The sequence below is a fragment of the Bombyx mori genome, chromosome W (genome assembly GCF_030269925.1).
Source record: "Bombyx mori chromosome W, ASM3026992v2".
NCBI classification, from domain to species: Eukaryota; Metazoa; Arthropoda; class Insecta; order Lepidoptera; family Bombycidae; genus Bombyx; species Bombyx mori.
In genome coordinates this window covers 196,279-268,367 of record NC_085135.1, presented here as the reverse complement: position 1 = coordinate 268,367, position 72,089 = coordinate 196,279, and the positions used below count along the sequence as shown (strand labels likewise).

The following is a 72,089-nucleotide window of genomic DNA, read 5'->3' as shown; positions in this document are numbered from 1 at the left end:
ACGTGATCAGGTTTCTGACTTTTTGCGTGACCATCAAATTGATATCTTTTTAGTGTAGGAGACCCTACTTAAGCCCGCGCGCCGTGACCCTAAAATCGCGAACTATAACATGGTCAGGAACGACAGGCTTTCTGCTCGTGGTGGTGGTATTGGTGTGGACGTGCTCATTGTTTTGTCGGAAGTGACTACCGGTGATAATAGATCATTGTTCGTGGCACATCTGTGGCCCAAGTGTTTCTCGGAATTTGTACCTGCGCCTAATTGCAAGGCATTGCCGCCCGGGAACTGTGCAGTGGTTCTATTCACTCTAATTCTATTCTATTTATTCTATTCACTAAAATTTCTAATATTCCTAGAATCGCTTCGGCCAATTTAGTGTTACGGACGCAGGGGCCTCGCCGCAAGGCGAGCGCGTGTTTAAGTCCCGGGGCCGCCCCCCCCCGGGCGAAAATCACGTGAAGATGGACGAAAAAATTTTCATCGACTTCATTCGGGAAAAATATCCGTCAATCGCGCCCGAATTCGAAGCCTATAGGGCCTCATTTGGTAAATATTCTCCCCCCGCATCTCTCGCCGCCGTCGCCAAACATGCCTCGCAGGCATGCCTCGCGTGCCCCGCCGCCGGTCCGTGTTCAAGCGCACGTACGCACGCCGCCGCCGTAGCGTCTAACGCCCCCGCCCCCGCTACCCCCGCGCCCGCGTCAATCACGTTAGTTTCGTCCGTCGCGACCTCAATAGCGTCTAGTTCAGGCTCCGATACCGAATCGGAGATGGACTTCGAGTCCGCGACTAGCCCTCAACCCGGAACCTCGGATGGGTTCCAAACTGTAACGCGCGGTAAAAAGCGTACTCGCGTCGTGGAGTCCCGGAGCTCCGTGACGAAGCAAACCAAGTCCGCGACCGCCTCCCGACCACAGGTAGTCGTGACGCCGGAGTCGGACTCCGCCCGCCGCGTAACCCCACCGCCGCGCCCAAAAACCGCGCCCGCGCCTAAAACAGTTGTCCCGCCCCCGCTGATACTCCAGGAGAAGTCAGCGTGGAATCGCGTATCCCAGGCCCTTCAGGCCAACAAAATTAATTATACCCATGCGCGTAACGTCGCGCATGGGATTCAGATTAAGGTCGCAACGCCGGGCGACCATAGGGCCCTCTCTGCTTACCTCCGAAAGGAGAACATAGGTTATCACACCTATGCTCTTCAGGAGGACCGCGAACTCCGCGTAGTGATACGCGGAGTCCCCAAGGAACTCGACATAGACTACGTAAAGGAGGATCTGATCGGTCAGTCCCTCCCAATAGTTAGTGTGCACCGGATGCACAGCGGACGCGGCAGACAGCCGTACAATACGATTCTCGTCGCGTTAGAATCAACCCCGGAGGCAAAGAAAAGAATCTCATGTCTCAAAACGATATGCGGCCTCTCCGGGGTCACCATCGAAGCCCCCCATAAACGTGGTACTCCCGGGCAGTGCCACAGGTGCCAGCTCTATGGCCACTCAGCGCGTAATTGCCACGCGCGCCCCCGCTGCGTGAAATGCCTCGGTGATCACGCAACCACAGAATGTTCGCGTGTTAGGGAAATCGCGACGGAACCCCCAAGCTGTGTCCTATGCCTTAAGCATGGGCACCCGGCAAACTACCGCGGATGTCCTAGGGCTCCGCGTAAACGCCCGAACCACCCAGCCCCCCGAACCGTCGACCCAAAGACTTCGGCGCCTTCAGTGCCGAAACCAGCCTTCGTACCGGCTGCGGTTCCCACCGTCTCGGCGTGGAAAAAACCGCTGCCGTATACGAAGGAGGGAACACAAAACGTACCCCAGCCCCCGCCTGCGACACGTCTCGCGCCTCAGCCCCTGCTCGCATCTCGCCCCGCGCCCGCGTACCGCCCCCCGCAACCCTCTGCCGTCAACGACTTCGCGCTCGTGCGCGACTTCGTCACCGCGGTAAACTTTGACCGTCTGCGATCGTTCGCAGATGCTATCCGTAGGTCGGTAACCCCCGAACAGCGGCTTGCGGCCGCTTTCGATCACATGGACGTCTATGAGTCCGTATCCCGTACGTTTTAAATCTTTACCGGTTATCAATGGCGCGAAACGGTAGAGAAAAACTTTATTCCCTTAAGTTGGCATTCTACAATGCTAACGGACTCGTGCGGCAACGCGATCAAATATACGAATTCCTCCGCGACAACCTAATAGATATTCTGTTAGTGCAGGAGACCTGCCTGAAGCCCTCGCGTCGTGACCCGAAAGTCGCGAATTACGTCATGGTTAGGAATGACAGACTCACCGCCTCCAAAGGCGGGACTGCCATTTACTATAGGCGGGCCCTGCACGTTGTCCCTCTCGATACTCCCTCGCTCTCACATATCGAGGCGTCAGTGTGCCGTATCTCGCTGACGGGACACCAGCCGATCGTCATCGCATCCGTTTATCTCCCCCCGGACAAGCCCCTCCTGAGCAGTGACATCGAGTCACTGTTCGGCATGGGAGACTCTGTCATCCTGGCAGGCGATTTAAATTGCCACCACACTAGGTGGAACTGCCATCGTACTAACGTCAACGGTAGGCGTCTCGACGCGTTTATAGACGACCTCACCTTCGAAGTAGTCGGCCCCCCAACTCCAACATGTTATCCGTATAACATCGCGCTCCGTCCGAGCACTATAGACCTGGCATTGCTTAGGAACGTAACTCTGCGCTTGCATTCCATTGAAGCACTGTCAGAGCTCGACTCAGACCACCGACCTGTCGTTATGCAGCTCGGTCGCCCTCACAACCCAGTTACTGTTACGAGGACCATGGTGGATTGGAATAAGCTGGGCACGTGCTTAGCCGAAGCCGCTCCGCCAATCCTCCCTTACGGCCCGGATTCGAATCTATCCCCCGAGGACACCGTCGAATCCATAAACATCATTACCGATCACATCTCTTCCGCGATCATTAGATCTTCTAAAGAAGTCGATGTGGAGGATAGCTTCCACCGCATTAGACTTTCCGCCGAACTTAGGAATCTCTTAAGAGTTAGGAACGCGGCAATCCGGGCCTACGATCGTCTTCCCACGCATTCAAACCGGATTCGGATGCGTCGTCTATAACGCGAAGTCCACTCCCGCCTAAGCGACGGCCGCAACGAAAATTGGCATATTTATTTAGAACAACTCGCGCCCTCCCACCAAGCATACTGGCGACTAGCTAGGGCTCTCAAATCCGAAACTACCGCTACTATGCCTCCCCTCGTACGCCCTTCAGGCCAACCACCGGCTTTCGATGACGATGACAAGGCTGAGCTGCTGGCCGATGCACTGCAAGAGCAGTGCACCACCAGCACTCAATACGCGGACCCCGAACACACCGAGTTAGTCGACAGGGAGGTCGAGCGCAGAGCTTCCCTACCGCCCTCGGACGCGTTACCCCCCATTACCACTGACGAAGTTAGAGAAGCGATCCACAACCTCCAACCTAAGAAGGCACCCGGCTCCGACGGCATCCGTAACCGCGCGCTTAAACTCTTACCAGTCCAACTGATAGCAATGTTGGCTACCATTTTAAATGCCGCTAAGACGCACTGCATCTTTCCCGCGGTGTGGAAAGAAGCGGACGTTATCGGTATACATAAGCCGGGCAAACCGAAAAACGAAACCGCTAGTTACCGTCCGATTAGTCTCCTCCCGACGATAGGCAAAATTTACGAACGGCTCCTTCGGAAACGCCTCTGGGACTTCGTTACCGCGAATAAAATTCTAATAGACGAGCAGTTTGGATTCCGCGCTAAGCACTCGTGCGTACAGTATGACCGACGTAACTTGGCGAGTCTGAATATAGCCGCAGGTCAACTTTCGCGCATGTACACTTGTAAAAAAAGTGTTATTAGCATTCATTTTTTTAAATAAAAATACGAGTTAAAATTTCCGTATACAGGGACCAAGTACAAATAAAATGAATATCATAACCCTATGAGACACAAATCTATAAAAATAACGTAATAAATTAAGGATTCACTCACCTTTCGATAGTAGTAGATTTTCATCACAATCACACGGAATAGTATTTACAGTCAAACGTTTTGCTATTCACTATCACTATCACTTAATCACTATCGCTGAAGGTGGAAATGCCTAACATAAAGTCATCTGCCTCTTGCGTCCTTTGTGAGGTACTAGGCATAGGTTCGTCATCGTAATTGTCGTCGCTCTCACTTTCAGATTCATTTTCTGAGTCTGAACCTGTATTAATGATGAATTGTTCCGTCATTTCGTCAATAATATGATCGCTCTGCGCATATTCATCTTCGACCTTTTGCACTTTTCTGCATAGAGCACTCCATTGTTCCTGACCCATTAAATTTACTTTTTCTTGGATGAGCTCCATTGTCTGGGTTACGTTCCAGCCGACGTTTTTAGCCGCTACGTGCCCTTTAATAGCAGCCCACGCCATCTCGATGGGGTTTAAATCTGGATGATAAGGCGGTAATCGAAGGACATCATGGTTGTATTTTTTAAACATTTCATCTATCACGTATTGTTTATGCCCGTCTTTGTTCTTTTTTATTAAATCATAAAGTTGCGGTTTACGCATGTCTTTTTCATATGGTATACCCTTTTCTGCTAACCACGATTCCATTTTTGCTTTCTTGTCATTGGATGTAGGGGCAGGATTCAAAATTTTGTTGTGGTATGGAGCGTTATCGATAACCACCACCGAATTAGGGCTCAAATTTGGAATCAATTTAGTCCGTAACCATTTCTCATAATTTGAAAAATTCATGTCATCATGATAGTCTCCAGTTTTGTTTCCAGATTTGAACATCAGCAGGGTATTCGGAACAAATCCTGCTTCTGATCCAGCGTGCACCATAACTATCCTCTGACCTTTTGATATAGGACACTTTAGTCCTTTAGCGGAACCATCTGACCATGCCTTACTTTTTGTATGAGATGAGTGGGCATAAGACTCGTCAGTGTATACGATTGGTCGCCCTTCATGCCTGTATTTTTTTATTGCTTTTAAGTACAATATCCTCTTTAGGCGAATGTCGGTCTTCTCTATAAGGATCTTTCTATTGGTTTCGGTCTTTCGCCACTTGAAACCCAAGTTTTTAACAATAGCCTGTAAGCTCGTTTTAGCTCCTTGAAAATTCACGTCTTGCTTGAGTTTCGCTAATAATTTATTTATTGTTGGCATTTCTTTTTCGGTATGGTGGAAGTTGTGTATGCATCTTTTAATTACACCTTGGTCAAAATTGTCAATATCAGTAATAGGCTTTGATCTAGACCTTTTCTTGCCAGGCGTGCGGAATACCGAAAGTAAGCCCGAAATATTGCCTTCAGTTGCGATCCGCTGTACTGTGCGTTGCGACACACCAGTTGCGTTAGCAACTCTTAAAAAAACTTTGTCAACGTCTTTTACGCCTTCTTCTTTTTCTTTTTTAAAATACTGAGTTAAATCAAAAATAATTTTTCTCGCCTGACGATTTAAAACACTATTATGCTTTGGTGGCATCTTTGTTGCGAAATAATATAAATACCAAGGGACACTTGATACTAAAACAAACTTAAAACTAAACAAAAAACTGAACACTAAACAAAACTTAACTGTAAAATAATAAAAAATAACAACGATCAATGAAACCTTTTGTAACCGCCCGTACTCAAGAACAGAGATAGCGACACGAACACGACACCAATGCTAACGAGTAACTGAGATGCATTACCGCATGCCGAGAATTACCGAATATGCACGAATATAAACGATGTCAAGAAAAAGGGATGTACAATATGCGTGTCTGAGGATATTGTTTAATCGATTAATTTTCAAAATGGTTGAAATTGAAATAAAAAAATATATTTATGTTCCATTTTTTAAGAGGTTTAAAATATTCACAAACAGTCCCTATTGTAGTAGTCGTATATAACTAACTAATATTTAACTAAATCATGTCTTTCAACCAAGAAAATAAAATGTTATTCGTTTTTTTTTATATAAAGTCGAAATCTCGTTTACTAACGACAACATTTAATATGTTTGTAAATCTATTTGATTCAGTGTATCATATAAACAAAAATCAATAAATTCCAAATCGATAAAAATCGATTGCGATATTTGATTGAATAAAGGGACGATTGTGTTTACATAGAGTCAATCCCTAGCCTAGAACCCCGCCCCGCGCACGTTGCTCATACCACCATTTGGTTCCTAAAAACGTTTGTGCGCAGCCTTCTGCGCGAAGTTCGGACTCGCCAAGTTACGTCGGTCGTATTGTACAACAAGTGCACCGCCTCACGGAGCACATCTTAATAGGGCTAAATAGGCGTAAACAAATCCCGACCGGCGCCCTCTTCTTCGATATCGCGAAGGCGTTCGACAAAGTCTGGCACAACGGTTTGATCTACAAACTGTACAACATGGGAGTGCCAGACAGACTCGTGCTCATCATACGAGACTTCTTGTCGAACCGTTTGTTTCGATATCGAGTAGAGGGAACTCGCTCTCGCCCCCGTCATCTGACTGCCGGAGTCCCGCAAGGCTCCGCGCTCTCCCCGTTATTATTTAGTTTGTATATCAATGATATACCCCGGTCTCCGGAGACCCATCTAGCGCTCTTCGCCGATGACACGGCTATCTACTACTCGTGTAGGAAGATGTCGTTGCTACATCGGCAACTCCAGATCGCAGTAGCCACCATGGGACAGTGGTTCCGGAAGTGGCGCATCGACATCAACCCCACGAAAAGCACAGCGGTGCTCTTCAAAAGGGGTCGCCCTCCGAATACCACTTCGAGCATCCCACTCCCTAATAGGCGCGCAAACACCTCCGCCGTTAGCCCCGTTACTCTCTTTGGCCAGCCCATACCGTGGGCCTCGCAGGTCAAATACCTAGGCGTCACCCTCGACAGAGGGATGACATTCCGTCCCCATATTAAAACGGTACGCGACCGTGCCGCCTTCATATTAGGACGTCTCTACCCTATGCTTTGCAAGCGAAGCAAACTGTCCCTCCGTAATAAGGCAACTCTCTACAAAACTTGCATACGCCCCGTTATGACGTATGCAAGCGTAGTGTTCGCTCACGCAGCCCGCACCAACTTGAAGCCCCTTCAGGTTATTCAATCCCGATTCTGCAGGATAGCCGTCGGAGCACCATGGTTCCTGAGGAACGTGGATCTCCACGATGACCTGGAGCTCGACTCTGTCAGTAAGTATCTACAGTCGGCATCATTGCGCCATTTCGAGAAGGCGGCACGACATGAGAACCCTCTTGTCGTGGCCGCTGGAAACTACATACCCGATCTTGTAGATCGAATGGTAAACAGTCGACGTCGCCCAAAGCACGTCATTACGGATCCTCCCGATCCATTAACGGTGCTTTTAGGCACCACAAGCACCGGTCACCGTCCTCGTCGAACCCGTCGCTTGCGACGAAGGGCTCGACGAACGAATTAACCCCTAGACACAGCCCACTGAGTTTCTCGCCGGATCTTCTCAGTGGGTCGCGTTTCCGATCCGGTGGTAGATTCTGCGAAGCACTGCTCTTGCTAGGGTCAGTGTTAGCAACTCTCCGGTTTGAGCCCCGTGAGCTCACCTACACACGTTAGGGTGAAGCTGAAATAGCCTCTCAAGGCTATCAGCATAGGTAGGAAAAAAAAAAAAGTGCCAGCGACCCGCACCATCAAAGGGTGCCGCTGCGGTGTGTGTTCCAAGCCGACCGCCACGAACCTTGCAAGTGTACCGGTGACCGGAGCCGTCAAAGGGTGCCGGTGCACTCTGTGATCCAAGCCGCCTGCCGTTGATCGTTGCAAATATGCCGGTGACCCGAGCCATCAAAGGGTGCCAACGCCCTCTGTGATTCAAGCCGCCTGCCGTCGACCGTTGCAAGTGTGCCGGCGGCGCTCGCTGACAAAGGGTGCGGATGCACTTTGTGATCTAAGAAGCGCGCCGACATGCATACGTATCGACTCGTAAGTAGTTTGTTAAGCGAACACGAGAATTCAAATTCAAATTCAAAATAATTTATTTCAACTTAGATGTCAGTATGACACACTTGTTGAATGTCAAAATACAAATAACAATGTTAACTCTACCACCGGTTCCAAAAAAAGCCACAGTCCTGAGAAGAACCGGCGAAACACTCAGCGGGGTTTTTTTTTTTTCTCAAATATTTTCTTTTTTTTAAATAAATAAAAATATTTACAATAAAAGAAAAAACAAGTCAAAAAATACAATTAAAAAAAAATTAATAATAATGAAAAATGAAAAGGCCAGGAGCGAGCGCCTCATTCACGTAGTGCCATCTAGTAAATAATCCTTAACTTTATAATATGCCTTGTTGCACAAACGTTCCTTAACAGTTTTCTTAAATCTATGAACAGGTAGTAATTAAATATATATATATAATAATATATATAATAATATAAATTGAACGTTTAGTGGGATCTTGTTGAAAAGTTGTACACCCAGCCCCTAAAAGAGTTGCTTATTTTCTTAATTCGAGCCGCCGGCAACGCAAGCCTATGTTTGTTCCTAGTGTTCACATTGTGCAAATCGCAGACTCTGGGGAATTCTTCAATGTTTTTACGCACGTACAATAAATTTTCAAAAATGTATTGGGACGCTAAAGTTAGAATTTTGATTTCCTTAAACTTGTCCCTCAAGGATTCCCTCGGGTGCATATTATAAATAGCACGAATAGCCCTCTTCTGCAGGATGAAAATCGTTTCGACATCGGCAGCATTGCCCCATAGCAAAATGCCATAGGACATAACGCTTGCAAATTCCAATCAATATCTCCATTAAGCCCTTTAAATTATAATTTCGCCGTGCCATTGTTACGGCAAGCCTCTAATTTGATGGTTTATTCACGGTGTGCATTCGGTGTGTAGACATCGACTTGCATCCGACGATACAAACATATTAATATGTTTGTTAAATACGTAGTCAAAACACGTGTGTATTGATACTCTCCCTAACGAGGCGATGGTCAGTCGCACCACGAAGGGTATTGTTTCTCTGAAGCGTTGAGACGTGAACAATAATTGAATATTATTTTGTTGAATACCTAGTCAGGTCATAAGTATTGTCACACAGTAAAAACTTTTCTTTTAGAAAGCTGGCCACAAAAAAGTTTATTGAATTCGAATTTCGAATTGTTCATGAAAATAATTTTTTTTTTTTTTTTTTTTATTTAATTTACTTCAGATTTTACATCCATATTACACGTCTTAATTACATTGCATTAACATTTCATTTATACTAAAATTAAATAAAAATAATAACTAATCTCGGACTAAAACAAAAACAATAATAATAATAATAAAAACAAAAAAACAAATAATAATAATAATAAAACAAAAACTCTAAATTAATAATAATAAAACAAAAACTCTAAATTAACATGAAAACTACCTTAACCTAAAAGCTGATTTGGATCCAGAGTGCTCAAAATGCACACGTGTCCAGTGTTGCATTATTGGGCAGTCCAGATCCATCCGTGAGGCGAACAGCCGTAGGTAGCGGTTGCGACTGACCCGCACACGGCGAATTAGGGAAGCAATTCGCTTACGAATGATTGCTGCGAAGCTATCTATTCGCGCATCCGCAAACATCCCCGACGCACCGCAGTGACGCGGCAGCCACATCAGCGCTCTGAAAGCGTTATTATACTGGACACGCAGGGTGCTGTAAGATTTCTTGGTATACTTAACCCATAGGCTGCACGTGTAGAAAGACTGGCAGTATGCTCTAAAAAGAGTAGCTTTCACGTCTGCAGTACACCGCGCGAACCTACGGGCCAGCATATTACCCCTGATTGACAACGCCCTGCGCTCCCTGTCCATGTCTACATCGTCTGCAAGCGTCTCAGTGACCCAGTGACCCAGATACTTGAATTGTGATACTTGTTTAAGGACACTGCCGTTGAGTATGACTGATGGGACAGTTTCGTAGGTTTTTCTGCCTGATTTAAATACCATCAGTTCGCTTTTTACGGCATTATATCTGAGCCCATGTTCCTCCGCATAACACTCGCATATCCTAATCAGCTTTCTGAGAGCCCTGATCGATGGGCCCAGCAACACCATGTCGTCTGCATAACTGATATTATTAACACACACACCATCAATGGAACATCCGACATTGGAATTGCTGAGCCCACGAATCAGGCGGTCAATGTATAGGTTAAAAAGGCTTGGCGATGACAAGCCACCCTGTCTTACCCCACAATCCAGCCTATACATATCCGACTGCGACCCCGACCACTTCACAGAGTTGCTCTGATTACCATACCAGTATCTCAAGAGAGAAACAAACTCATGAGGCAAGTCTGTATCATTCGACAACTTATGCCACAACCTGTCATACGCCACCAGATCAAACGCTTTGGATAAGTCTAAAAAACAGGCGTATACAGGAGTGCCTCTGTCTGTGTAGTACTGGACGGTATGCTTGAGATTCAGTATAGCCGTTTCAGTCGAGAGTCCAGGTCGAAAGCCGAACTGGGCATCATGCAGCTTTACGTGTCTTCGTAACTGAATATCAATTATACCATCCAGTACTTTAGCGATGACTGTTGCGAGTGATATAGGTCTGTAGTTACCTAAACTGGATACATCCCCGGTTTTATTCTTAACTATCGGAACAACTACGGTCTTCATCATCGCTTTAGGCAAATATGAATGGCCTACACAGAAAGTGAACAACATGGCAAGCACTCTGGGCAAGTGAACACCTGGGTATTGTAGACGCTCAATACTCAATGAGTCATGACCAGGCGATTTTCCTCGCTTCATGTCTCTCACCACCCGTGCAACCTGTTTCGCCGTGATTCGCGTAATTGGTTCCCCAAGCCGAATATCACTCGCACCAGCATTCGCTGTTACCAATGGAGACTTCACTCTAAAATGTTCCCTAAATGCATTGGCAATCTGACCGGAGTCGCTTATACCCTCAACGCTCCCTGGGACACTCGGCTTCGGATTCAATTTATTTGTTTCCTTCCAAAATTTCGAAAAATCTTTTGCTGAATGTTGTGTAGCAAGTATATCCATTTTAATTTGAGTCTGGTTCTTTTTGCACCACTTTACTTTGTCTTTAAAAGTTCTCCGTGCTTCCCGCATTTGCTGATACGCGTGACCAGATTTCGGTTTTCCAAGAGCGATCCAATTATGAAATCGAAGCCGGGCCTCCCTATGTGCATCTTTACAATGTTTGTTCCAACCCATAACATACATATTTCTCTTACGTCTGCGCTTCAAATTATAACTTGTGGAACATTCCGCAGCAGCACTACGAAGTGTGCTTACTATTTTATCGTACATTTTATCGATAATCAGTCTATGTTCTAAGTTATTACAAACTATATCTCCACACTTTTGCATATCGTTTGGAAAATCTATATCTCGCAAATTAGCCGAACAAACTTCCCAATATTGATTAATCTGGGCCCTATCTCTGTCACCCCAAGTAGCACTATCAGGCACATAGCCTTGTTGTGCAAACTTGGGCACTAAAACTTGAAGATCACAGACCAATTCGACCGCGAAATGATCAGACCACGATACTTCGTATCTTATATTTACGCTGCTAACGCTTTTTGTAGCGAGCTCAGTCGTGATTATGTGGTCTAACCATGACGTAGTTCCCCACGCGTCACTCAAATAAGTGTATGAATTTGAAAGTACACCCAAACGTTCCACGTCAACGCATGTCCATTTTTGTTCAACACAAAAGTCAAGAAGTTCCATACCAAACAGTGAACCCGGGTGTGCGTTAAAATCACCCAGTATATACGCAGAATCTACACTACAAGTTTCTATAACAGCATTTATCTCTGCAAGGCAGTCTATGAACTCGTCTAGATTATTCGCGCTGTCCGTCGGCATATAAACAGAAAAAACAAGAAACTCACGTTCATCAAGAGCCACTTTAACTGCCGCAATACGTGAGTTTACACAGTCAATCACCGATACCGCGTGAAAAATATTTCTACGCCATAAAATTCCAAGTCCACCGTGGCTTCGACCCTTCAGTGGTCCGGCTGTAACGTCCACTGAAGATTTTCCGATGTATGCGAAATCCTGATGAATATTTCCAAGATACGGGACTTCATCCGGAAGCAACCATGTCTCTTGCAGTGCTAAGAAGTCCGCCGTTTGACACAGTGTTCTCACGTAGTCAACGGCGCTTATTAGTGAGTGACAGTTAAAACTAACAAATTTAATTTTATTTATTTTTCTGTGTGTGTTCAGATTCATAATTGTGTTTAAAGTTAACAAATTTTCTCACAGCCACTCCTTCTGGCCATAAGGCGTTGTCTAGAAACAGCGTTAATTTCGCATTAGGTACAAGCATTTTATATGCGCTGTACTGCCTCGGTACTTTAGATTTTATTTTGTGTAAGATGACACGAACTTGCGTTTTGTTATAAATATAATCTACAATGTCATTTTCTGATGTAGTCTTGTCAACATTATTGACAAACAAAGGCACGCGAATATCTGCCGCTTTAAATTTCTGATCTGCACTATTACGCGCCTTGCCCTCCACAGTACTAAATCGGTTTCTATATCTCTTTCGCTGTGCCAAAATCCACTGTTCGTTCGGTTCCTCAGCCTTCCATTCTCCTTCTGCAGTTACAACCTTCGCCAACAACTTATTTGTCGAACCGACGCCATTCGGCTCTGGCGTAGATGCCGCCTTATGCGAGTATTGCATGCACGAGCCGCGTTCTGCAGCGGGGTCCACCGTCTGCGCAGGCGCAAACGTATTCCCGTTCAAAGCCGCAGTACTGAAGTTTCCGACGACGAACTCCACGCGCCGATCGCCAGTATCGAGGCCAGTGGCGGCGGCCGTGGCGGTGGCGGAGGAGCGCTCATGCTCATGATTTGCAATGCTTACCTCCGCGTGTGAACAATAAGGTGGCTCGATCGGGCTACTGTCTAAGTAATAACTATTCGTTAGTATACCCCCGCCTCTCTTTGTATTAATGTGACCCTCGGTGTTATCTATATCGAAGTTATTATTCACTAAAGATGCACTTTTCAGATTATAAAGTTCATTTTTTATTTCATTTAACTTATCCTCCGTTACATATGATTCCTTAATTGTTTGTATCTCCTTTTGGATGACGAGTATGTCTTTTAAAAGCTTAGTCGCGTCGAGATGATCAAAATGTACAGGCGGTAACTTTTGCAAATCTCTAGCCACAAAAGTTGGAGTTAATTCCGGGTCAGTTTCTTTAAAAAGACTGATAACATCAAAAAGATCGCGATGCATTCGGCCTTCCCTTCTACGTGTTCTCTTTCGTTTTGAAGTCGTCACAGATTCAAACAAAAGGCTTTTAGCATTTTCAATTTCTTCCACGGAGAAAGACGTTGAACATATACGCACCAAACTGTCTTCACTCATCACATCTATTTTATTTTGTATGAAAGCAAGCACTTCACAAATCACGATGTTGCAATTACTACATTTTAAAATGCGGGTCGTCATCTTTGTGCGATGAGTCACTAGACAACAACAACAACGATGCGTACACTCGCTGTCGCTAACGAGACCGGACTGAGTATACTTTTAGTAAATGTATACTTTTAGAATTTTACTCATTTTTAAATATGGAGTGGACGCTTAAAGAAGACCGTGTTGCAGTTATTGCGTTGCATCGTTGCGGTTACGCGCCAATTCAAATTTATAACATACTGAAAAATTTGAATATAACCAAAAGATTCGTTTATCGTACCATCAAACGATACAATGAAGACTCTAGTGTAGATGACAGGTCAAGAAGTGGTCGCCCTCGGTCTGTTAGGACTCCAGCAGTGATAAAAGCTGTGAAGGCGCGAATTCAAAGAAATCCCAAACGTAAGCAGAAACCACGGTGAAAAGGGTGTTAAATGAATACTTAGGGCTTCGGGCATATCGAAGAAAAACAGGACATCGTTTGAATGCTCGTCTAATGGACCTGAGACTGAAGAGATGCCGCGCTTTGTTGAAGCGGTACGCGGGAAAAAAATATCGGGAAATTCTTTTTTCGGATGAAAAAAATTTTACCGTAGAAGAGAGCTACAACAAACAAAATGATAAGGTGTACGCACACAGTAGTGAAGAAGCGAGCAACCGTATTCCGCGTGTCCAACGAGGTCATTTTCCATCCTCGCTCATGGTATGGTTGGGAGTTTCTTATTGGGGCTTAACAGAGGTACATTTTTGTGAGAAAGGTGTAAAAACGAATGCAGTTGTGTATCAAAATACAGTCCTGACGAACCTTGTGGAACCTGTTTCTCATACCATGTTCAATAACAGGCATTGGGTATTCCAACAAGATTCGGCGCCAGCTCATAGAGCGAAGAGCACACAAGACTGGCTGGCGGCGCGTGAAATCGACTTCATCCGGCACGAAGACTGGCCCTCCTCCAGTCCAGATTTGAATCCGTTAGATTACAAGATATGGCAACACTTGGAGGAAAAGGCGTGCTCAAAGCCTCATCCCAATTTGGAGTCACTCAAGACATCCTTGATTAAGGCAGCCGCCGATATTGACATGGACCTCGTTCGTGCTGCGATAGACGACTGGCCGCGCAGATTGAAGGCCTGTATTCAAAATCGCGGAGGTCATTTTGAATAAACTTTAGTGTCATAAGAATCTATGTTTTGTTAAGTTCATTTTGGTATATGAATGGTTACATAATGAATAAACTTGTTTCAATTATTTTACATTAAACATGTGACAGAATTTATGACCTGACTAGATATTATATAAATATTTTGTTTTAAATATTCTCATCATCATCATCATCATCGTCAGCCTGCGGCAGTCCACTGCTGGACATAGGCCTCCTCCAAAGCTCGCCACTGAACCCGATCTTCGGTTCTACGCATCCAGTTACTGCCAGCTGCCTTGCGCAGGTCGTCGCTCCATCTAGCAGGAGGGCGTCCTACACTACGTTTGCCGGTTCGCGGTCTCCACTCCAGAACACGTCTACCCCAAATGTGGATGGTACACCTCTCGAAGTTGTTCAAGAGTATGTCTACCTAGGACAGACCCTACAACTAGGTAGAAACAACTTTGAGAAGGAGGTGACCAGAAGGATTCAGTTGGGCTGGGCAGCGTTCGGGAAGCTTCGTCAAGTCTTTTCGTCGCCCATACCACAATATCTGAAGACAAAGGTCTATAATCAGTGCGTCCTACCCGTGCTTACCTACGGAGCCGAAATGTGGACACTGACTGTGCGACTAGTCCACCAACTAAAAGTTACTCAGCGAGCTATGGAGCGAGCTATGCTCGGTTTGTCATTGCGAGACCGAATACGCAATGAGGTTGTGCCGGCTCATGTCAACGTCGAGGCAGTCCATCGGAGTCCGGCACGGCACTCGGACACGTATACAATAAATAATTACGAGTGATATGATTTTCCTTTGAGACTGACCCACACATAACTCCGCACAGTGGTGACCCCGTGCCGTGTCGATAAATTAAATTGTTACAAACAGTAAAAAAATAATAAAAAAAAAAGTCATACGAATCGGACATTAATAAAAGTGAAGTGGAGCAGATTACGGTTACATCGAGAATAGCCGAGTTCTGGGAAGATCAACCCAGGACGTGGTTCATACATGCAGAGTCAGTTCTTTTTAATCAAAAATTATCGGACGACGCCAAGTACCATCTCGTCATTGCCAAACTGGATAAAAACGTGGTCAGTCAAGTGACAGATATATTAATAAAGCCGCCGAAAGAAAAAAAATATGACACACTCAAGGCCAGACTTTTAGCAATATACGAGGAATCGGAAAGCCGCCAGTTGCAGAAGCTCATAGGGGAAATGGAACTGGGCGATCAGAAACCTTCGCAGCTGCATCGTCGAATGAAAGATTAACCCCGCGATAAAATCAGCGACGAAACCTTACTCCTTTTGTGGCAGAACCACCTACCAACCTCCGTCCGTGCAGTATTAGTAGTGACGGATAGCAAGGATATCAATACCCTGGCTTCCGTAGCCGACAAGGTAATGGAGACAACCAGGCCAATCTCCATAGGCGAGGTCAATACGGCAGATACAGCTACCTTAATATCGCAAATAGCCAGAATTAATATTCGCCTCGATGAGATCCAGTCGCAGAGGAATGGCTGTTCGGTAGCTCAGTAAAATAAAGGTTTTGTTCTTGAGGTTTTATTGTTAAGTGGACTGTATATAAAGTTTTAATGCAATATTAGCCGCGAGTCGCGCGTGCGATTCTATATCGTTCCAGTAGTGTTCTGTGTCGCTGTGTGTGTTCGGCCCTCGCCGCTCTAGTCGTCGATGCCGTGGTGGTGGTTGGACCCCCCCGCAGACCTCGTAGTCCCCGCTTGTACGTGAAGTACTGGCGCGGACATCCTCCCCGGCGTTGAAGAGTCGTCTTCTTCAATATGGATCTCCGAGGAGTCCACAGGAAGCGGGCATATGTTGTTGTATGCCCGGCGTAGTATGCCTTTCGTGGTTGCAATGTCAGCAACCCTCGCGATGCCGTCGTTGCCATGTACGAGACGAACTATTCGTCCCAAAAGCCACATCATTGGCGGCAATGTCTTGTCCTTGATAATGACCATTGCACCGATCCGCAGTTGACCTGAAGATTTTTTCCATTTGTATCTCTGTTGTAAGAGAGAAACATATTCATTAGAGTATCGCCTCCAAAAATGTTGCTTTAGGCTTTCAACTCGTTGGAAACGTTGAAGACGAGTGATGTTGACTTCCGTGATGTCGGGATATGGTACCGAAGTGAGTGGCCGACCAATAAGGAAATGGGCGGGCGTAAGGAAGGTTAAGTCAGATGGATCTGATGACATCGGTGTAAGAGGTCTAGAATTTAAAATAGACTCAATCTGTGCCAGACAGGTTGTCATCTCTTCATAAGTTAAGTGTGATTGACCCAATATTCTTACCAAATGAAATTTAACAGACTTAACGGCAGCTTCCCACAGTCCACCAAAATGAGGTGAGTAAACGGGAATAAATTTAAACCTTATACCTAGACTGTTGATGTCATTAACACAATTATGAATTAAATAGTTGGAGGCTCCAACGAACGAAGTTCCATTATCGCAGTAAATATTCTGCGGTTTCCCTCGACGGGCGATGAAGCGATCGAGTGCGCTAAGGAAGCCCTCCTTGGTAAGATCCGAGACGATCTCCAAATGCAACGCTTTCACTGCAAAGCAAATAAAAACACAAATATATGATTTTATCAGTTTACCACCACGCCCCTTTCGATTGAGAATCATCACCGGCCCGGCGTAATCAATTCCAGTATTCAGAAACGGAAATTCTAACCGCAGCCTATCGCTCGGTAGGTCGCTCATAACAGGCTGTATAGTTTTAGCCTTCTGCCTAACACAGCGAATACATAGGCCTACTACACGCCTCGCTAAATTTCTCCCACCAAGCGGCCAGTATTTCTGTCTTATTTGTGAAAGTAGAAGTAAAGGGCTAGCGTGAAGGGAATCTTTGTGTTGTTTAACAAAAATAAGTTTCGTAAGAATGTGTTTACTGCACAAGAGTATTGGGTGTTTAACATCATAACTGTAGAAAGCATTATTGAGTCGACCTCCAACACGAATAATGTCGTCAGAGTCGAGAAAAGGAGAAAGAGATAAAAGTCTATTTTTCGAGGGCAAAATTTGGTTTGATTTGAGAATATGATATTCCTCCGGAAACGTATCTTGCTGTGCAAGACGAATTAAGGTATTGTGAGCTGAAGATATTTCCGTAAATAGTAAATTATTATCTGTATTCCGTGAGTTTTTATTTTTTAAATTATAAATAAATCTTTTGATGTATGCTGTAATTCTTAATAATTTCGAAAAGTCTGATATTTTATTCATTAACATGACAATTGAATTTTCTGTAGTGTTAACAACAAAAGACATCTCCGGAAGATTTTTTAGTGTTTGTGCGTTAGGATTGACTGGAAATTGTGTATGTGTTGAATGTAAAAAAGATGGACCAATCCACCACAGACTGGATGCGCTGAGTACATCAGCCCTCGCCCCCCGAGAAACCAGGTCTGCTGGGTTCTCTTTAGACGGTACGTAGCTCCAGTTGTGGCCATTCGTACTTTCATGTATTTCATTAATTCTATTTCGAACGAACGATTTTAAGCGATTAGAAGGTGCGGTTAGCCATCCTAGCACAATAGTAGAATCTGTCCAGAAGAAAGAACGATCAAACTGAACAGTGAGTGACTTGATAATTTTTATATATAGTCTAGTACCTAATAAGGCCGCGCATAATTCAAGACGAGGTATTGTACTTGACTTAATGGGTGCAATCTTATTCTTAGAAGCTAAAAGGCGAACGCGAATATTGCCATTACTTGTAATAGTTTTAATATAACAACTCGCTCCGTAAGCGCGTTCTGATGCGTCTGAGAACGTATGAATTTCGATGGTAACAGTGTCGTCGTTAAAGGACCATCGAGGAATATTTATATTATTAAGTGATGGAAGTGATTGCATTAAACTCAAATATGATGTTTTTAAGTTGATTGGAACTTCTTCATCCCAGTCTGACTTGGTTTTCCATAACTGTTGTATTATTAATTTGACTTCTACAATGCATGGTCCGACGAGCCCCAAAGGATCGAAAACCTGACTAATTTCTGACAAGATTGTGCGTTTAGTGATTTTAAAGGTCTGATGTGAATTTAACAAAAAGAAGAAGTTATCTGATTCAGAGTTCCAGTGAAGACCAAGAGTTTTGCTCGGCGCAGAGTTATTCAAATTTAACGTCTTATCTTTATCTGCCTTAATATCAAAAATAGTTTGCAATATTTTTGTACTATTAGATCGCCATTTACGTAAGTTAAATTTTGCTGAGTCTAGTGTATTGATAATATTACGACAAAGTTTTGTTACCATTTCAATTGAGTTACCCCCTCCCAAATAGTCATCCATATAAAAGTCATGTGTTATTGCTCGTTTAGTCTCTGGATCTGTGCATTGCTCAGCAAGAGCAATTAAACATCGAATAGCTAAGAAGGGAGCGGATGCCGTTCCGTATGTTACAGTGTTCAGAATGTAAGTATGCAACGGTTCTGACGGATCAAATCTAAATAATATTTGCTGTAAACTACGTTGAGAAGGTTCTACTTGTATAGCCCGATACATTTTCTCCACGTCGCTGGTAACCACATATTTGTGTTGCCTGAATCGCAGCAGGATTGAAAGAAGATCGTCCTGTACTGTAGGGCCAATGTGCTGTATGTCATTAAACGACTTACCGGAGGACGTTGCTGCTGATGCATCAAACACTACACGTAGTTTAGTGGTTGTGCTGGATTCCCGTATCACTCCATGATGAGGTAAGTAATTATTTATGTTTTTATTAAATGAAGTTACGTGCAGATTCTCAGATGTAGATTTCGGTATTATGTTTGAAGTGTTGTATACTTCGGATTGTTGTATGGATGTGTTTAATGTTGTGTTATGTGATTGTATGTTTGATGTAATGCTAGAAGGATTGTTATTTGATGTGTTGTCCGATGAATGAACGTTTTTTGTTATGTACGATGAATGAGTGTTCGATGCTATGTTAGAAGAGTGATTATTTGATGTTGATTTATGTGTATGAGATGTATTTTGTATCATATGCCCAAGATCTATATACTCACGCATAAAATGATGATAATCATTCTTCAGTTTCTCATCGCGCTGTAATTTTCTCTCTACAGAAAGAAATCTTAATTTTGCTTTTGTGTATGAATATCCCAGAACGTCAGGTGACTGTTTAAGAGGAATAGTAACTATAAACTCACCTTTTTTATTTCGTCTTGTTGTCTCTCTGAAGATTGTCTCGCATTATCGTTCTTCCTTAGACAAAGAATGATTAGAAGAAACTGAGTCTAACTCCCAGAACCGACTAAGCTGAGATTCAAGAGATTGAGTGAAGTGGCAATGCGTGTGAGTATTTTTGAAAGAGGAATGTTGAAGAACACTGCCAGACACAATCCATCCTAGTTTGGATTCACGTAAAGTGGGTTGATGTTTACCTAGGCTTATTGTGTTTGATCCTAAAATGCTCCAAAAGATGCTAGCCCCGACTAGTATATCAATAGCCGAAGGAACGTTAAAAGAGGGGTCGGCTAGTTCGATTCCGGTAGGTATGGGTATGTGTTCTTTGTATATAAATGTTGAAGGCAATGATGTAGTGATATTTGGCAATATATAGCAATCGACGCTCGCCTTATAGCTGCCATTACAAGCTTGTAGTGACAATGTATAGTAACCGGCAAACATCGTGAGCAAATGACCTTGACTGCGCAGAACCGAATTTTAGATCACTTTGGTGGTGAGGGTGAGGCGCGACGGCAGGGGAAATCGTATCGAGCGCGTTATTGGTAGATCAGTCGAACCTTGCGTCCCGCACCGCGCCTTCGTTCCGCTTGCTCCCAAAAGTACGCTTGCGTACAGTGAAAAATCTATCGTTATTAATCGTTAAGTTATATTTTGTTATAATTGCTTGTTGACTTTGTTGCCATTGCTATTTGTTGAGTGTTTGTTGATTTTTTATAAAAAATACACTATGCCGCGACAAACTGGTGTAGTATTCAAAAGAAAGGGTAGAAAAATTGTGTACGACGTATATTGCTTCATTATAAAACAGAGGAAGAATGATATTATGGAAAAAGTAAAACGGACTTCGGAAGCAACAAAAACATCAGTGAGTACTGTTAGGTGCATTATTAACGAAGCTAAAGGCTCTGGCTTGCTCATCGTGCTTGGGACTCCGGGTAAGAAAAGATCAGGGAAGAAGAAAGTTACCGGAATGGATAGTTTCGTTCAATCTGTAATAAAAAGATGTAATCATAATAACTACATAACAAGCAGCGAAACTCCGTACCGTAGAAAGGCTTCGAAAATTTTAAAGAAGATATACATTTTAATGGCTCGGAATGAAGTTTAAGACGAATTATGAAAGAGCTAGGCTTCAGATGGAAAAAAAAAACAGAAAATAATCGGAAGCTGGTAATTGAAAAAAGTAACATTCGATTACTACGAATCGAATATCTTCAAAAAATAATTAATTATACACAAAAAAGAAGATCGAACCGACCGAGTCGTAAACTACACCGATGAGCCCTATGTCGACTTATCACGATGATGGCGACTCGGGTGATGAAAACAGTGATGATGATAATGGTCAAGATTATGATAACGAAAAAAAAATTACAAATACCAGCTTCGCTTCAACTGAACGAAGACCTGGCAACAGCTCTAGTTTTGACTTAATAGAAGGAATATCTATTTTACCCCAAGATTAAATTATTACAATTATTAACCTATATTTTTTGTTGATGTTCTAATAAATATATAAATAAATACATATGTTGATTTTAATAATTTAATTGCATTATGACGCAGAGTAAATAATGTTTTTGCACGTGAGTGTACCATGCGCAAACTTACCCCCACTACGTCAACAAATGCTCAAGAAGTTTGCCGGCTATTATACACATTTTAGTACTAGATGAAAGTTTACTGTTGATTCCGATGACAGTTGAGTTTGTGTTATGACGCGGCAGACCTAGTTTCTCGCAGAGGTCGGAGGTCACGAAGTTAGAAGTACTGCCGTTGTCTAGCAGAGCCCGGGCGTTGTGACAACGTCCATTCTTGTCCATCACTTTAACCATCGCTGTGGAAAGTAATACATTGGTTTGATGATTGGGTGCAATAGATGAATGGATGTTTGATGGCGAATTTGTGTGTACAGACAATACTATGTTTTCTGTGTTTATGTTCGAAATTGTATTTTTGTCGACTTCTCGGTGAAGGAGAGTGTTGTGACGTGCGTTACAATATTTACAGTGGGTAAGTCTACAATTTTTGTCTTGATGACCTGTGCGTAAACAATTTTTTTTTTTTTTTTTTTTTTTTTTTTTTTTATTGCTTAGATGGGTGGACGAGCTCACAGCCCACCTGATGTTAAGTGGTTACTGGAGCCCATAGACATCCACAACGTAAATGCGCCACCCACCTTGAGATACAAGTTCTAAGGTCTCAAGTATAGTAACGACGGCTGCCCCACCCTTCAAACCGAAACGCATTACTGCTTCACGGCAGAAATAGGCAGGGTGGTGGTACCCACCCGCGCGGACTCACAAGAGGTCCTACCACCAGTAAAAACAAGAGGTCCTACCACCAGTAAAGTTTACAAACCAGTTTTACCAGTTTACCAGTTTTACAAAGATTATGGTAGGTGGAAACTTTATTAATACGTGAGTTAACGTCTAAAGCTCTAAATGCATCGCAACTGAATAGATAATGATTTTGTTTACACAGTGGACAGATAGGATGTTTTATTTGATTTGTATTGTTTGTAACTATAGCGAATGATTTTGATTTATGAACTTGTGTGTCAGTTTGAGGATTTTTGTGTAGTTGTTTGTTGCTACTAAGTGTTTCTAATAATTCTGCTCTGTTATTTAAAAATGTGATAAATTGTTTTAAAGTTGGTTGCTCACTTAATGAACTTTTAAACTCTTCCCACTGCCTGTTTGAAATAAAATCTAGTTTTTTACTCATCATGAATATAATCAAGACATCCCATTGGTCTGTGGGCTGATCCAAGATGTTTAGTGATCTTAAATTTTTATTAATAATATCTATTAAAAATCTTAATGATTTTGATGAATCTTTTTGCACTTGTTCAACGTTGAATAAAGCCTGAATATGATTATTAATAAGAATTTTTTTATTGTTGTATCTTTCCGTTAATAATTCCCATGCAATTTTGTAATTATTAGCTGTAAATTCTAGGCTTTGAATCACTGATGACGCATTTCCCTTCAGGGACGTTCGCAAATAATGGAATTTCCTAATTTCATTAATACGTGTGTTGTCGTGTATAAGAGAAATATACATATCTCAGAACTCGAGCCAGTGATGCAAATCTCCATCGAAAGAGGGTAGGTTGATGTCCGGAAAAAATCTTTCTTTTCATTTGAGATCGTCCCGGATCCACCGTAACTGGTTTGCCCACAACTGGATGTTGGTTCCAACATGCTATGCGCAAGCGCAGTGACTGTAAAATAAACAGTCTCAAACTGCTCCCGTTCTGCGTACTCTTTCTCTTCATCTTCTGAAATAGTTTCGATTTCAGTCTGTAATTTATTAAAATCTATGTAAGCTTCGTCGATAGCCTTAAGTCTATTTTGTAGTTCTATTCGGTGCGGATTGCCTAATGATGAATATGACTTCGCGATGTTTATATAATTTGAAAAATGCGTTAACTTCGCTTTCTGACTGCTACGTAGTTTTAACAGCTTTTTAATTCTTTCGTCGGACATTTTGTTTTCAAGCAAGCCAATAAGATAATAAGCAATAAGCTAAAGGAAATAAATTAAAAAAATAGAAGTAAGCAGGTAGAAATCAAAAAAATAAGTTAAGCAAAAAAGCAATTAATTTAATAATATCAACGTAGCAATAGGTATAAGGAAATAGATATTCAGGAATGCGGTCCGGTCGGGTGACCGATCTAGAACAATGGGACGCTGCAGGTCATGTGAAGGTCAAGCGAAAAAAAAAAATTACACACAAGTTAGCAAAAAAAAATTACGTGTATGGCACAAAATAAGTCTATATAAATTTCTAGGGAATAAGAGGACAAATAAAGATGGGATATGGAACGGACTCACTCGGTTTTAATCTCGATCCTTGAAGACGACACTTTTTTACGTTGTAATGTCGGGCGGGTCGGGTAGAAAGTCCGAATGATTGAATCTTGTTGGTAAAATTCTTCACGGCGACTTATAAGACGGCTCTTCTTCCACTTGGGACCATTATGTTCGATAGCTCAGTAAAATAAAGGTTTTGTTCTTGAGGTTTTATTGTTAAGTGGACTGTATATAAAGTTTTAATGCAATATTAGCCGCGAGTCGCGCGTGCGATTCTATATCGTTCCAGTAGTGTTCTGTGTCGCTGTGTGTGTTCGGCCCTCGCCGCTCTAGTCGTCGATGCCGTGGTGGTGGTTGGACCCCCCCGCAGACCTCGTAGTCCCCGCTTGTACGTGAAGTACTGGCGCGGACAATGGCCAACGCAGAGAACGGTACAGATACGGATTCCGTGGGCGCTATGCAAACAGAGCGCGATCGAGTTCCCGTGGTCGCCGTAATACGACACCCCATCGCTCAGCAGCTCGTGACGATTGGATGTGCTTCTATCACTACAGATTCAAGGAGCAGGCGCATAAATGCGTGCCGCCGTGTGCGTGGGAGAAGAAGCAGAACCAGTCGGGAAACTAAATGGCATGCAGTCTGCGGCGGGGGACAGCTGCATCGGAGCACGTATTAAACTACCGCCTTAGTATAAGGGATAGAAATAGTAATTTAAATTTTTTAATAGACACTGGTGCCAATATTTCTGTTTCACCACGTACAGTTACGAAAAAAAAGGCTTTTTCTGATAATAGTTCAAAGTATACATTGTATGCAGCAAATGGCACCGTCATTAAAAGTTATGGTACTAAAAATTTGGAATTAGATTTAGGTTTAAGAAGATCTTTTCACTGGACATTTGTTATTGCAGATGTAAGTCAGCCTATTTTAGGAGCTGATTTTTTGAAAAATTACCATTTATTAGTCGATTTAAGTTCTCGTAAACTAACCGATCAAATAACTAATCTTAACGTTTCATCCTTATTTGTAAATAAACATCATATACATAGTGTTAAAACTATAGATATAAGCCACCCGTTTTATGATTTGCTATCGAAATATCCGGATATCACCAAGCCGGTTTCTTTTAAAGAGCCACCGAAACATTCGGTTTACCATCATATCGAGACTTTCGGACCTCCCGTACATGCTCGGGCGAGACCATTGCCACCACATCGCTATGCCAAGGTTAAAGAAGAGATAAGACTTATGCAACAGTTGGGGATTTGCAGACCGTCGAAAAGCGCGTGGGCAAGCCCATTACATGTTGTTGCAAAAAAAGATGGCAATATACGTCCTTGTGGCGATTATAGGGCGCTTAACGCAATTACTAAGCCGGATAGATACCCGATACCTAGATTGTACGATTTTACTTACATTTTAGCTAATAAAAAAGTTTTTTCCCGAATAGACATCAATAGAGCGTATCATTTTATAATGGTCGCTCCAGAGGATGTAGAGAAAACCGCTATAATTACACCTTTCGGTCTTTTCGAATTTCCACGCATGAGTTTTGGATTACGCAATGCTGCTCAGTCTTTTCAACGGTTTATGAACCACACTGTTTTAGAAGGTTTAGATTATTTATACACCTTTATTGATGACGTAGTTATTGCAAGTGACAATTTAGTACAGCATAGACAACACTTGGAAGAGGTTTTTGAAAGATTTAACAAATTTGGCATTACAATTAATTTAAATAAATGCTCGTTTGGTCAGTCCAAAATTGATTTTCTCGGGTATGAAGTTTCCACCGAGGGTATTAAGCCTCTTAAAGAGAAAGTAAACGCTATCATTGCATTTCCCAAACCGGAAACGGTCGATCAATTACGAAGATTTCTGGGAATGGTCAACTTTTATCGGTTACACCTACCACATGCTGTACTGTAGAATACCAGGCCGAATTAAACGAGTTCTTAAAAAACTCTAAAAAGAAGGATAAATCTAAGATAAATTGGACCGAAAAATCAAACGAGGCATTTATACAATGTAAATTAAGTCTTCAAAGTGCACCTGGGTTATCGTACCCGAAACCCGACACCCCACTTGCACTTATGACAGATGCATCAAATAAATGTGTGGGCGCTGTTTTACAACAGCACGACGGCGGTGTATGGAAGCCGTTAGGATATTTTTCTAAGAAGATGACACCCGCACAAGAGAAATATAGTACCTACGATAGGGAATTATTGGCTATTTATCTTGCTATTAAATACTTTCGGAATATGATAGAGGGACAGAACCTAATTATTCATACTGATCACAAACCGTTAACTTTCGCTTTTTCGAAAATAGGTAGTGACAGCGAATTACCACGTAGAGTTAGACAATTACTTTTTATAAGCGAGTTTTCTACGGAAATCAGGCATATCCAAGGCAATAACAATGTTGTGGCAGACGCGTTATCGCGTATAGAGTCTATATCCATACCAAATGCGTTGAATTACTCTGACATAGCTCGAGCACAACGAAGCGACGAGCAACTAACCACCTTACGTAATCAAGTAGGTAAATGGAATTTATTAGAAATAATATTACCAGAATATGACGCACCAGTCGTTTGCGAAAATAGTACTAATAGGGCTAGGCCATACTTACCCGAACAGTTTAGAAAAATAGCTTTTGAATCTGTTCACAATGCAAGCCACCCAGGTATCCGCGCTACAGGTAAATTAATGAAACAAAGATTTTTCTGGAATTATATGAATAGGGATATAAGCAGATGGGCCAGATCTTGTAATGAGTGTCAACGTGCAAAAATTCATAGACATGTTAAGTCAGAATATGGCCAATTTCCTTTAGCAGATCGTTTTACACACATTCACGTTGATATTGTTGGGCCATTGCCGATTTCTACGCAAGACTATAGATATCTTGTTACGATAGTAGATCGAGCTACAGGCTGGCCTGAAGCTTATCCCGTTAAGGATATTAGCGCAGAAACTGTATCAAAGGTTATTTTTAATGAATGGATAGTTTTGGCTGCCCGGTTCAACTTATTACGGACCAGGGCAGACAATTTGAAAGTAGCATTTTTCAGGAACTCATGAAGTGTTTAGGGATAGATAAAAAACGTACTACTGCTTACCATCCGCAAAGTAATGGTATGGTAGAGAGATGGCATAGATCTTTGAAAGCCGCTCTTATGGCTAGATTAGACACGAAGACTTGGGTCGAAGAATTACCCATCGTATTGTTAGGACTTCGAGTAGCACCGCGCACCGATACTAGTGTAAGTGCCGCCAAAATAACGTATGGACAGACCTTAAGGCTACCTGGCGATTTTTATGAAAATAGCAAACACATATCTAATTATTGTCAATATGTTAGAAATCTTCGGACTTTGATCAGTAAGTTGAAACCTAAGCCAATAGCACATAAGGATAGTCGCACATTATTTGTTTATCGCGAGTTAAGTAACTGTAGTCATGTTTATATACGCAATGATTCCGTTAAAAAGCCATTGCAACCACCCTACGACGGCCCCTATAAAGTGTTAGAAAGAAATAATAAAGTATATACAGTACAACTTCCGAATCGCGTAATTAAAATATCTGTAGATAGGTTAAAACCAGCATTTTCTTCCGAAATCTGGACTGATAACAATAAAAGTAGTGTAGATAACGATAATATAGCAATTAAAGATAATAAAAATAAACTTTCCCAGCAAGTCACCAAAGCAGCGGAAAGCGATAATAAACCGCTCGCTTATGTTACGCGTTCCGGCCGTATTAGTAAAAAGCCCGTACGTTTCAATGAGTAGGCGAAACACACGACATACTTCATATTTAATTTTGTTATTAAAGCATATTACTATAATTTTGTTATTAAATGTAGCAATATTTTTTGTATTTAGGTTAATAAATCGTTCGCTTCAATATATAAAATCATGTACAGTAGTAATAACTAAATCATTTACAAGTAATTTTTCATTTTAACAATAACATTTTTATACTCGTACTAGTAAAATGGGTAAAACTATATCAAAAGAGGAGATCGTCGTTGCCCAGAGTGGAGCAAACGCAAGTCTTCAAGATTCCACCTAGCATAATTATTTTAGTTGGTGGATAGTCGGAATTTTAGTGATAGGCATAATAGTGTACTTCACATGCCGACGCTGTACCTTTCAAGCAAAAAAAATGGTTAAATAAGCATGTGCAAAACATCCATGCACAGGCTATAGAGACCATGCAAGCGGCAAGAGGAAGCATGCGTAGAAGCAGGCCAGAGACCAGCGCCGCGAAAGCCACTACTAAAATTGACATCATTTAAATAGTATGTTCGCAAACGCATTTTTACCTTTTAAGTTTTGTGGAAATTTCGGCAGCAAATCAAACCATTTTTAGATTTAATTTTAATAGGTGTCTGTGTTTTTGTTTTATTGGTATGTTTACTGTTATGTTAATTTTTATATATTTTTTTCATTTTTTGTATAATTTTCTTTTAATGTTATATAACAGTACAAATGTTTTTTTTATAAGGGGGGAGTGGTGTGCCGGCTCATGTCAACGTCGAGGCAGTCCATCGGAGTCCGGCACGGCACTCGGACACGTATACAATAAATAATTACGAGTGATATGATTTTCCTTTGAGACTGACCCACACATAACTCCGCACAAGGTCATTCGGGCAAAAACCAAAGTAATCGATATAGCTCGCAGAGTTAGCAAGCTGAAGTGGCAGTGGGCTGGTCACATAAGTCGCAGAACCGATTAAATATTCTATTTTTTTGTATTTTATTTTTTATTGCTTAAATGGGTGGACTAAGCTCACAGCCCACCTGGTGTTAAGTGGTAACTGGAGTCCATAGACATCTACAACGTAAATGCGCCACCCACCTTGGGATATAAGTTCTGAGGTCTCTGTATAGTTACAGCGGCTTTTTTTTTTTTCCGCCCAGGGAGCCGAACCTCCTACGAGGTCCCCGCGCATAAGGGGCGCGCGGGGTATGTGAGACTCAACGATCTGCAGGTGTTGAGAGCAGATCGCGGGCCCAAGGTTTTTAGGGCCCACCCACTAAACGACTCCCCTGCACTCTTACACCCGACGTCCGATCTCGGTCCGGGGTCAGAACCCGGTCAGAGTAGGGGGGTTCCCGCGGTCAACACTACAACCAGACACGCGGCGCCACCCCGAGGACGCCCGACCGACGGGTCGTCGAGGCGATAGTCGACGACCAACGACGTCGGTCTCCGCGGTACGGCGGCCCTACCAGGCCGCCCGGACGATGCCGCTGGTGCTCCGAGATACCCCGCTGGGCCAGAACCAGCCTGCCGGGTCGGAACGCGATACATCGCCGACCGGGATAGTTACAACGGCTGCCCCAACCTTCAAGCCGAAACGCATTACTGCTTCACGGCAGAAATAGGCGAGGTGGTGGACCTATCCATGCGGACTCACAAGAGGTCCTACCACCAGTAAACTATGTAGTATACCACCTGTAGTATGTATGTCTAATAAAACTAGCACGTTGAGATTCAAATGAGAACTGGTTTTTATTCATTCAAAAAATATACACAGATAAAACACACAAATACCAATATAGGTTAGTTTCACATTAGTGACAACAGATGTCGGTACTTAGCAGTATTTAATGTTGATTATTTAGATATAAATTTCAACACTCCCACTATATCTAATAATCATAACCATAAGCTTTTATAAAAAATATTAGGTAACATTTTACACAATCACCAATCCTAACAACTCCATAAAGGCATAATGTTTCTTAGCACACAAACTTTTAGTAAACAAGTCAGCGGGCATGTCAGCAGTCGACAAATAGTATAATTTTATTATATTATTTGAAACACACTCTCTGGCAAAATGATATTTCACATCTATGTGCTTAGATTGTTTGTGAAATACTGGATTCATCGACAACTTCTGTGCACTCTGATTGTCATTAAACAAACTTAAAGTATACATTTTATTTGTGATTTCAAACTGCAAAGTTCTTAAATATATGGCTTCTTTACATGCTTCTGAAATACTCATTTATTCAGCTTCACAGCTTGAAAGAGCTACTGTTTTTTGTTTCTTACATTCCCAGGATATTACTCCATTGGATAACAAAAAACAATAACCAGTATATGACCGTCTATCATATGTATTGTTTGCCCAATCAGCATCAGCAAAACCTTTAATTTCTTTATTTCCATTCTTACAATATTTAATACCAAATGATTTAGTTCTTTTTAAATATTTTAAAATCCTCTTAGCATAATGCCAATGCTCGTCAGTATGATTAATATTAAACTGGCTTAAATAGCTTACAGAGTAAGTTATATCTGGTCTGGTTAAGACCGACAGGTACATTAGGCTACCTATAAGCTGCTGATAGGGCACTTGTTTAGTCACATTTTGACCAGTGTTTACATTTAACTTAGTCTCCATTGGAGTTTCAACAGTCTTACAGTCTGCCATTTGAAATTTTTCTAATAAACTCTCAATATAACTTTCTTGATTTAAAGTAACAGACCCTTCCTTTTTATCAAATTTAACATTCATCCCAAGACACTGTTTTACTTGCCCTAAGTCCTTAATTTTAAATTTATTTGACAATATTTCCTTCAGTCTATTAGTTTCCTTTTTATTATTTGAAAAAATAAAAAAATCATCGACATAAAGGGCCACTATAGTTACCATATTTCCAATTTTCTTTGTATACATACAATGTTCTAATTTAAATTTCTTATAACCATTTTCAATTAAACAACTATCTACCTTTTTGTTCCAGGGCCTGGACGCCTGTTTTAAGCCATATATGGCTTTATTAAGTTTTAACACTTTCTTAGAGTTATCTGGGGTATTAAAACATTCAGGTTTTTGCATGTATATAGTCTCCTCTAAGTTACCATTTAAAAAAGCAGTTTTTACGTCTAAATGTGTAACATCAAGATTTAATTGGACTGATAGTGAAAACAAAAGTCGTAATGTTGTATGTCTAACAACAGGCGAGAAGGTTTCCTTATAATCTCTCTCTTGCCTTGCGGCTGTTATACAGAACGGACGTGTTGCCGGTTTTGCTCCGCACATTTATTAAATTGTTGGTGCTTTGCCCCGTGACTACTATTGCTTTGCTTTGCTCGGAGTGGAGCTGCGCCCTTGGACCTCTTGGAGCGCCCATCGATCCCGAGTTTTGTTTCGCGTGAGTTGACGCTGCCCTTTTTTGTAAGATTTGGACGGATTCGATCCGGCGGTGTCTGCTTCTCGGTCGGTGCGTCTGCAGACTGAGCTACAGAACCAGTGAGCGGCCGCGTTGAAATTAGCGTACTAAACCAAACTCTTCGCTTTGCTACGGGTTCACAATCGTGTGCTACGCGCCTCACCTGTACGCTACGCGCCTCTCTGCGTGCTACGCGTTCTGATAGGTGCGTAAGTGCTACGCTTGAGTTGTTACCTGTTTGTGTACCTGTAGTCGCAAAGTTTCGCCGTAATTCATAAAATGGACATGAGTTATGAATTATCTGAATCCAGTAGTTTTTTTTTTTTTTTTTTTTTTTTTCCCTACCTATGCTGATAGCCTTGAGAGGCTATTTCAGCTTCACCCTAACGTGTGTAGGTGAGCTCACGGGGCTCAAACCGGAGAGTTGCTAACACTGACCCTAGCAAGAGCAGTGCTTCGCAGAATCTACCACCGGATCGGAAACGCGACCCACTGAGAAGATCCGGCGAGAAACTCAGTGGGCTGTGTCTAGGGGTTAATTCGCTCGTCGAGCCCTTCGTCGCAAGCGACGGGTTCGACGAGGACGGTGACCGGTGCTTGTGGTGCCTAAAAGCACCGTTAATGGATCGGGAGGATCCGTAATGACGTGCTTTGGGCGACGTCGACTGTTTACCATTCGATCTACAGGATCGGGTATGTAGTTTCCAGCGGCCACGACAAGAGGGTTCTCATGTCGTGCCGCCTTCTCGAAATGGCGCAATGATGCCGACTGTAGATACTTACTGACAGAGTCGAGCTCCAGGTCATCGTGTAGATCCACGTTCCTCAGGAACCATGGTGCTCCGACGGCTATCCTGCAGAATCGGGATTGAATAACCTGAAGGGGCTTCAAGTTGGTGCGGGCTGCGTGAGCGAACACTACGCTTGCATACGTCATAACGGGGCGTATGCAAGTTTTGTAGAGAGTTACCTTATTACGGAGGGACAGTTTGCTTCGCTTGCAAAGCATAGGGTAGAGACGTCCTAATATGAAGGCGGCACGGTCGCGTACCGTTTTAATATGGGGACGGAATGTCATCCCTCTGTCGAGGGTGACGCCTAGGTATTTGACCTGCGAGGCCCACGGTATGGGCTGGCCAAAGAGAGTAACGGGGCTAACGGCGGAGGTGTTTGCGCGCCTATTAGGGAGTGGGATGCTCGAAGTGGTATTCGGAGGGCGACCCCTTTTGAAGAGCACCGCTGTGCTTTTCGTGGGGTTGATGTCGATGCGCCACTTCCGGAACCACTGTCCCATGGTGGCTACTGCGATCTGGAGTTGCCGATGTAGCAACGACATCTTCCTACACGAGTAGTAGATAGCCGTGTCATCGGCGAAGAGCGCTAGATGGGTCTCCGGAGACCGGGGTATATCATTGATATACAAACTAAATAATAACGGGGAGAGCGCGGAGCCTTGCGGGACTCCGGCAGTCAGATGACGGGGGCGAGAGCGAGTTCCCTCTACTCGATATCGAAACAAACGGTTCGACAAGAAGTCTCTTATGATGAGCACGAGTCTGTCTGGCACTCCCATGTTGTACAGTTTGTAGATCAAACCGTTGTGCCAGACTTTGTCGAACGCCTTCGCGATATCGAAGAAGAGGGCGCCGGTCGGGATTTGTTTACGCCTATTTAGCCCTATTAAGATGTGCTCCGTGAGGCGGTGCACTTGTTGTACGCACGAGTGCTTAGCGCGGAATCCAAACTGCTCGTCTATTAGAATTTTATTCGCGGTAACGAAGTCCCAGAGGCGTTTCCGAAGGAGCCGTTCGTAAATTTTGCCTATCGTCGGGAGGAGACTAATCGGACGGTAACTAGCGGTTTCGTTTTTCGGTTTGCCCGGCTTATGTATACCGATAACGTCCGCTTCTTTCCACACCGCGGGAAAGATGCAGTGCGTCATAGCGGCATTTAAAATTGTAGCCAACATTGCTATCAGTTGGCCTGGTAAGAGTTTAAGCGCGCGGTTACGGATGCCGTCGGAGCCGGGTGCCTTCTTAGGTTGGAGGTTGTGGATCGCTTCTCTAACTTCGTCAGTGGTAATGGGGGGTAACGCGTCCGAGGGCGGTAGGGAAGCTCTGCGCTCGACCTCCCTGTCGACTAACTCGGTGTGTTCGGGGTCCGCGTATTGAGTGCTGGTGGTGCACTGCTCTTGCAGTGCATCGGCCAGCAGCTCAGCCTTGTCATCGTCATCGAAAGCCGGTGGTTGGCCTGAAGGGCGTACGAGGGGAGGCATAGTAGCGGTAGTTTCGGATTTGAGAGTCCTAGCTAGTCGCCAGTATGCTTGGTGGGAGGGCGCGAGTTGTTCTAAATAACTATGCCAATTTTCGTTACGGGCGTCGCTTAGGCGGGAGTGGACTTCGCGTTGTAGACGACGCATCCGAATCCGGTTTGAATGCGTGGGAAGACGATCGTAGGCCCGGATTGCCGCGTTCCTAACTCTTAAGAGATTCCTAAGTTCGGGGGAAAGTCTAATGCGGTGGAAGCTATCCTCCACATCGACTTCTTTAGAAGATCTAATGATCGCGGAAGAGATGTGATCGGTAATGATGTTTATGGATTCGACGGTGTCCTCGGGGGATAGATTCGAATCCGGGCCGTAAGGGAGGATTGGCGGAGCGGCTTCGGCTAAGCACGTGCCCAGCTTATTCCAATCCACCATGGTCCTCGTAACAGTAACTGGGTTGTGGGGGCGACCGAGCTGCATAACGACAGGTCGGTGGTCTGAGTCGAGCTCTGACAGTGCTTCGATGGAATGCAAGCGCAGAGTTACGTTCCTAAGCAATGCCAGGTCTATAGTGCTCGGACGGAGCGCGATGTTATACGGATAACATGTTGGAGTTGGGGGGCCGACTACTTCGAAGGTGAGGTCGTCTATAAACGCGTCGAGACGCCTACCGTTGACGTTAGTACGATGGCAGTTCCACCTAGTGTGGTGGCAATTTAAATCGCCTGCCAGGATGACAGAGTCTCCCATGCCGAACAGTGACTCGATGTCACTGCTCAGGAGGGGCTTGTCCGGGGGGAGATAAACGGATGCGATGACGATCGGCTGGTGTCCCGTCAGCGAGATACGGCACACTGACGCCTCGATATGTGAGAGCGAGGGAGTATCGAGAGGGACAACGTGCAGGGCCCGCCTATAGTAAATGGCAGTCCCGCCTTTGGAGGCGGTGAGTCTGTCATTCCTAACCATGACGTAATTCGCGACTTTCGGGTCACGACGCGAGGGCTTCAGATCCAGTAGTAATGAACACGATCAAACACTAACTACGCCACCGAACTATGTGACGGCGCGTAGCAAGACGGGTAGAGAATGTGACTGCGCAAATGAGTTCATTAGTTTTAAGGAAGAAATGAGAGCCCTGATTGCTTCTTTAATGACGCCTCAAAAAAGCGAAATCGAGAAAATACACTCAACGCTGCAAGAAATAAAAACTTGTAACAATAGCATAGAAAAAGCTTTGAGCTCTTTGACGGCACAATATGAGGAGCTCCAAATGAATTTTAAACAATTTGAAGTTCAGGCGAAGAAGGACAGAGACTGTATCGCAACTTTGGAAGACCGAATAGAAGATCTTCAACGTGCTAGTAGAAAAACCAATTTGGAATTAAAAAATGTTCCTAAGCTAACTAAAGAAACTAAAGAAGATCTAATTGAAATGACTGTAAATTTGTCAAAAGTTATCGACTGCAAAATCGAAAAAAATGACATAACTGATATTTACAGAGTGCAGAATAAGCGTAGTAAGGTGAATAATAGTTCGATCGTGGTGGAGCTTGCTTCAACTATTAAAAAAACTGATTTCCTTAAGCAAGTTAAGGCCTTTAATATAAGACACAAAGAAAAAATATGTGCCAAACACCTTGGTTATAAAAAGGAGGAGTACATGCCTGTCTTTGTTTCCGAGCAGCTTACAGCTAAAGCAGCCCGCCTTCATTTTCTCGCGCGGGACCTAGCTAAATCTAAGAAATTCAAGTACTGCTGGACTGCCTATGGAAGGGTCTACATCCGTAGAGATGAAAACTCTCCTATCATACCGATAAAGGCAGAATCACAAGTAAACAATCTCATGCAAAGTTCATGACTAGTAGGCACTTGGTGTAGTCTTTTTAAAAATATTGTTTACCATAAATTTAAATTACATTTACTTAAACAATGTATAATGTCCATATTTACACTGACACTCATTGTTCACAAACAAACACACATACACACACATCCTAATCCGTGTTACATAAAATTTAGAACAGCTACTGACCTCAATTTATTTTGGCAAATCAATAATGGATAGCACACTTCATACGATACAAGAGATAGATGACTTAGAAATAGCCGACGTTCTTGCCTGTACAACTGATGATTTTTCCCGTTTGCTAAAAATTCAAAACACTGATTTTACTATTATATCACAAAATATCAGAAGTATTTATGCCAATTTCGACGACTTACAATTGAATCTAGCCTACCTCAAATCAGATATTGACCTCATTATACTCAGCGAATGTAGATTAAATCCTTATAAAAATATACCTCAAATCTGTAATTATACATCATATCAAACAACAAACCATTTAAATGACGCAGACGGTGTTGTAGTCTACATTAAAAATAAATATAAAGCAAAGGTAAAAGAAGTTAACCTTATTCATGCATCTTGTTTAGAAGTTAAAATTTTCCCAAACCTAACCGTTTTAGGTATTTATCGATCCCCTTCAATAACTAAATCTGAAGATTTTACAAATAGTCTTAATCAGCATCTAAGTACAATTCCCTCAAATAGTAATATAATAATAACAGGCGACATCAACATAAATCTTATTTACAGGCAAGAAGGGCTTTCTCACGATCGCTCTAATAGATTGAACTATCTAAACATGCTGGCAATGCACGGCTTACTACCAGGACATTCCCTACCCACGGGGTAGTAACTGTTTAGATCATTTTATAGTTAAATTTGATTCCAAAAATAAATCTATAACTATTGCTGTTTTGGAAACCACTATCACGGATCACAAAACGATTTTTTTAAAACTGAATAACAAATTTAATTCAAATAAAACCTTAAAAACTAAAACTACATTTAATTTCGAGGGAGCGTTAAACTACATGAAAGAAATTCATTTATTGGAACTACTTAATGTATATAATCCTAATACTCTAGTGAATAGCCTCATATGCGAAATACAGCAGTGCGTTGCTTTATTTACTGTCACTAGTATGATCCCACTGAAACAAAAACTAATAAAACCATGGATGACTTCTGGACTACTTCGTTGCATTCAAAACCGAAATAATATGCAAAAAAAACTTAAATTAGACCCATATAATGAAATCCTAAAAATTACTTTTAAACGTTACCGTAACCATTGCAATAATATTATTAAAAAACAAAAACGAAAATTTGACAGAGAACAATTAGAAAAAGCGCAAAAAAATCCAAAAAAGCTATGGAATGCTATTAATTATATAACTCAACGCAAAAAGAAAAGTACACAATGCACTGAATTACTCGCAGGAGACATAACGCCACAACAGTCCGTAAACAGAGCCAATGATTACTTCTGTTCTGTAGGAAAACTTTTAGCAGATGAAATTATTACATCTCACCCTTCTGTGCATAGCTCTCTTACTTGCAAAAATTCAATAGAAAATGCATCATCGTTTGCACTTTTCAGTACTGATTGTGATGAGGTAAGAAGTGTTTTAATGGGTTTAAAATCTGATAGTGCCCCTGGTTTTGACAAAATTCCAACTAGTTTTTTAAAAGCTGCTCATGAATTTACAGTGCCCGTAATAGCCCATCTTGCAAATGTATGTTTTGACCAAGGAATATTTCCATCTGCGTTAAAAAAAGCCCTAATAACCCCTGTACACAAGGGTGGGGACGGTTCTATTCTTTCAAATTATAGGCCAATCTCAGTTCTTTCATGTGTTTCAAAAATATTGGAAAAGCTAATGAACATCCGGTTGGTTAAATTTCTCGAAAAGTATCAACTACTTTCGCCGTATCAGTTTGGCTTTAGACGAGGTCTATCAACGGAAGATGCAATCTTGGCACTTACTTCTTCTGTTACAGAAACTCTGGATAAAGGAGGTAAATGTCTTGCCATTTTTCTGGACCTCAAAAAAGCCTTTGATACTGTTTCCATCCCAATACTTTTACACAAACTAGAAAAGATTGGAATACGAGGTTCGCCACTCTTATTGTTTAAAGATTATTTATCTGATCGCAAACAAAGTGTCAAAATAGATAAATATACAAGTCTAGATCAAAACATTATATTCGGAGTGCCACAAGGGAGTGTACTTGGCCCGACATTGTTTCTTATATATATAAATGACTTGACTAGCATGGCCATAACTGAAGGACACATTCTGTCTTATGCCGATGACACCGTCTTAGTATTTTCAGGGAAAACGTGGGAGTGTGTTCAAAAGTCAGCGGAAAATAGTTTGGTAAAGGTAGCGTCATGGTTAAATACCAATTTACTCACCCTTAATACTGAAAAAACCAACTATATTTGCTTTTCTATATATGACAGTACTCAGCCAAAAGACAATTTTGAAATAAAAATTCATAAATGTTTAACACGCCACAGAGGCTGTTTATGCGCTGAAATTAATAAAGTACAATAAACAAAATACTGAGGAATAATATTGGATCAGAGACTATCTTGGCATGTACATTCAGAACTAATAATGAATCGAACAAGAAAATTGATATGGATCTTCAAAACACTGCGTCATATAACCACAAAGAAACTGTTAAATGAAATTTATATAACTTTAGCACAATCAGTCTTAGGATATTGCTTGTCAGTTTGGGGAGGAGCCACTAAAATAAAATTTTTGGAACTAGAAAGAGCCCAGCGGTCTTTGATTAAAGTGATGTATTTCAAACCTTATCGTTTTCCAACGGAACAACTATACATTACATCTGGGCTACTAACCGTAAGAAAACTATATATTCTTCAACTAGTTCTAAGGATACACAAAAAAATGTGCTATGACCCTGAGATGGCAAATAATAAAAACCGTAGAATGAAAGATGTAACGCCTCTTGTTAAAGTCAAAACCACATTTGCTAAAATACAGTTTGTCAAACAATCATCACACATGTACAATAAACTTAACAAAGAACTAAGTATATATCCAATGACATCGTTTAACTGTAAAAAATCTGTTATTGAATGGTTGAAAACCAAAAGCTATAAGGATGTGGAAAGCATTGTTCAAGCAATGATGTTATAATAAACACACACACCCACGCGCATGCACGCACACACACGCACACACACATACACACACACACACATTATGTCAATTAGTATAAATTTATTTATATTATAAAATTTGTTCTGTTGCTTATTCTTATAAAATATTATGTAAATGGCTATAGAAGAGCGGTATTTCCTAAACAAGCAAGTATTTTGCTTAAAAGGAGATTCCAAACCCTGTATGTTTAATTTATAAGTTGAAGCAATAAATATTTTTTCATTTTCATTTTCAATCTACTCCTTGTTTCTGGGAAAAACCTTTAGCTACAAGTCTGGCACGGAACCTAACCTTACATTCACTATCATATTTCTTACACAAAACCCATCTACATTTAACTATAGTACTGTCTTTAGGTGCATCAGTAAGTTCCCAAGCATCGTTATCTTCAAAACACTGTAATTCGTCCCTTATTGCCTCTAACCACTGTTCCCTATCTAGTCCTTTTAGAGCCTCATCAAGTGAAAGTTCACAAACATTTTGAATAACACTACTTTCTAAACACATATTAGAATAACCATATCTGTCCGGCTTCTTTCTTTGCCTAGAGGAATAACTTCTTTTAACACTCACAACACTTTCCACACTGTCATCAGAAGAATCATCTGGTACATAAGTCTCATCATTATCATCATGAAAAATTTCACTTCCTGATTCATACGATGTGTCTCCCACTGAATCCTCACTGGATTGTGATTGTGGGCTTATCCCACATTCCATGCACACACATTTACTCTTTACAATATAATATTTATATAATATATTTATTTAATATAATTATTAATACACATAAAGTATACATTCACACATATTATTATTTATTTATTTATTTATTTATTTATTTATTTAGACACACCAACAGCAATACACACAAAACATTCAAGCTTAAAATTAACATGTATAAAATTAAGTACTGGTATGTAAGCCAGTTACAGGCATGTACAGCAATCTCCTATAACACACTATGACATGTTACAGCAATATATATATTTGAAAACAACATGAAAACAAGAGCTAACTACACATACTACTAACTTTACAGATTACTAAATAAGAAATAATGCACATATTTATATATTAAAAAATTATAAACAAAAATTATAAAACTATAAAAAAATTTAAAAATTTAAAAAGTCGAGCGCGGCAATGCAAAAAATATAAGTACATAGAACAGACTGCGCAATGTAATCAGAATGACATTCTCTCATCAATTATAAGCAAAGGAACTTGGATACTAGTTTGTTTTTGAGACCAGGACACGTGTCGTTAAAAATGTCAATGCCGTCAATTAATGCACATATTTGGTTAAATTCACTGCAAATCTTTGATAAAGGGGAATATCTAAGGAGGTTTGTTCTACTTGCGGGAATATGGAAAATTTCAGTAATAGGATGCCGTGGGCAGTGGTATGGAACGCTAAAGTTGATTTTCTGAAGTAAGTGGCTACAATCTATGCTTCCGGAAATTAGTTTTTTTAGAAACATGATATTAATTATTCTACGACGGTTGCCGAGCGATATCATTTTAAAATGTTTAAGACGTAGATCATATGTGGTACGGTAAGATATGCTAGAAGAATGGAATGCCAAGTGCCTAGTGAATGCACGCTGTACGCTCTCAATACGCTGCGAGTAAGTAGCGTAATGGGGACCCCAAACTACTGATGCGAACTCAAGTTGACTGCGAACCAGCGAGTTATATAATATTATTTTAGTGTTTGAGGACATAAATCCCTTAGTATTTCTTTTTAGGAATCCCAGCATTCTGGCAGCTTTAATAACAATTGTATCAATATGTGCTTTGAATGTTAATTTGTTATCCATCATCACGCCCAAATCTCGAATTTCATTGACTTGCTGCAGAATGTCACCATTCAGTACATAACAGGATGTCATAGGGATTAGCTTTTTAGAGAATTTTATGTAATAGGACTTTTTTGTATTTAATGTCATTCCATTTAAATTACACCATACATTTATTCTATCTAGATCACATTGTATAAGTTCTGAGTCTGTTGGTAAAGTAACTGTTCTGTATAATTTTAAATCGTCAGCAAAAAGACAAAATTGACTGTCGCGTATTTCTGAAGTTATATCATTAATAAAAGCCGAAAACAATACAGGACCGAGATGGGAGCCTTGTGGTACGCCTGAAATGGCTATGTAGTCCTGTGATTTATGACCATTCACCACTACAAACTGGAGTCTTTTTGCAAGATACGAACAAAACCATTCCAACAATGACCCACCAATCCCAAAGCCTCGTAATTTATTTATTAAACGAGAATGACAGACCTTATCGAAGGCACTGGAAAAGTCCATATAAATTGTATCTACTTCCAGACCTCTATCAATTTCTCGGCAGAGGTAAGACGTAAATGAGACTAAATTAGTTTCAACAGAGTGGCCTTTTCTAAACCCGTGTTGATGTTCAGAAATAAAGTTATTTAGATGCTGTGTAATAAAAGGACAGACAAGTGACTCGAAGAGCTTTGGAATGCATGAAAGTATGGAAATTGGTCTATAGTTACTAACATTGCTTGTGGCGCCTTTCTTAAATACTGGGACTACTTTAGAGCTCTTCCAAATGTCTGGAAATATACCATCATTCAAGGATCTGTTGAAGATAATTGACAAAGGTAAAGCCAAAGCAGAGCCGCAACGTCTAACAAAAACCGGGGGAATATCATCTGGTCCAGCACCTTTATACATGTCTAGCTTTTTAATTGCGCGTTGAATGTCACGTTCTGATATGTTAATACGACTTAAAGGAGTTGTATTAAAAGAAAAGTCTACATAATCAGCTAGGGAATCTCTGTTAAACACTGACGAAAAGCAACTTGCGAACATCTGTGCGATTTGCGGTCCGGTAGATGCGATCTGGTTTCCCTGATACATAATTGCTGGTACAGTGGTCTCACCATTTCGTCTATCTTTGATGAAGCGCCAAAAGCTTTTAGGATTCCTACCAATATCAACTTCAATTCTCTTCTTATATACATGAAGACATTTCTCGCTCAATTTGTGAACACGCTCTCGAAGGAGCTCAAATTCTAATTGGTCGCGCGGATTTTTATATTTCTTAAATCGATACCTCACTTTATTTTTCTCGGAAATAGTCTTTATTAGAGAGTTGGTAAACCATGGGGGAAATTTAGTAGACACAGGTTTCGTTCGTGGAGTAAATAAATCAATAGCCGTATAAATGAAATCATAAAATATGTCAGTCATTTCATTTACATTTTGACACCCCTCTAACTTTTCACTCCAATTAACATTTATTAAGTAGGATACGATTTTACTATAATCTGCTCGAAAATAGTTGTATCGGGGTCTCAATATAGGTTTGAGGAAATGGGGACTATGTTGTGGTAAGGAAACTAACAGAGGAGGATGCTTTTGGTCGATTTTGCTCAATACATTATTGGATTCAGTAACTTCCAATCCGTTGAAATCAGTAAGAACAAGATCCAATATTTTACCATCCACATTATTCACGTTATTAAATTGTGATAAATTATTAACTGACATGAAATCAATAAGAGAAAGTCCCAATTTAGATCCATAATTCATTGCACTACATGGAGAGCTTTCCGACTTTTGAGACCAACCAATATGACTCAAATTAAAATCACCCAAAATTATCACTTGATCAGATTGCTCGATAACATTTGTAGAGTTTTCCAGAAAACTAGACAAGTGCTCCAAGGAAACTGGAGGGGGAAGGTAAACAGCGCAAATAGAAACTTTCTTGATCAAGTTGTTAGTTTTGATATCGATTGACACCCATAGATCTTCAGCAGTACTTTCCCAACCTAAGTGCCTATAAGATGGGATATGTTTAGATATTGCGATCATAACACCCCCTCCATCTGCCTTGGAACTCGTCGAACACGATCGATCCTTCCTATATACAACATAACGTTTGTCCATAAATTCACTACTTAAAACATTACAATTTAACCAAGTTTCGGTGAATACTATTAGATCAAATTTATTAACAGCTATATTCCTAAGTACATCTTCTGTCTTAGTTCTCAAGCCGCGCACGTTTTGGTAATATATATTTACAGACATCTTTAAAAAAAATCTATTATAAATCATTTGATCAAATTTATTTTATCTCACTAGGCAATTAATTTTAAGCTTTCTTCGTCTTTAATATATATAACGTGACTCTGCTCATTTTTCCTTACGAAAATTTTACCATCCCTCACCCATATAAACTTAAAACCAGTATCTTTTGTCTTCTTACGAGCGGCCGCATGTAAGTGTTTATTTATCGGCGTTAGATGTTCAGATACAAATACTGGCACACGACGTCCCCCGATTCCTAGATGCTCTGAATTCAATTTGTTGTCTAAATTCTTCTTATTGAACTTAGTAACTGCAGCCAGCAACTCATCGCGACGGCGCTGACTACGTAGCTTAATAATCACGGAGCGAGGACGGTCATTCTCCTTATTAAGTTTGGCAATACGTGTTACGTGGAGAATGTCGCTGTCGCCAAAAGGATTTCCGACAATTCTACCCAGCTGCTCAATAGTCGTTATTAAATTTTCTGATTTATTTTCAGGGATACCATTGATCTCAATATTTGGGGAACGCATGCTTTGTTCTACTTGCCCCAGTCTATTTGTCAAATTCTTCACTTGTATTGTTAAATTATTGTTCTTAGAAACTAAATCAGAAATTGTATCATCCCTCTCGCTTACCATTTGCTTGAGTTCCTCGTATTGTTTATTAAAAAATGTTAAGGATTCGTGGAAGTCAGCTATTTGTTGGGAAATATTCGATAAGTGTTCAGAAACTAGTTGTTTGATAGTTTTTGTTATCTCCTGTTTAATAATGATACGTAAATGTCCCTCAGTAACGTAGGATCCATCGCTGTCACATTTCGAGCTGTGTTTTTTTGTTCGCAAAGTAATATTTCTTTCTTCTCCAAGACCGTTATCTTCATCAGAAGTGGCGGATCGACTTACTGCTCTAGCAGGAGTATTTGTGTTGTCAGATTTCGGTATCTTATTACGACATTCCTGACAACTCCAGTTATTCTTACGGTCTTGATCCATAAGAAAGTAAGATTTAGGTGTTATATTAGCACATAACAAATCATAACCTAAGCCACATGCGGAGCATATCATGTATTCCTTCCTAGAAAGTTTGTTTTTACATCCAGAACAAATCTTTGGGACTGAAGACATTTTTCCTTTCTTTTATCTTCCCAAATTATATTCTTATTGTCGAAATTAATTACTAGTTCTATGTATAAAAATTTTAAATGTATTTGCCAAAAAGAAAAAAAGGAAAAAAATATGTACTTTGCAGGATTCGATCTTGAGGCCTGAGCAGCTGACGGGTGCATAAAACTCGTTTGACTAACCGCCTGACCGCAGCGACTTCAAACTAGTGTGCTAATTTATTGAATATACTCAAGTTTAAATGCTGTGTTAGTTCAATGTCCAATCTTTTGTTCTTCAAACCTTCTTCATACCCTCTTTTTATTATATCAATATATAATTTTGAAATTATTTTTTGGTTTATTCACTGTTTTAACACAATATTAAACAATAATTTAATATAACATATATAACATATCTATTAATATATTATTACTACATTACATATACAACAGACTTACACACACGACAATTTATCGTACCGCGTCAATCAGCTGGTCGCCCGTTCGTTTGCGCTATGGACACGCGCGCTTGAACAGAATGTCGCGGGTAGCTGGAAAATATACTCTTGCGCAGCTGATCGCGGCTAGCCACGCCCCCAGTCGAAACTTACCTCGTACTGAACGCACGTCGCTTTTGCTAATTATATACGGTTTATTGTTTTCGAAGCTTTTGCATCTCTTGTGATAACGCGCTTGCTTTGTGTTTATTGTAATAGTATTGTCGTAAAGTGTAAAGTGTCTTCTGTGTACTGTTTATAAACTGAATATCTATCTGTGCTCGTAACCTTCAATCCTTCATAATTTTAATAATATAGACTGTGTTGTATTTTCGTGTGGACTAAGTATAATTGAATAAACATTTAATTGGTATGCAAGGTGTCGTACTTAATTTATTAACCGAACACCGTCGACGCCTACTCAGGTACTTACTTACCTTTAACACATTACACTACGCGTCCGGACGACGCATACATACTCATACTCATCCACATCCATACTGAGACCAACTCATTCGCGTCTATACTGGTGACCCCTGAAGAACACCATAATGAGCAGCAGTGATTCTGTCGCGACCGCTGGTTCTCATGGAGGTAGCAGCGTAAAACCCCGACGAACGAAAAAAATGCGCGTTTCCACTGTACACGATAACGACATTTTGCCGTCCGACATTCGGAAGTTTAATTTGAAGGTGCCTCCGTTTTCTCCAGAAGACCCAGAAATTTGGTTCGCACTTCTAGAAGGTCAATTCGAAAACTATGGTATTACAGAGGACCACGTCAAGTTCAACAACGTTATCACTAACCTAGATATTCCTCATGCGAAGGCGGTAAAGGATATTATCGTGCATCCTCCGACCAGCAATCGCTATGATAAAATTAAGAGCGAGCTCATCAGACATCTCTCCGCCTCCCATGAAAAGAAGGTCAAGCAATTGCTAACTCATGAGGAGTTAGGCGACCGAAAACCATCGCAGTTTCTAAGACATCTTATGGACCTGGCCGGACCGTCCGTCCCACATGAGTTTATCCGAACTATCTGGAGTAACCGCCTGCCGAACAGTATCCAGACGGTACTAGCATCGCAGCCTACTCATTCGCTTGAACAGCTGTCGGACCTCGCTGACCGAATACAGGAAATAACTACTCCATGCAACGTCGCAGCCACTTCAACATGCGGGACGAGTAGTATCAACCAGTCCAGTGAGATCGCAGAGCTGAGGAAAATGGTGGAACGCCTCGCATTAAAGCTCGAAGACCAGACTCGCGCCACAAACCGCTCCCAGAACCGTTCGAACCGTTCTCGACCTCGATGGCGTTCGACATCCCGCAGCAGAACACGATCTGCTTCCAACTATCGACGGTACCCCGTTTGTTGGTACCACGCGAAGTTCGGGGTTAAGGCAAGCAAATGCCAGAAGCCGTGCGATTACAACGAGTCGGGAAATGCCGCAGGCAGTCGATAATGGCGACAGACGACTGCCTCAACTCTCCAGGTCGCCTCTTCGTAACTGACCGCACCACGAAAACCCAGTTTTTGGTCAACACCGGTAGCGACCTCTGTGTTTTCCCACGGACCCAGCTACGAGAGCGTCGTGCACCAACCAGCTACAAACTGACAGCAGCCAACGGATCAACCATTGACACGTATGGGTACTCGCAGCTCAACCTGGACCTTGGACTCCGACGCAACTACCCATGGAGATTTATAGTGGCTGATGTGACGAAGCCCATTATAGGTGTAGATTTTTTGTGTCACTATAACTTGATTGTAGATTGTAAGAATCGAAAATTAATTGACGACACCACTACCCTGTCTGTTCCAGCTTCACTGGCCTCTAATACAAATTACATTCTTTCTGTGAAGGTTCCGACTGGCGATTCCCACTACCATGCTTTGCTTTCGCGCGATTTTCCTGAAATTACGCGACCAGCTGGTACACAACGTACGGTAAGCCACAATACACAACACCACATTAGAACTACACCAGGGCCTCCAGTCGCTTGTGCACCTAGGCGTTTAGCACCCGAGAAACTGAAGGTGGCGAAGGCGGAATTCGAGTCCATGCTAGCTGATGGTACAGCTAGACCGTCTGATAGCCCATGGTCATCACCATTACACCTGGCACCGAAAAAAGACAACGGTTGGCGCCCTTGTGGTGACTATAGGCAACTCAACGCCCGGACTATCCCAGATAGGTATCCAGTACGTCATATACACGACTTTGCGCACAATATCGCTGGTTGTAGTAAGTTTAGCACCATTGACCTTGTTAAAGCCTACAACCAAATGCCAGTCTGTGCCGACGATATACCAAAAACCGCGATCACCACCCCCTTTGGAATGTATGAATTCCCGTTCATGACATTTGGGCTACGAAATGCTAGCCAAACATTTCAAAGATTTGTGGATGAGATGATGCGTGGGCTAGATTTCGTGTACTGTTATTTGGACGATTTTCTCATATTTAGCAGGGACAGCATTCAGCATGAGCAGCATCTGCGCCAAGTATTTACCAGACTTAGGGACTACGGGATGGTAATCAACCTGTCCAAGTGTGTTTTTGGAGCTCCCGAGGTAACTTTTCTAGGTTACCGTATCTCGGAGAGCGGAACCAAACCACTGGACGAGAAGGTACAAGCCATTAACAACTTTCCCCCACCCAAAGACGTTAGGACGCTTAGACGGTTTTTAGGTATGGCCAATTTTTATAGGCGGTTTCTGCCTAATGCCGCCCAAACACAAGCTCCTCTTAACGCCCTACTTATGGGTTCAGTCAAAGGCTCCACTCCCATTAGCCTCAATGACGTTGCTCTGAAAGCTTTCGCAGAGACAAAGGAAAGCCTCTCCAACGCGGCACTCCTGGCACACCCAGATTGTCAGGCTAAGCTGTCGTTGGTTACAGACGCATCAGATATGGCTATAGGGGCTGTTCTGCAACAGCTGAAAAATGACACGTGGGAGCCTCTAGGCTTTTTCTCCCGTAAGCTGAGTCCATCGCAGAACAAGTACTCCCCGTATGATCGCGAACTTCTTGCAATCTACGAGGCGATCAAGTACTTTCGACATATGCTTGAAGCGAGACACTTCACTATTTACACCGATCATAAGCCAATCAGTTTTGCCTTCCACGAAAGAAAGCAGAATTGTTCGCCCAGGCAATTTCGCCACTTGGACTTTATATCCCAGTTCACGACCGATATAAGGCACATCTCTGGCAAAAATAACGTTGTGGCCGACACCTTATCTCGCGTCGATGAACTGGAGGCTCCAATTTGTCTCGCCGACCTCGCCAACGCTCAAAACTGCGATCTCGAACTGGCTCAATATTTAACGGACAGCTTATCTCTCCGTCTCATAAAGATGGACTATCCTGGATGCCGTTATCCTTTGTACTGTGATATCAGTACACCGACACCCAGGCCATTCATCACAAAGGATTACCGCAAACAGGTATTCCAAAGTCTCCACTCGCTAAGTCACCCCGGCGCTTCCACGACTGCCAAGTTGGTATCCGATCGATTTGTTTGGCCTGGGGTCCGAAAAGACTGTCGAAACTGGGCTAGGTCATGTTTATCATGCCAACGCGCGAAGGTTAGTCGACACGTGTCTGCACCATTGGGCACTTTCGACGCACCGACTGCACGTTTCAGGCATGTCCACATAGACCTGATAGGCCCACTCCCGGTATCACAGGGATACAAGTATTGTCTCACGGCTATAGACCGGTTCACCCAATGGCCGGAAGTCATGCCAATACCTGATATTACCGCAGAAACGGTGGCTAAGGCATTGATTTCAGGCTGGATATCCAGATTCGGTTGCCCGACAGATATTGTTACAGACCGCGGCCGTCAATTTGAGTCCGCGCTGTTTCAGTATCTGGCAAAAACGACTGGATTCCAGCATAAACGCACAACTGCCTACCATCCCGCGTGTAACGGTCTTGTGGAACGCTTCCACAGACAGCTAAAAGCTTCCATCGTATGCCACGCTAACGACAATTGGTCAGAAGTCCTACCTTTTGTACTACTCGGTATCCGTAGCGCGTTCAAGGAGGACTTACAGACTTCGTCCGCTGGGTTGCTTTACGGCGAGCCGTTAAGACTTCCCGGCGAATTTTTCGAGCCGAGCACAGCTTGTACTACTGATCTATCAGATTTTACGGCTCGTCTACGCTCATTTGCCGAGAAATTAAAACCGGTTTCCGCCTCTCGCCATAACAAAGAAAAGATTTTTATCTTTAAAGAGCTCAAGAACGCGGAGTACGTCTTCCTACGTGAAGATGCTTCGCGCCCTTCTCTTACGCCAGCATATACAGGTCCTCATAAAGTACTAGAACGACGTGACAAGACGTTCAAACTTCTGATCAAAGGTAACTCTGTCACAGTCTCTATTGACCGCTTAAAACCTGCGTATTACCTTACCGTTCATGAAGGCCTGTTAGATAATACACTTTCACCTGTCATACCTGAACCCGATGTTTCGGTAGCTCCACCACCTGACAGAACTGCACCTACAACTACACGTTCCGGTCGACATGTCAGATTCCCGGATTTTTATCGTCCCTAACCAGGTCTCTGGGGGGGAGTGATGTGGGCTTATCCCACATTCCATGCACACACATTTACTCTTTACAATATAATATTTATATAATATATTTATTTAATATAATTATTAATACACATAAAGTATACATTCACACATATTATTATAACATATCTATTAATATATTATTACTACATTACATATACAACAGACTTACACACACGACAATTTATCGTACCGCGTCAATCAGCTGGTCGCCCGTTCGTTTGCGCTATGGACACGCGCGCTTGAACAGAATGTCGCGGGTAGCTGGAAAATATACTCTTGCGCAGCTGATCGCGGCTAGCCACGCCCCCAGTCGAAACTTACCTCGTACTGAACGCACGTCGCTTTTGCTAATTATATACGGTTTATTGTTTTCGAAGCTTTTGCATCTCTTGTGATAACGCGCATGCTTTGTGTTTATTGTAATAGTATTGTCGTAAAGTGTAAAGTGTCTTCTGTGTACTGTTTATAAACTGAATATCTATCTGTGCTCGTAACCTTCAATCCTTCATAATTTTAATAATATAGACTGTGTTGTATTTTCGTGTGGACTAAGTATAATTGAATAAACATTTAATTGGTATGCAAGGTGTCGTACTTAATTTATTAACCGAACACCGTCGACGCCTACTCAGGTACTTACTTACCTTTAACACATTACACTACGCGTCCGGACGACGCATACATACTCATCCACATCCATACTGAGACCAACTCATTCGCGTCTATATGATTGTTCAGTTTCCTCAATCTGGACTACACTTTCTGTTTGTTTGGCATTTTCTATAATGATCACATCACGGCTTGTTGTGATATCCTTAGTGCTTGGATTGTAGACTCGATAACCTTTTACATCCTCTGGGAAACCAACTAGAATCCCTTTTACAGCCTTTTTATTCCATTTGAGGCGCTTCTCTTTTGGAATGTGCATCATCACTATACTTCCAAATACCCTTAAGTGGCTAATATCTGGCTTTACTCCATTCCACATCTCAAAAGGTGTTTCATTCAAATTTTCCACCACTATCCTATTTTGTAAGTATACAGCAGTATTGGCTGCTTCAGCCCAAAAGCTTTCGTCCATTTTAGCATCAAAGAGCAGACACCTTGCCTTTTCCACCACAGTACGATTGTTCGATAGCTCAGTAAAATAAAGGTTTTGTTCTTGAGGTTTTATTGTTAAGTGGACTGTATATAAAGTTTTAATGCAATATTAGCCGCGAGTCGCGCGTGCGATTCTATATCGTTCCAGTAGTGTTCTGTGTCGCTGTGTGTGTTCGGTCATCGCCGCTCGAGTCGTCGATGCCGTGGTGGTGGTTGGACCCCCCCGCAGACCTCGTAGTCCCCGCTCGTATGTGACGTACTGGCGCAGACATCCTCCCCGGCGTTGAAGAGTCGTCTTCTTCAATATGGATCTCCGAGGAGTCCACAGGAAGCGGGCATATGTTATTGTATGCCCGGCGTAGTATGCCTTTCGTGGTTGCAATGTCAGCAACCCTCGCGATGCCGTCGTTGCCATGTACGAGACGAACTATTCGTCCCAAAAGCCACATCATTGGCGGCAATGTCTTGTCCTTGATAATGACCATTGCACCGATCCGCAGTTGACCTGAAGATTTTTTTCATTTGTATCTCTGTTGTAAGAGAGAAACATATTCATTAGAGTATCGCCTCCAAAAATGTTGCTTTAGGCTTTCAACTCGTTGGAAACGTTGAAGACGAGTGATGTTGGCTTCCGTGATGTCGGGATATGGTACCGAAGTGAGTGGCCGACCAATAAGGAAATGGGCGGGCGTAAGGAAGGTTAAGTCAGATGGATCTGATGACATCGGTGTAAGAGGTCTAGAATTTAAAATAAACTCAATCTGTGCCAGACAAGTTGTCATCTCTTCATAAGTTAAGTGTGATTGACCCAATATTCTTACCAAATGAAATTTAACAGACTTAACGGCAGCTTCCCACAGTCCACCAAAATGAGGTGAGTAAACGGGAATAAATTAAAACCTTATACCTAGACTGTTGATGTCATTAACACAATTATGAATTAAATAGTTGGAGGCTCCAACGAACGAAGTTCCATTATCGCAGTAAATATTCTGCGGTTTCCCTCGACGGGCAATGAAGCGATCGAGTGCGCTAAGGAAGCCCTCCTTGGTAAGATCCGAGACGATCTCCAAATGCAACGCTTTCACTGCAAAGCAAATAAAAACACAAATATATGATTTTATCAGTTTACCACCACGCCCCTTTCGATTGAGAATCATCACCGGCCCGGCGTAATCAATTCCAGTATTCAGAAACGGAAATTCTAACTGCAGCCTATCGCTCGGTAAGTCGCTCATAACAGGCTGTGAAGTTTTAGCCTTCTGCCTAACACAGCGAATACATAGGCCTACTACACGCCTTGCTAAATTTCTCCCACCAAGCGGCCAGTATTTCTGTCTTATTTGTGAAAGTAGAAGTAAAGGGCTAGCGTGAAGGGAATCTTTGTGTTGTTTAACAAAAATAAGTTTCGTAAGAATGTGTTTACTGCACAAGAGTATTGGGTGTTTAACATCGTAACTGTAGAAAGAATTATTAAGTCGACCTCCAACACGAATAATGTCATCAGAGTCGAGAAAAGGAGAGAGAGATAAAAGTCTATTTTTCGAGGGCAAAATTTGGTTTGATTTGAGAATATGATATTCCTCCGGAAACGTATCCTGCTGTGCAAGACGAATTAAGGTATTGTGAGCTGAAGATATTTCCGTAAATAATAAATTATTATCTGTTTTCCGTGAGTTTTTATTTTTTAAATTATAAATAAATCTTTTGATGTATGCTGTAATTCTTAATAATTTCGAAAAGTCTGATATTTTATTCATTAACATGACAATTGAATTTTCTGTAGTGTTAACAACAAAAGACATCTCCGGAAGGTTTTTTAGTGTTTGTGCATTAGGATTGACTGGAAATTGTGTATGAGTTGAATGTAAAAAAGATGAACCAATCCACCACAGACTGGATGCGCTGAGTACATCAGCCCTAGATCGGTCACGTGTACCGGACACGGTGGGATCGTGCACCGGTTCCCGGTCGTGCGCGGTGTTCCACAGGGGTCGGTGCTTGGCCCCCTTTTGTGGAATATCGGGTATGACTGGGTACTGAGGGGTGCCCTCCTCCCGGGCCTAAGCGTAATCTGTTACGCAGACGACACGTTGGTCGTGGCCCGGGGGGGGAGTTTTGCTGAGTCTGCCCGTCTTGCTACCGCTGGGGTGGCGCATGTCGTCGGCAAAATCAGGAGATTGGGCCTCGACGTGGCACTCAGTAAATCCGAGGCCATGTGGTTCCACAGGCCCCGGAGAGTGCCACCTGTCGATGCCCATATCGTGGTTGGAGGCGTCCGGATTGGGGTCGGGGTGCAGTTGAAGTACCTCGGCCTCATTCTGGACAGTCGTTGGACCTTCCGTGCTCACTTTCAGCACCTGGTCCCTCGTTTGTTGGGGGTGGCCGGCGCATTAAGCCGGCTTCTGCCCAACGTCGGGGGGCCTGACCAGGTGACGCGCCGTCTCTATACGGGGGTGGTGCGATCAATGGCCCTATACGGGGCGCCTGTGTGGGGCCAGTCCCTGGCCGCGGGGGTGGCGAAGCTGCTGCAACGGCCGCAACGCACCATCGCGGTCAGGGTCATCCGTGGTTATCGCACCATCTCCTTTGAGGCGGCGTGTGTACTGGCTGGGACGCCGCCTTGGGCTCTGGAAGCGGAGGCGCTCGCCGCTGACTATCAGTGGCGGGCTGACCTTCGCGCCCGGGGCGTGGCGCGTCCCAGCCACAGTGTGGTCAGAGCGCGGAGGGCCCAATCTCGGCGGTCCGTGCTGGAGTCATGGTCCAGACGGCTGGCTGATCCTTCGGCCGGTCGTAGGACCGTCGAGGCGATTCGCCCGGTCCTTGTGGATTGGGTGAATCGTGACAGAGGACGCCTCACTTTCCGGCTCACGCAGGTGCTCACTGGGCATGGTTGCTTCGGTGAGTTCCTGCACCGGATCAGAGCCGAGCCGACGGCAGAGTGCCACCATTGTGATTGCGACTTGGACACGGCAGAGCATACGCTCGTCGCCTGCCCCGCATGGGAGGGGTGGCGCCGTGTCCTCGTCGCAAAAGTAGGAAACGACTTGTCGTTGCCGATTGTTGTGGCATCGATGCTCGGCGACGACGAGTCGTGGAAGGCGATGCTCGACTTCTGCGAGTGCACCATCTCGCAGAAGGAGGCGGCGGGGCGCGTGAGAGACGCACAATCCCGCCGCCGTCGAGCGGGGGCCAGGGAGGCGGATCTCGCCCAAGCCCTGGCCCTCTAAGTGTTTCGGGTCCCCCCTCACATGTCGGTCTGGGGACCGGCGAGGGGGGCCTAAGAAGACGACGTGCAAGCTGCTCTGCACGCGTTTTACGCAAGAGCATCCGGGTGATGGAAGGCCGGCTATCCTCGACCCACGCTGGTTCTGGTCCAGCGGGGTATTCCGTAGGATAGCTCACTCTAACCGGCGCCATCTAGGCGGGCTTCGGATAGCCTGCCGACCGAGAGGGCTGGTGGTCGTGGCGCCGACGACCGCCGGTCCGGCGTCCCGAGGGGGAGGGTGATGGGAGAGATGTGCTCCGCACTAAACGCTTCACTTTCCCCCCTTTGCCTCTTCATGAGTTCTGTCTCATGCGAGGTTTGGACGTTGGTTGTTGAGCGACAGGAGGTTTTAGTCAGTTCGACTCTGACATGCCCCGCCCTCTATCCCCAGTGGAGGGCGGAAGTCCGGCGATTTCCTCCTGACCAAAAAAAAAAAAAAAAAAGAGTACATCAGCCCTCGCCCCCCGAGAAACCAGGTCTGCTGGGTTCTCTTTAGACGGTACGTAGCTCCAGCTGTGACCATTCGTACTTTCATGTATTTCATTAATTCTATTTCGAACGAACGATTTTAAGCGATTAGAAGGTGCGGTTAGCCATTCTAGCACAATAGTAGAATCTGTCCAGAAGAAAGAACGATCAAACTGAACAGTGAGTGACTTGATAATTTTTCTATATAGTCTAGTACCTAATAAGGCCGCGCATAATTCAAGACGAGGTATGGTACTTGACTTAATGGGTGCAATCTTATTCTTAGAAGCTAAAAGGCGAACGCGAATATTGCCATTACTTGTAATAGTTTTAATATAACAACTCGCTCCGTAAGCGCGTTCTGATGCGTCTGAGAACGTATGAATTTCGATGGTAACAGTGTCGTCGTTAAAGGACCATCGAGGAATATTTATATTATTAAGTGATGGAAGTGATTGCATTAAACTCAAATATGATGTTTTTAAGTTGATTGGAACTTCTTCATCCCAGTCTGACTTGGTTTTCCATAACTGTTGTATTATTAATTTGACTTCTACAATGCATGGTCCGACGAGCCCCAAAGGATCGAAAACCTGACTAATTTCTGACAAGATTGTGCGTTTAGTGACTTTAAAGGTCTGATGTGAATTTAACAAAAAGAAGAAGTTATCTGATTCAGAGTTTCAGTGAAGACCAAGAGTTTTGCTCGGCGCAGAGTTATTCAAATTTAACGTCTTATCTTTATCTGCCTTAATTTCAGAAATAGTTTGCAATATTTTTGTACTATTAGATCGCCATTTACGTAAGTTAAATTTTGCTGAGTCTAGTGTATTGATAATATTACGACAAAGTTTTGTTACCATCTCAATTGAATTACCCCCTCCCAAATAGTCATCCATATAAAAGTCATGTGCTATTGCTCGTTTAGTCTGTGGATCTGTGCATTGCTCAGCAAGAGCAATTAAACATCGAGTAGCTAAGAAGGGAGCGGATGCCGTTCCGTATGTTACAGTGTTCAGAATGTAAGTATGCAACGGTTCTGACGGATCAAATCTAAATAATATTTGCTGTAAACTACGTTGAGAAGGTTCTACTTGTATAGCCCGATACATTTTCTCCACGTCGCTGGTAACCACATATTTGTGTTGCCTGAATCGCAGCAGGATTGAAAGAAGATCGTCCTGTACTGTAGGGCCAATGTGCTGTATGTCATTAAACGACTTACCGGAGGACGTTGCTGCTGATGCATCAAACACTACTCGTAGTTTAGTGGTTGTGCTGGATTCGCGTATCACTCCATGATGAGGTAAGTAATTATTTATGTTTTTATTAAATGCGTGCAGATTCTCAGATGTAGATTTCTGTATTATGTTTGAAGTGTTGTATGCTTCGGATTGTTGTATGGATGTGTTTAATGTTGTGTTATGTGATTGTATGTTTGATGTAATGCTAGAAGGATTGTTATTTGATGTGTTGTCCGATGAATGAACGTTTATTGTTATGTACGATGAATGAGTATTCGATGTTATGTTAGAAGAGTGATTGTTTGATGTTGATTTATGTGTATGAGGTGTATTTTGTATCATATGCCCAAGATTTATATACTCACGCATAAAATGATGATAATCATTCTTCAGTTTCTCATCGCGCTGTAATTTTCTCTCTACAGAAAGAAATCTTAATTTTGCTTTTGTGTATGAATATCCCAGAACGTCAGGAGACTGTCTAAGAGGAATAGTAACTATAAACTCACCTTTTTTATTTCGTCTTGTTGTCTCTCTGAAGATTGTCTCGCATTATCGTTCTTCCTTAGACAAAGAATGACTAGAAGAGACTGAGTCTAACTCCCAGAACCGACTAAGCTGAGATTCAAGAGATTGAGTGAAGTGGCAATGCGTGTGAGTATTTTTGAAAGAGGAATGTTGAAGAACACTGCCAGACACAATCCATCCTAGTTTGGATTCACGTAAAGTGGGTTGATGTTTACCTAGGCTTATTGTGTTTGATCTTAAAATGCTCCAAAAGATGCTAGCCCCGACTAGTATATCAATAGCCGAAGGAACGTTAAAAGAGGGGTCGGCTAGTTCGATTCCGGTAGGTATGGGTATGTGTTCTTTGTATATAAATGTTGAAGGCAATGATGTAGTGATATTTGGCAATATATAGCAATCGACGCTCGCCTTATAGCTGCCATTACAAGCTTGTAGTGACAATGTACACATTTTAGTACTAGATGAAAGTTTACTGTTGATTCCGATGACAGTTGAGTTTGTGTTATGACGCGGCAGACCTAGTTTCTCGCAGAGGTCGGAGGTCACGAAGTTAGAAGTACTGCCGTTGTCTAGCAGAGCCCGGGCGTTGTGACAACGTCCATTCTTGTCCATCACTTTAACCATCGCTGTGGAAAGTAATACATTGGTTTGATGATTGGGTGCAATAGATGAATGGATGTTTGATGGCGAATTTGTGTGTACAGACAATACTATGTTTTCTGTGTTTATGTTCGAAATTGTATTTTTGTCGACTTCTCGGTGAAGGAGAGTGTTGTGACGTGCGTTACAATATTTACAGTGGGTAAGTCTACAATTTTTGTCTTGATGACCTGTGCGTAAACAATTTTTACAAAGATTATGGTAGGTGGAAACTTTATTAATACGTGAGTTAACGTCTAAAGCTCTAAATGCATCGCAACTGAATAGATAATGATTTTGTTTACACAGTGGACAGATAGGATGTTTTATTTGATTTGTATTGTTTGTAACTATAGCGAATGATTTTGATTTATGAACTTGTGTGTCAGTTTGAGGATTTTTGTGTAGTTGTTTGTTGCTACTAAGTGTTTCTAATAATTCTGCTCTGTTATTTAAAAATGTGATAAATTGTTTTAAAGTTGGTTGCTCACTTAATGAACTTTTAAACTCTTCCCACTGCTTGTTTGAAATAAAATCTAGTTTTTTACTCATCATGAATATAATCAAGACATCCCATTGGTCTGTGGGCTGATCCAAGATGTTTAGTGATCTTAAATTTTTATTAATAATATCTATTAAAAATCTTAATGATTTTGATGAATCTTTTTGCACTTGTTCAACGTTGAATAAAGCCTGAATATGATTATTAATAAGAATTTTTTTATTGTTGTATCTTTCCGTTAATAATTCCCATGCAATTTTGTAATTATTAGCTGTAAATTCTAGGCTTTGAATCACTGATGACGCATTTCCCTTCAGGGACGTTCGCAAATAATGGAATTTACTAATTTCATTAATACGTGTGTTGTCGTGTATAAGAGAAATATACATATCTCGGAACTCGAGCCAGTGATGCAAATCTCCATCGAAAGAGGGTAGGTTGATGTCCGGAAGACGAAAAAAATCTTTCTTTTCATTTGAGATCGTCCCGGATCCACCGTAACTGGTTTGCCCACAACTGGATGTTGGTTCCAACATGCTATGCGCAAGCGCAGTGACTGTAAAATAAACAGTCTCAAACTGCTCCCGTTCTGCGTACTCTTTCTCTTCATCTTCTGAAATAGTTTCGATTTCAGTCTGTAATTTATTAAAATCTATGTAAGCTTCGTCGATAGCCTTAAGTCTATTTTGTAGTTCTATTCGGTGCGGATTGCTTAATGATGAATATGACTTCGCGATGTTTATATAATTTGAAAAATGCGTTAACTTCGCTTTCTGACGCTACGTAGTTTTAACAGCTTTTTAATTCTTTCGTCGGACATTTTGTTTTCAAGCAAGCCAATAAGATAATAAGCAATAAGCTAAAGGAAATAAATTTAAAAAATAGAAGTAAGCAGGTAGAAATCAAAAAAATAAGTTAAGCAAAAAAGCAATTAATTTAATAATATCAACGTAGCAATAGGTATAAGGAAATAGATATTCAGGAATGCGGTCCGGTCGGGTGACCGATCTAGAACAATGGGACGCTGCAGGTCATGTGAAGGTCAAGCGAAAAAAAAAATCACACAAGTTAGCAGAAAAAAATTACGTGTATGGCACAAAATAAGTCTATATAAATTTCTAGGGAATAAGAGGACAAATAAAGATGGGATATGGAACGGACTCACTCGGTTTTAATCTCGATCCTTGAAGACGACACTTTTTTACGTTGTAATGTCTTGCGGGTCGGGTAGAAAGTCCGAATGATTGAATCTTGTTGGTAAAATTCTTCACGGCGACTTATAAGACGGCTCTTCTTCCACTTGGGACCATTTTGTTCGATAGCTCAGTAAAATAAAGGTTTTGTTCTTGAGGTTTTATTGTTAAGTGGACTGTATATAAAGTTTTAATGCAATATCAGCCGCGAGTCGCGCGTGCGATTCTATATCGTTCCAGTAGTGTTCTGTGTCGCTGTGTGTGTTCGGTCATCGCCGCTCGAGTCGTCGATGCCGTGGTGGTGGTTGGACCCCCCCGCAGACCTCGTAGTCCCCGCTCGTATGTGACGTACTGGCGCAGACAACGATTAAATCTCTCTGCCAAGCCGTTCTGTTCTGGTGTGTATGGATTGCTTTTCTGATGAACTATTCCTGCTTTACTTAAATAATTATCAAACTCTTTATTCACAAATTCTTTCCCATTGTCGCTTCTAAGAATCTTAATTTTTCTGTTTAATTTATTCTCCACCTCAGCTTTGTATCTTTGAAAACATTCAAAAGCTTCACTTTTGTTTTTCAAAAAATAAATATAGATGTAGCAACTATAGTCATCAATGAATAAAATAAAATATCTGGAACCACCAAGCGACACATTCTTGAATGGCCCACATACAGGCAGCATACATGTAGGCAGCGGCTTGGCTCTGCCCCTGGCATTGCTGAAGTCCATGGGCGACGGTAACCACTCACCATCAGGTGGGCCGTATGCCCGTCTGCCTACAAAGGCAATAAAAATAAAAAAAAAAAATACATCCGTATGTATTATCTGCAGGAGATCATCACTTCTATTTCCATTATGTGGAAAAGGTAAACGATTTTGTTTCCCTTCGCAACAGACTATACATGATGACTTTGATATTTCTACCTTTCTATCAAGTGTAAGACCTTCCACAGCTTTCTGCATTTTACTTAAATAGTTACTGTTGACATGACCAAGCCGACGATGCCAAATTTCACTCGAGGTTACCATTGCAGCCAGCCTTTCAGGTATTCTCAACTCATTCCGATAGAGGCACCCGTCACGTGCGGACGTGCTCATCGACCACTCGATTGCCCGGCCTTTGTTCGCCCGGCTTTTGTTAGCCCGGCCATTGTTCGCGCGGCCTGTGTTCGTGGTACATCTGCCGACCAAGTGTTTTTCCTGGAAGTTTTTATTTGTTTTGTTTCCTTTTGTTATTTCTGTGTTCGTGGTACATCTGCCGACAAACTGTCTTCCTGGAAGTGTTTAATTGTTTTGTTTCTTTTTGTTATTTCCGTTTTGTTGTGTTTTTTCTTTGTCCTGTAGTAATCGTGCCGCATCGCCACCTGTGTTCAATAGAACCACTCAGGTCCGAGAAGTTGGGGCCTCGCCGCAAGGCGAGTGTTTTCTAAGACCCAGGGTAGCCCCACCTGGGCACGTAGCCATCATGGACGCTGTATTTGCGGAATTTCTCCGGCTTCGCTACCCAAAGCTCTCTTCCGAGTTTCAGGCCTTCAAGGCCGATCACATCGCGAGCCCTCTCGTGGACTCCGCCGAGCTCGCTGCTCCTGCGTCGCCTGTACCTGCGTGCAAAGCTTCTGCATCGAGCACCGCAGCCTCCGTCGTGCCTGCCGTTCCCGCGTCGCCTATACTGGCGAGTAAAACTGCTGCGTCGTCCGCCGTGGTCACCGTTCCAGCAGCGCGATCATCCGCGGCCTCCGTCGCGCCCTCCAAAACACCTACTCGTAGGTCACCTGCGCCCGCCTCCTCGTCCTCCGACTCTGACTCGGAGATGGAGGTCGACCTCACCCCCGCCTCATCGACGGATGGATTCACCCTGGTGCAAAAGGGTAAGAAGCGTGCCGCGGAGTCTCGAGCTCCCGCGGCCGCTAAAATTAGCAAAGCCGCGAACGCGTCGCGCCCCCGCCCTCAGACTCCCGTTGCGCCTCCAGCCCATGCCACTCCGTCGCCGCGTCCGGTGGCACAAAATAAAACCCAGACCCCTCCCCCGGTAATCCTTCAAGAGAAAGCAGCTTGGGAACGAGTTTCCCTGGCCCTTAAGGCCAATAATATCAATTTCACGAATGCCCGTAACCTCGCGAACGGCATTCAAATTAAGGTTCGAACACCCGACGACCATAGGGCCCTCTCTTCTTACCTCCGTAAGGAGCGTATAAGTTTCCACACGTATACGCTCCAAGAGGAGCGCGAACTCCGTGCCGTTATACGTGGCATCCCTAAAGAGTTGGATGCCGAGCTCGTTAAGGCCGACCTTCTCGAACAAGGCCTACCGGTTAACTCCGTACACCGCATGCATACAGGCCGCGGAAGGGAGCCATATAATATGGTTCTCGTCGCCCTCCAGCCTACCCCCGAGGGTAAGCAAATATTCAACATCCGAACGGTCTGTAGCCTTTCCGGAATCGCAATCGAAACCAGACACAAGAAAGGCACACCTAGCCAGTGCCATAACTGCCAATTATACGGGCATTCTTCTCGTAACTGTCACGCGCGCCCCCGATGCGTCAAGTGCTTAGGCGATCACGCCACGGCCCTATGCACTCGCGATCAAAAAACCGCGACGGAACCGCCTAGCTGCGTCCTGTGTCGAACACAGGGTCACCCCGCAAATTACCGCGGATGCCCCCGAGCCCCTAAAATAAATCGACGCGTCGCCCGCCAAAACCGCCTCCGAGCTTCCGGCCCAGACATCAAAGCCGCGGCACCCTCTGTGTCGCAGGCTAAGCCAGCGTTCGTTCCGGCGCCGGTGCCCAGTGTCTCGGCCTGGGCGAAACCGCTGCCGTACACGAACACGGCTACAACTCCCTCCTCCGCGATTCGTCCCGCCCCCGCGACTCGTCCCGCCCCCGCGACTCGTCCCTCTCCGGCGACTTGCCCTCCGAGCGCGTCCGACAATCTCGCTTTAGCGATCGACTTCTTTCAGTCGATCAACTTTGAGCGTGTTAACGCTTTGGGCGACGCCATTCGCGCTGCCTCCACTGCACAACACTTTATCGCCGTTGTGCAAGAATACGCCGACGTATACGCGTCATTAAATACGCACGTCCTCCCCTCACTCCGCCGGTAATCAATGGCGTATATAAGTAGAATAAAGCCCCTATCCGTAACGATAGGATTTTTTAACGCTTACGGTCTCGCAAATCAACGTGATCAGGTTTCTGACTTATTGCGTGACTATCAAATTGATATCTTTTTAGTGCAGGAGACCCTACTTAAGCCCGCGCGCCGTGACCCTAAAATCGCGAACTATAACATGGTCAGGAACGACAGGCTCTCTGCTCGTGGTGGTGGTACCGTCATTTACTATAGAAGAGCCCTGCATTGCGTCCCGCTCGATCCTCCCGCGCTCGCTAATATCGAAGCATCAGTGTGCCGAATCTCACTGACGGGACACGCGCCGATCGCTATCGCGTCCGTTTATCTTCCACCGGATAAGATCGTTCTAAGCAGTGATATCGAGGCGCTGCTCGGCATGGGGAGCTCTGTCATTCTGGCGGGCGACCTAAATTGTAAACACATCAGGTGGAACTCACACACTACAACCCCGAATGGCAGGCGGCTTGACGCGTTAGTCGATGATCTCGCCTTCGATATCGTCGCTCCGCTAACCCCGACTCACTACCCGCTAAATATCGCGCATCGCCCGGATATACTCGACATAGCGTTATTAAAAAACGTAACTCTGCGCTTACACTCGATCGAAGTAGTTTCAGAGCTAGATTCAGACCACCGTCCCGTCGTTATGAAGCTCGGTCGCGCTCCCGATTCCGTTCCCGTCACGAGGACTGTGGTGGATTGGCACACGCTGGGCATCAGCCTGGCTGAATCTGATCCACCATCGCTCCCGTTTAGCCCGGACTCTACCCCGTCTCCTCAGGATACCGCTGAAGCCATAGACATCTTAACGTCACACATCACCTCGACATTAGATAGGTCATCGAAACAAGTTGTAGCGGAGGACTTCCTTCACCGCTTCAAATTGTCCGACGATATTAGGGAACTCCTTAGAGCTAAGAACGCCTCGATACGCGCCTACGACAGGTATCCTACCGCGGAAAATCGAATTCGAATGCGTGCCCTACAACGCGACGTAAAGTCTCGCATCGCCGAAGTCCGAGATGCCAGATGGTCTGATTTCTTAGAAAGACTCGCGCCCTCTCAAAGGTCTTACTACCGCTTAGCTCGTACTCTCAAATCGGATACGGTAGTAACTATGCCCCCCCTCGTAGGCCCCTCAGGCCGACTCGCGGCGTTCGATGATGATGAAAAAGCAGAGCTGCTGGCTGATACATTGCAAACCCAGTGCACGCCCAGCACTCAATCCGTGGACCCTGTTCATGTAGAATTTGTAGACAGTGAGGTAGAATGCAGAGTCTCCTTGCCACCCTCGGACGCGTTACCACCCGTCACCCCGATGGAAGTTAAACACTTGATCAAAGACCTACGTCCTCGCAAGGCTCCCGGTTCCGACGGTATATCCAACCGCGTTATTAAACTTCTACCCGTCCAACTCATCGTGATGTTGGCATCTATTTTCAATGCCGCTATGGCGAACTGTATCTTTCCCGCGGTGTGGAAAGAAGCGGACGTTATCGGCATACATAAACCCGGTAAACCAAAAAATCATCCGACGAGCTACCGCCCGATTAGCCTCCTCATGTCTCTAGGCAAACTGTATGAGCGTCTGCTCTACAAACGCCTCAGAGACTTCGTCTCATCCAAGGGCATTCTCATCGATGAACAATTCGGATTCCGTACAAATCACTCATGCGTTCAACAGGTGCACCGCCTCCCGGAGCACATTCTTGTGGGGCTTAATCGACCAAAACCGTTATACACGGGAGCTCTCTTCTTCGACGTCGCAAAAGCGTTCGACAAAGTCTGGCACAATGGTTTGATTTTCAAACTATTCAACATTGGCGTGCCGGATAGTCTCGTGCTCATCATACGGGACTTCTTGTCGAACCGCTCTTTTCGATATCGAGTCGAGGGAACCCGCTCCTCCCCACGACCTCTCACAGCTGGAGTCCCGCAAGGCTCTGTCCTCTCACCCCTCCTATTTAGCTTATTCGTTAACGATATTCCCCGGTCGCCGCCGACCCATTTAGCTTTATTCGCCGACGACACGACTGTTTACTATTCCAGTAGAAACAAGTCCCTAATCGCGAAGAAGCTTCAGAGCGCAGCCCTAGCCCTAGGACAGTGGTTCCGAAAATGGCGCATAGACATCAACCCAGCGAAAAGTACTGCGGTGCTATTTCAGAGGGGAAGCTCCACACGGATTTCCTCCCGTATTAGGAGGAGGAATCTCACAACCCCGATTACTCTCTTTAGTCAATCCATACCCTGGGCCAGGAAGGTCAAGTATCTGGGCGTTACCCTGGATGCATCGATGACATTCCGCCCGCATATAAAATCAGTCCGTGACCGTGCCGCGTTTATTCTCGGTAGACTCTACCCCATGATCTGTAAGCGGAGTAAAATGTCCCTTCGGAACAAGGTGACACTTTACAAAACTTGCATAAGGCCCGTCATGACTTACGCGAGTGTGGTGTTCGCTCACGCGGCCCGCACACACATAGACACCCTTCAATCTCTACAATCCCGCTTTTGCAGGTTAGCCGTCGGAGCTCCGTGGTTCGTGAGGAACGTTGACCTACACGACGACCTGGGCCTCGAATCTATACAGAAATACATGAAGTCAGCGTCGGAACGGTACTTCGATAAGCTATGCGTCATGATAATCGCCTTATCGTAGCCGCCGCTGACTACTCCCCGAATCCTGATCATGCAGGAGCCAGTCACCGTCGACGCCCTAGACACGTCCTTACGGATCCCTCAGATCCAATAACGTTTGCACTAGACGCCTTCAGCTCTAGGAGCAGGCTTAGGGACCTCGGTAACCGTACTCGTCGAACTCGACAAAGAGTTCGCCGTGCAACCTAACCCATGAATCAGCTCGCTGAGTTTCTCGCCGGATCTTCTCAGCGGGTCGCGATTCCGATCCGGTAGTAGATTCATTCGCGAAGCAGCTACTCTTGAGTTGTTAGGTCTCCTTCGGAGGCGCTCGGGTAGCTGTTAGCAAATCCCACCCCTCCTGGCTGAGCCTTTGCTCGCCCACCTGTCCTGGTGAAACTGGAAAGGCCTCCGGGCCACCAGTAATACTTCAATCATAAAAAAAAAAAAAAACAAAAAAAAAAAATTTTCTCAACTTATAAACTCCATTTAATAAGCAAGCTGTAGCAACTAGCTCATTACACTTATTAAATATTTGACAGCCATCATCTTTGAACAGGACCTTGTTGCCTTTTGCAATCAATTGACTTACGGAGATGAGATTCGTGGTCAAACTAGGTACACATAATACTCCTTCAACAACCACATCATACTCACAGTTATCTGTCAATGTTGTTAATCTCACATCACCAGAGCACTTGACAGACACTTTTTCTTTATTCGCAACAACAATTTCTTGGACTGTATGATTGTTCGACACATTTGTAATCCAATGTTCATTCGCTGTCAAATGGCCACTAGCACCTGAATCAATGTAACAATCATTCTTCGAAAAACAACCATTTAGGAACACGGCACTGAACGCATTTGTTTGTTTACGTTCACTGAATTTGTTATTTGATGAATCTTTTACATCATTAGGACATTGATTACGATAGTGTCCCGTTTGTTTACATTTGTAACATTTGATTACTTTTTGTTTTGACATTGATGTTGACGTCCGAGTTCTTCCGGTATTGGCGCCATACTTTTTTCGATAACTCGCAAATGCTCCGCTAACGTCGCCACTGTCTTCCTCCAAGTCCATCAATTTTGTTTTAATGGCGTCGGCCGTTATATTAATGCCCGAATGTTCAATCGCCATTATCATTGGCGAATATTTTTCAGATAATCCAGCTAAAAGCAATGATCCTACCCACTCATCATTAATATGAAAGCCACTCAATTTTTGGCTCGTTTCTATGATCTGAGTAACATAGGACGTCATAGATGTACAATTTTCAAGACGAATTGATATCAAAGTTCTCAACAAGCTGATCCTTCTAGTAAATCCTGAATCATCGAATAAATGCTTTAATTTTTCCCATAGTTTCTTCGTATTTTCGACATCCTTGATATGTACATATAGCGACGAGTCAATCGTTAGAATCAATTTTGCCTTGGTTTTCGTATCGGCTGCGGCTTCATCTGGATTCGTGACTTTGATACAGTCCGAAGTACCTTCCAGTATTAGAAAATTCTCCGCGGCGAAAGCCCACTCCTGGTAGTTCTCGCGACCTTTTAATTTTGGCACGCTTACAACGTAATTCGAACTCATTTTCACCGGCACAGTGTATTCTCAGTCCACACAAACTTATACAGCATTAACTTGCAAGTTCTTGACGGAAAAAACACGTAATTCTGGGCCCATAACCTCTAATAAAACTAGCACGTTGAGATTCAAATGAGAACTGGTTTTTATTCATTCAAAAAATATACACAGATAAAACACACAAATACCAATATAGGTTAGTTTCACATTAGTGACAACAGATGTCGGTACTTAGCAGTATTTAATGTTGATTATTTAGATATAAATTTCAACAGTATGGTTGCGCCAGCGTCATAACAGATTTGTAGATACATGTTTTTATATTAATATGACAGCTATGACACTTTTCCCTTCCCCTTCCTCACCCATCCCCCGCGCCCTGGATTGGCTAGTACGAGCGACGCGGGCACACAGAAAAGAAAAAAAGAAGAAAAATATGGCGGTTACCTAGCGCGCGCTCCGCATTACAGAAATCAGTTATTTTGTGATTTAATTATTGAGATGGCCTAAGACTTTATTCTTATACAACATCAGTGTCAGTGTATCACAGTGTCGTGCAAGATAGAAGATACACCAACTGGCTTCAAGCACTTTTAGCAGCCGTGATTCGGACGACTCCATCGTCTCCAGGTACCGCGTTTTCCTTCACAATTTCCCTCGGGTTGTGTTCCTTTGTTTCTTCCCGCCACGGCCCGAGAAAGTGTCATAGTTAAACAACGCAAATACAGTCCACACTCATTTTTGTAATAGATGACCGTTACAATTTTAGTCTACGAACCGCATAGCGCAACCATTATTTAGTGGTCCATTTCGACCTGGATTCTGAACTTACATCGTCTCATATTAGTAATCTACACATTCCGATAGAGGCACCCGTCACGTGCGGACGTCCTCATCGACCACTCGATCGCCCGGTCTTTGTTCGCCCGGCTTTTGTTAGCCCGGCCATTGTTCGCGCGGCCTGTGTTCGTGATACATCTGCCGACCAAGTGTTTTTCCTGGAAGCTTTTATTTGTTTTGTTTTAGTTATTCTTGTGTTCGTGGAACATTTGCCGACAAAGTGTTTTCCTGCAAGTATTTATTTGTTTTGTTTCTTTTTGTAATTTCTGTTTTGTTGTGCTTTTTCTTTGTCCTGTAGTAATCGCGCCGCATTGCCACCTGTGTTCAATAGAACCGCTCAGGTCCGAGAAGTTGGGGCCTCGCCGCAAGGCGAGTGTTTTCAAGACCCGGGGCCGCCCCACCTGGGTACTCAGCGATCATGGACGTTGTATTCGCGGAATTCCTCCGACTTCGCCACCCACAGCTCGCCTCAGAGTTTCTGGCCTTCAAGGCCAATCACACTGCGAGTCCTCTCGAGGACTCCGCCGCGCTCGCTGCTCCTGCGTCGCCTGTACCTGCGTGCAAAGCTTCTGCATTGAGCACCGCAGCCTCTGTCGTGCCTGCCGCTCCCGTGTCGCCTATACTGGCGAGTAAAGCTGCTGCGTCGTCCACTGTGACCATCGTTTCAGCTGAGCGATCATCCGCGGCCTCCGTCGCGCCCTCTAAAACACCTACACTTGCTCGTAGGTCGTCTGCACCCGCCTCCTCGTGCTCCGACTCTGACTCGGACATGGAGGTCGACCTCGCCCCCCGCCTCATCGACGGATATTCACCCTGGTACAGAAGGGTAAGAAGCGTGCCGCGGAGTCCCGAGCTCCCGCGGCCGCTAAAATTAGCAAAGCCGCGAACGCGTCGCGCCCCCGCTCTCAGACTCCCGTTGCGCCCCCAGCCCGTGCCACTCCGTCGCCGCGTCCGGTGGCACAAAATAAAACCCAGACCCCTCCCCCGGTTATCCTTCAGGAGAAGGCAGCTTAGGATCGAGTTTGTCTGGCCCTTAAGGCCAAAAATATAAATTTCACGAATGCCCGTAACCTCGCGAACGGCATTCAAATTAAGGTTCAAACACCCGACGACCATAGGGCCCTCTCTTCTTACCTTCGTAAGGAACGTATAAGTTTCCATACTTATACGCTCCAGGAGGAGCGCGAACTCCGCGTTGTAATACGCGGAATCCCTAAAGAGTTAGATGTAGAGCTCGTCAAGGCCGATCTGTTAGAACAGGGCTTTCCAGTGAATTCTGTGCACCGTATGCACACCGGTCGCGGTAGGGAGCCATATAATATGGTTCTAGTCACCCTCCAGCCTACCCCCGAGAGTAAGAAAATCTTCAACACACAGACCGTCTGTAGGCTCTCCGGTATCGCCGTCGAAGCCCCCCATAAAAAAGGCACTCCTAGCCAGTGCCATAACTGTCAATTGTACGGGCACTCTTCCCGTAACTGTCACGCGCGCCCCCGATGTGTTAAGTGTTTGGGCGATCACGCCACGGCCCTCTGCGCTCGCGACCAAAAAACCGCGACGGAACCGCCTAGCTGCGTCCTGTGTCGAACACAGGGTCACCCCGCGAATTACCGTGGTTGCCCCCGAGCCCCTAAAATAAATCGCCGCGTCGCCCGCCAAAACCGCCTCCGAGCTTCCGGCCCAGACATCAAAGCCTCGGCACCCTCTGTGTCGCAGGCTAAGCCAGCGTTTGTTCCGGCGTCGGTGCCCAGTGTCTCGGCCTGGGCGAAACCGCTGCCGTACATGAACACGGCTACAACCCCCTCCTCCGCGATTCGTCCCGCCCCCGCGACTCGTCCCGCCCCCGCGACTCGTCCCTCTCCCGCGACTTGCCCTCCGACCGCGTCCGACAATCTCGCTTTAGCGATCGACTTCTTTCAGTCGATCAACTTTGAGCGCGTTAACGCTTTGGGCGACGCCATTCGCGCAAATCAACGTGATCAGGTTTTTGACTTTTTGCGTGACCATCAATTTGATATATTTTTAGTGCCCTACTTAAGCCCGCGCGCCGTGACCCTAAAATCGCGAACTATAACATGGTCAGGAACGACAGGCTCTCTGCTCGTGGTGGTGGTACCGTCATTTACTATAGAAGAGCCCTGCATTGCGTCCCGCTCGATCCTCCCGCGCTCGCTAATATCGAAGCATCAGTGTGCCGAATCTCACTGACGGGACACGCGCCGATCTTTATCGCGTCCGTTTATCTTCCACCGGATAAGATCGTTCTAAGCAGTGATATCGAGGCGCTGCTCGGCATGGGGAGCTCTGTCATTCTGGCGGCGACCAAAATTGTAAACACATCAGGTGGAACTCACACACCACAACCCCGAATGGCAGGCGGCTTGACGCGTTAGTCGATGATCTCGCCTTCGATATCGTCGCTCCGCTAACCCCGACTCACTACCCGCTAAATATCGCACATCGCCCGGATATACTCGACATAGCGTTATTAAAAAACGTAACTCTGCGCTTACATTCGATCGAAGTCGTTTCAGAGTTAGATTCAGACCACCGTCCCGTCGTTATGAAGCTCGGTCGCGCTCCCGATTCCGTTCCCGTCGCGAGGACTGTGGTGGATTGGCATACACTGGGCATTAGCCTGGCTGAATCTGATCCACCATCGCTCCCGTTTAGCTCGGACTCTACCCCGTCTCCTCAGGATACCGCTGAAGCCATAGACATCTTAACGTCACACATCACCTCGACATTAGATAGGTCATCGAAACAAGTTGTAGCGGAGGACTTCCTTTACCGCTTCGGGTTGCCCGACGATATTAGGGAGCTCCTTAGAGCTAAGAACGCCTCGATACGCGCCTACGACAGGTATCCTACCGCGGAAAATCGTATTCGAATCTGTGCCTTACAACGCGACGTAAAGTCTCGCATCGCCGAAGTCCGAGATGCCAGATGGTCTGATTTCTTAGAAGGACTCGCGCCCTCCCAGAGGTCTTACTACCGCTTAGCTCGTACTCTCAAATCGGATACGGTAGTAACTATGCCCCCCCTCGTAGGCCCCTCAGGCCGACTCGCGGCGTTCGATGATGACGAAAAAGCAGAGCTGCTGGCCGATACATTGCAAACCCAGTGCACGCCCAGCACTCAATCCGTGGACCCTGTTCATGTAGAATTAGTAGACAGTGAGGTAGAACGCAGAGTCTCCTTGCCACCCTCGGATGCGTTACCACCCGTCACCCCGATGGAAGTTAAAGACTTGATCAAAGACCTACGTCCTCGCAAGGCTCCCGGTTCCGACGGTATATCCAACCGCGTTATTAAACTTCTACCCGTCCAACTCATCGTGATGTTGGCATCTATTTTCAATGCCGCTATGGCGAACTGTATCTTTCCCGCGGTGTGGAAAGAAGCGGACGTTATCGGCATACATAAACCCGGTAAACCAAAAAATCATCCGACGAGCTACCGCCCGATTAGCCTCCTCATGTCTCTAGGCAAACTGTATGAGCGTCTGCTCTACAAACGCCTCAGAGACTTCGTCTCATCCAAGGGCATTCTCATCGATGAACAATTCGGATTCCGTACAAATCACTCATGCGTTCAACAGGTGCACCGCCTCACGGTGCACATTCTTGTGGGTCTTAATCGACCAAAACCGTTATACACGGGAGCTCTCTTCTTCGACGTCGCAAAAGCGTTCGACAAAGTCTGGCACAATGGTTTGATTTTCAAACTTGTTCGCGACGGACATAAATAAACATAGTTAGAATAAGATATTCCCGAACGGACATAAATGATTGAAAATAGTTAAATAGATATTGTTCGCGATGGACATAAATAGTTGTAAAATAATAGAAAACGTCCGCGATAAATAAGTAGAGAATGTCCGTAATGAATGAATAAAGAATATCCGAATAAATAGTTATGTTAAAAATAAGTTAACATAAAATAGACTATAAATAGATGATACGTTAAAACAGAAATGTCCGTAAATAGATATGTTAGAATAGAAATATGTTCGCAAAGTACAGCGAGATTAAATAGAAATAGAGAATGTCCGTGATAGACAGTATGTTAAAAAATAGTTAGCATACAAATGTAAATAGAAATAAGTTAATTTGTAAATGTTATTTTGTAAATAAAGATTGGTCCTCGTGGTCTTTAATTTGGCGTGGGAACGCAGGAGCGAGTCACAATACGGGCGAGTACTAATGGAGCGACCAGGCAAACAATAGGCGAGCGAGGCGGCCGAGAGAACAATAGACGCCCACCGCGCCTCGGATTCATAATAGCGCTAGACGAGCGCGCGTGGGCGACCATAAATAAGGGGCCTACCTCGCTGCAAATTCATTCACAAGGGGCTACGGTGCCCTCTAGCGATAGAGGCACTGTACGACCTGAGTACCCCTCACCTACCGATCTTGGTCACGGTGGGTTTGGGGCTCACTCCGGTCGCGACATCCCCTCTCAGGCCTAGGGTCGACTGGCAGTCCTTTACGGGACTGCTGGCCGACCAATCCTTGTTTCAAGACCCGTCTACCCCTGATGAGGTCGACACGGCGGCTTCCCGTCTCGTCGACACCATCAGGGGAGCCCTTGACCAAGTGACGACTCTGGTACCCAGCGGGGGGCCCAGAGCGGAACTCCCGGTGCACCTCAAGACGTTAATTCGTCGGAAGAGGGCACTGAGGAGGCTCTGGGCGACATCTAGGTGTCCCAGGATTAAGCGCGAGCTAAACCGACTTGAGGGAGAGCTGGCGACTAAGATGCGGACTTACCGGGGTGACTCCTGGGAGGGGGGACTGTTGGACGCGTCCGACGACCGTACGATGGCCCCCCTTCACCGCATCTGTCGCCGGCTCACCAACAAGCCTTCCCCCACTTGTCCCTTGGAGGACGAGGGGGGAAGACGGTGTTTTACACCGTTGGCTCGTGCTGAAGTCCTGGCCAACTCGCTGGAGCGGCAGTTCACTCCGAATGTCTCTGCACCCTCGATGGCTGCATTCCATCGCGAGGTGTCAGAGGGCGTAATCCAATTCCTCAAACCGGAATCGCCGGGAGTCGAGCTGGGAGATGACGACTTAGTCACTCCCAGCGAGGTGCGCCTCCTCATCAAGTTGATGAAGAGGCGCAAAGCCCCCGGCGAGGACGGTATTCCTCCCCTCGCCCTGCAAAACCTCCCTCCCTCAATCGTGTCAGCAATGACACGATTGTTTAATTCCATTCTCCGGGTAGGACACATCCCTGGAACTTGGAAACTGGGCAAGATCATCGTCTTGCCCAAACCCGGCAAGGACAGGAGAAAGCCCTCCAGTTACCGACCGATTACCTTGCTCTCGCACGTGGGCAAGTTGTTCGAGCGGCTGCTCCTGAGGAGAGTATCGCCGTATATTCTCCTCAGGCCGGAGCAATTCGGCTTTAGAAGCGGCCACTTGACGACTCTGCAACTGACCCGTGTCTTGCATCACTTGGCGGACCGGCGAAACTCGGGCCAATACACGGTCGCGGTCCTTCTCGATATCGAGAAGGCCTTCGACCGTGTGTGGCACGAGGGGCTGGTCCACAAGCTGCGGGACGCGGGCCTACCGCACGCTCACGTGCGACTGCTCGGGTCGTACCTGGAGGGCAGAACCTTCTTTGTCGCGGTCGAGGGCGCACGGTCTTCTGTGCGTCCCATTACGGCCGGGGTTCCCCAGGGTAGTGTCCTATCTCCTATCCTATACGCCCTCTACACCAATGACATCCCCACCCTGGAGGGTCACCTTCGGGCGTGGGAGGAGGACATGAAGTTGGCCTTGTTCGCTGACGACTCGGCCTACTTCTCGTCCTCTCCGTTCCCCTCTGCAGCCATTATGAGGATGCAGAGGCTTTTGGATTTACTGCCCCAGTGGCTGGACCGTTGGAGAGTCGCGGTCAATGTGGGAAAGACCGCGGCCTTACTCTACGGTCCGGTCCGTATCAGAGTCGTCCCAAAGAAACTCAGCCTCCGAGGTGTGAATGTCGAGTTCAGGACCACGGTCCGGTATCTCGGATGCGACATCGACCGCTCTTTGAGCATGGTCGCGCACGTCAACCGAGTCATCGGTCAGGCTCGCGCGGCCATGTTCTTGTTGCGGCCGGTGTTTGCGTCCGGGCTTCCGACCAGGACCAGACTCGCCATTTACAAGACATACGTCCGTTCCCGCCTCACATACGCTGCTGAGGCCTGGTATCACCTGTTGTCGCCGTCCCAGCGATCTAGGTTGCAGGCCCAGCAGAGTCTTTCCCTCCGCATTATCGTCGGGGCCGGGCAGTACGTCAGAAATGACGTTATTGCCCGGGACCTAGGTGTGGAGTCGCTCGTGGAGTTTGTGACTAGGCTCGCCCGTAATATGTACGAGCGAGCCGAAAACGGGCCCTATGAGCATCTCCACAACATAGCCCCGCTGCACGCCAGACCACCGGATGGTACGGCGTTGCCGCGGGAGCTATTGGTACCCCCGACGATCGTTCGGAGATAAAGCTC

At 44.1% G+C, this 72,089-nt stretch overlaps 2 protein-coding genes across 2 annotated transcripts; both read left to right on the top strand.

Annotated features, from left to right (window-relative positions):
- Positions 1 to 34,243: 34,243 nt before the first annotated feature.
- LOC134201635 (uncharacterized) lies at positions 34,244 to 34,975 on the top strand. The gene has a single exon (XM_062676871.1). The coding sequence runs from the start codon at positions 34,244 to 34,246 to the stop codon at positions 34,973 to 34,975; it is 732 nt and encodes a 243-aa protein (XP_062532855.1).
- A 9,420-nt stretch (positions 34,976 to 44,395) lies between these two features.
- Positions 44,396 to 45,310, top strand: LOC119630573 (uncharacterized). The gene has a single exon (XM_038020433.2). The coding sequence runs from the start codon at positions 44,396 to 44,398 to the stop codon at positions 45,308 to 45,310; it is 915 nt and encodes a 304-aa protein (XP_037876361.2).
- The last annotated feature ends 26,779 nt before the right edge of the window (positions 45,311 to 72,089 follow it).

What these genes read in the sequence shown, in the direction of transcription:
- LOC119630573 (XM_038020433.2), top strand. Translation starts at nt 44,396, where the DNA reads ATGAGCAGCAGTGATTCTGTCGCGACCGCTGGTTCTCATGGAGGTAGC.
- LOC134201635 (XM_062676871.1), top strand. Translation starts at nt 34,244, where the DNA reads ATGAGAGCCCTGATTGCTTCTTTAATGACGCCTCAAAAAAGCGAAATC.